Source organism: Bos indicus x Bos taurus, chromosome 3 (assembly GCF_003369695.1).
Source record: "Bos indicus x Bos taurus breed Angus x Brahman F1 hybrid chromosome 3, Bos_hybrid_MaternalHap_v2.0, whole genome shotgun sequence".
Classification (NCBI taxonomy): domain Eukaryota; kingdom Metazoa; phylum Chordata; class Mammalia; order Artiodactyla; family Bovidae; genus Bos; species Bos indicus x Bos taurus.
In genome coordinates, this window is record NC_040078.1 from 33,468,131 (window position 1) to 33,534,360 (window position 66,230).

The window sequence follows — 66,230 nt, forward strand, 5'->3', positions numbered from 1 at the left end:
CCTCACCATCACCCTCTGAGGTTGAGGCTGCTCGCATTTTACAGGTGCAAAACTGAGGCACACAGAACAGGCATGATTGCCTAGGACCACACAGCTATCAGATGATGGACCCAGGATTACCTCCAGCTGCCTTCGCAAACAACAGCAACCAAGATTTCTTATAGTAGTGGCATATAGTATGGCTCCAGAATATAGTACTGCTGCTGCTGTTGCTGCTAAGTCACTTCAGTCGTGTCCAACTCTGTGCGACCCCAGAGATAGAAGCCCACCAGGGGCCCCCATCCCTGGGATTCCAGTACATGCCAAATAGAGATCGTATATTTAGTGCAGTTTACAATACAGGGCCAGACACTGTTCTTAGTGTTTGTGTTCTCAGCTCACACTCCTATGAGGCGGGTACTGCTGCTTCTACCCTCATTTTACAGACGATGAAACTGAAGTGTAAGAGATGAAATAACTTGCCACACTATAACAGGTAGGTGGCAGGGGAAGGTTCAAGCCCAGGCCTCTGGACTGTATACAGCATCACTGGGCCCTCCCTTCTCTCCATGTTCTGCGGCAGGCAGTCCTTTCATTGGGAATTTCCGGGTGATGGAGGCATCACTTCTGGCTCAGACAGTAAGAGTCCTCGGGGGCCTATGGGCCAAACCTACCAAGGGAAGGTGTCCACAGCACATGTCTGGGGTTGTGTGTCCTAAGGAACGCCAAGGCCAAGTGCTAAGCACGGATGTCACCGGCAGGGCTTGGCTGAGACAAGAGGATCTTGTCTTATTTCCAGACTAGAGAGAATAAAGGCCTCTATTTGGAGCCCCTGCCCCCCAGCTGGCTCCTCTGCTCCCGGAAGGGCCTCTCATTCCCCTCCTGGGAGGGCCTGGAGAGCGTGCCCTTCCTCCTGACCTGCTCAGGGAGGGGCTCTGCTAAGGTCAGGCAGCACCCCACTTGGGCCCATGGCCGCCCCAGCCGCTGCAGAGTTCTTGGCGGGCACCTGGTCTGGTTCTCCTGGCACGGCGAGGAATGTGCTTCTGTCATCCTATCCTCCCTCCCCAACCCTAACCCAGCGCAGAATTGGATTAAGAACAAAAATATGAGCTGTGTTTGTTTTAATCAGCTTCAAGACATGGGGGCTTTTAAAGGGAAGGAGAGCAGGCCGGAGCTGGCCCCGGGGCAGGCAGGCTGGGCGGTGATGCCATCCCAGGGTCAGGAGCACGCCGAGCCATGAGTGCATCTGCAGGTCAGATCCTGGGGCAGATAAGGGCTGAGAGGGAAAGGACCTGGGGGGCCAGGGGGCTGGAGGAAGGATGAAAAGGATAGGAAGGAGGGAGGGAAAGACAGGGTTTTCCCTAAGCCTGCAGAGGGCCAGCAGCCAGCAGTCCCATCAAGTCCCTCTTGCTGGCATGACAAGAGGCAGGAGGGGAGGATGCTGTGAGGCTGGGGGAAGCCCCTGGAGCCCAGAAGAGCCAACAGAGAATCATTTTTTGGCTCCTCTTGGCCTTTGGAATGAGGGATAATGGAAAGGAGTCGAGGAAGAGTCAACTGCAGTCTCCACCACCCGATGGCAGGAAGAGCCCCTGCCTGGGGTCACCACAGAATCCAAGCAAGGGTATCTGGGCTGGAGCTGGCACCAGAGGGGACAGGTGCTGACAGTGAGTCAACCACACAGAACCCAGAGGCAATTGCGAGGTGTGAGGGTCATGTTGAGGGAATCAAGGCCTGAAGGAGCAAGAGGCTGGGAAAACAATGATCTCCCTGGGTAGATCTCAGGTTACATGAAGACCTGGGGGCCATGGGGTATGGGGAAGGGTTCTGAAGAGGGAGCCAGAGGGTGCTCTGGGATCTTGGAGCAACTGCTTTTTAAAAAGCCCCTGTGGCCATACGACTGTATACTTGCTATACGAGAGGTTATCTTTACATGTGCCCTGTGAGCCAAGGAAAGCTGCCCAGAGAGATTCAGGGACTAGTCCAAGGTCACACAGCCAAGAAGAGAAGTTGGTACAATGACCTCAGGCTCAGGTTTTCTGGCCAGTGCTCGAACCTCCATGGATGGGACAGCCTCGGCTAATTCTCAGATCAAAGCCTCCAGATGGAAACGATAACGTCAGACAGCTGAGGACAGAGCTCCCAGAGGCGTTCCCCAGAACTCTCCTATTCCCCAGCCTCTGGGCATCAGGAGAAAGGCCTGGACTGGCTCCGTCCATGTGCCAATCACACTCCAACACTGTGGGCCATCCTCGCCCAGAGGATGTCTGAGCTAATCCCCAGGTCCCCTTAGATCAAAACATGAGCTCCTCGGGACAGAACCAGGTCTTCTAATTCAGGTTCACAGATGGGTTTCGGTCCATGATGACACTTTTGCCAGTCAGAGGTGAAAGTGAAAAATCAATAATCCTTATATGGTAACATTTGAACTTCCCTGGTAGCTCAGTAGTAAAGAACCCACCTGCTAATATAGGAGACATGAGTTCAGTTCCTGGGTGGAGAAGATCCCCTGGAGAAGGAAATGGCAACCCACTCCAGTATTCTTGCCTGGGGAATCCCATGTTCAAAGGAAACCTGGTGGGCTCAGTCCATGCGGTCGCAAAAGATTTGGACACAACTTAGCAACTAAAAACAATAAAATATGGTAACATTTAGTCAGCTTTTAAATTTGAAATATCGTTCCTGTTCTGATTTTAAATGTTCTTTCTTTCTTGTTACAAAACATGATGAAAGTAGGACTTCTGGAAAACCTGTTCTTGGGAAAATTAGAATTGTCAAACCTATGTCCATCCCCTTAATTTTTAATTGGTCCATAAAATCCACAAGTTTGAGAACAACTGTAATATTTCATTTGGAGACATTCTTACCTAACCTGAGGCACAGGCTTCCCAGGTGGCACTAGTGGTAAAGAATGCACCCGCCAATGCAGGAGATGCAAGAGATGCGGGTTCAATCCCTGGGTTGGGGAGATCCCCTGGAGGAGGAAATGGCAACCCACTCCAATATTCTTGCCTGGAAAATTCCATGGACAGAAGACCCTGGTGGGCAACAGTCCATGGCTGCAAAGAGTCGGACATGACTGAGCATGTGCACACACACACACACTGAGGCGCAGTGCAGAGCTCTGCACACGACAAGCACTCGGTACATGTGGAACAGGGGACGTCTTACAGGCCAGGCCAGCAGGGACTTGGATGTGGAGACCTGGGCTGTAGAATCTCCAATGACTGGGCAGGCCTGAGCAAATTCCTGCCATTTTCAGCCTCAGTTTCCTCTTCTGGAGGAAGAGACAGGAGGAGACAGGACTTTCAGGCAAACTCTAAGATGAATCCCAGGGGCAACATTCCACGGCTCCCAGAAAAGAGACCCACCAGCCTCAAGCACTGAGTCTGCAGCTATGCCCCAGGCAGAAGACTGACAGGGGTGCAGGGGGCTCTTGAACAGATGGCCCATGTGAAAGAAGTTCTAGTAACAACAACAGAGATCTGATGGCCCTGAGAAAAGAGCTTAACTGGACAGTAGCCAAGACTTAGGCCCAAAGCAAATGAATGCCCATTGGCCCATTGGCCCAGGCCTCTGGATGCATCTCCCAGCCCTCCCAGGCTGGGATCAGGGTCAGAGCTGCCCTTTCATTGTGAGTCTCGCCACCCTTCTGTAGGTCGAGTGGATCCAGTCCAAAGCAGCCAAACTGGACTTTCCCCTGCTCTGTGCCAAAGGCAGGGGATGCACACATTATTCAGGAAAATGTGCATACACTAGGGCCACATTAGTCAAATTTCAAATAGAAGTATTCCTCTACTCATGAGGAGGGCATGGCAACCCACTCCAGTATTCTTGCCTGAAGAACCCCCATGGACAGAGGAGCCTGGCAGGCTACAGTCCATAGGGTTACCAAGAGTCAGACAGGAATGAAGCGACTTAGCATGCACACACGTGTAAGTACCCCAGTGTGTTAAGTGGCAATTGGACTAAACAAAATATGAGCAGCCTCCACTCTCAGGGACCAGTCCTTGGCAAATACCCTACTGACCCGAGGGGGATACAGATGGGAGGAGACCCAGTCTTCCCATAACGAGCATTCTGGACCACAGAAAAGGTGGGTGTCATGCACAGACCCAGCAGCAAAGTAAAAGCAGGGGCAGAAGGCATGAACTGTTGGCCGTCAATGGGATCTGGAATGAAGCCATCTCTCTGCATGCTGGAGCGAGATCAAAAAGAGCGTGCTCTGATTCAGAGCCGGGCACTGGTACCCCCAGGCACTGTCTTCAGTGTGTGGGTGACTTTTTAGCTTTGGTCCAGCTGTGAAGAGGAAAGAGGTATCTTTGCCCGGGTCCTCGGGTGCAGGCGGAATGGGCACAGCTGTCCGCACTAAGTATGGAAGGAACAGGGACCATGGGGGCAGGGTGATCACAACCCTTCCACCCCCTCGGGCAGCTTAGCTCTGCACAGTCTCAGCCCCATTCCCCAGACACCAAGGGACACCCGCTGCTGACACCATGGCATTGGGTTTCCCTTGGGCCGGCTCAGGCTACTGTCACCAGGTCTGCCAGGAAATTGCTGCTGACACTCAGGGAAGGGCCCGGGGAGTGGGGAGGCCAGGGATTGTGAAGTCGGTGAGTTCTGAGAAGGCACTAGAAGGGGCTGGAGCAGGGGAGACAGCTCTGGTTCTGAGTCTCCATCCCACTCCTGCCCCTTCTGGGCCGCTGCAGAAGGCCAGGGAACCTGGCAGCTTGTGGCTAGCCTGGCCACGTGGAGTGCCATGGAGGGGAAGAACAGGACTCCCCCCATACCCCCAAACCCGATGCTATACAACTCTGCCCCTTAGCATCCCTCCGGGAGGAATGCCACGCCTGCCCCATCCCCATCTGGCCATGTGCCCAGTACACTGAAGGGCCCACCACATGCTTTAATCTGGATAAAGATCATGTTCCTTCATTGTGAGTCCTACTAGGTCCCAGGCGGTTCTCCGTGCAGCCTCGCCTGTGCCTGTACACCATCTCTTTCTCACTCTCTCGCCTGGGCTTACTAAAATAAAAATATGCAGTGGCTCCCAGGTGCTCCTGAGTATTTCAAAAGTTTGGGAAGAAAATGGGAACAAGGCCAGGGGTAAACGGCAGAAGGCGAAGGGACCTTCAGACTGGGAACTGGGACCCTCCAACTGTCACTGCCCCTTCTGTTCTCTGACAGGATGTATGTGCACATGTGTGAGCATGTGCACGCGTGTGTGCACCTGTGTGTGTGCATGCATGTGTTGGGGATGTCGGGGATGGAATGACCATCAGGGCCACAGAGGGCCACAGGACACTCTGGGCTTCCAAGGGCAATAGTTGCAGGATTTTGGGCCCAAGCCACTTGCAGAGAAACATCTGAACAGCACCACTCCCCCCCCCCGCCCCCACCCCCCCCCCCCCCCCCCCCCCGCCTCCCCAGCCCCCCTCCCCACCCCACCCCCCGCCCGTCAGCCCTGGAATGCGCCATCCACCCTGGCTTTGATCCTGGATTGCCCCACCCTAGTCCCCGGCTAGGCAGGGGGAAGAAGAAGGCTAGAGGCAGAAGCAGACCCTATGGACGTTCTGCAAGGGGCTGGGCCTTCTGGGAGAGAACTGGAGAGTGCTGGCAAGGGTGGTGAGCATCCTGTGAGTATGGGGTGGGGGTGGGGGTGTCCAGCCAGGGGACTCCAGAAGGTGATGTTCAGTTCCTGGTACCAGGCTGGAAGCCACTGATCTCACCAGCCAGCAGCTTGGAGCCTTCAACCCAGACAAAGGCGGTCCTCTCCCTGGGAGCCCCTTAAGGGCAGGGATAGGGCATCTCAGAGGAGGACCAGTCAGTCTATCCATCCATCCACCAGCAGGTGTTTCAAATAGCTGCCAGAGGCCTGACGCTGTGACAAGCGTGCGGAATTTTCTCAAAAAGGCCCACCTCTCCCTCAATCTGGGAGACTCGGGAAGGCAGCTGACAGCGGGGCCAGGCAGGGGAGAGCAGCGCCCGATTTCCTTGAAATTATCACCTACTGTTCTTACTCTTCATTTAATCAAGTAAGGACATTAAAGACAGATAAAAGTATGCTAACACTTTTTAAAAAAAATAAAGAGGATAAAAGGCAGTTCTTCCCAAGATCAATTAGTGACAGAGGTTAGACCAGAGGTTACTTTGTGGGGAACTGACTCAAAGAGACACCAGGAGGCCTGGGGGACACTAGGCAAGCACTAGTTTCAGATTGGGAATACACGGACATTCGCTGGCCTGTACTCTCGGGTTAGTGCACTCTGTTCACGTAAGTTACACCTCAGGAAAAAAAAGCAGAGACAGACAGAAGTCAGATGTTAGCTCACGAAACCACATGGACTAGGGCAACGCTTCATGAATTCAAATTCCAGCTTCACCTCTCAGTATCTATGTGGCTTTGAACAAATTACTTAACCTCTCTGTGCTTCAGCCACCTCACCTCTAAAAGAGGATAATAATTATACTTACCTCAAAGAGTTCCTGTGAGGATTAAATGAGTGAAAACATGTGAAGTCCATCCAACCACGTTTGCCATATAGTAATCACTTGGTAAGTGCTAGGCACTGTTATTAATATTATTTCAAGAAAGTGCAGCTGCCAATTTCATACTGAAATGCAAGAATAAATTTAAAAATTTAAAATTAAGAAAACATAAAATGACACTTTATAATGTGAATTACATGCTGTGACATGGCTTTCTTGCACAAACATAATTAGAGACTCTATATGTGATTACTAATTAATTATTCAACAAATATGTATTGAATGCCAGTAGCTTCTAAAACTATTCCAAACAGTAAAATAAAGCAGTGAATCAGACAAAATCCCTGTCCTCATGAATTTACATGTGGGAGACAGTACAGAAATAAGCAAACAAATATGTAACTCAAGGCTTCCCCGGTGGTCCAGTGGTTAAGAATCTGCCTTGCAATGCGAGGGACATTGGTTCAAACCCTGATATGGGAAGATCCCACATGTCGCAGAGCAACTAAGCCCATGTGCCACAACTACTGAACCCACACGCCGCAACTACTGAGGCCCATGCTTCTAGAACCTATGTCCACAACAAGAGAAGCCTGCACACCACAACAAAGAGTAGCCCCCGCCAGCCACAACTGGAGAAAGCCTGCATGCAGCAACAAAGACCCACCACAGTCAAAACACAAAATAAAAATAAATAGATAAATCTTAAACAAATGTTACTGTATATATTAAGCATCAGCAGAGGACATCAAGCAGGATAAATACCAAAAGATCTACACAAAACCACACCACGCCGAAACGGCAGGAAATCAAGACAAAGAACAAATCCCAGAAGAAGTCAGAAGGGAAAAAATATGCAAATGCTTTACTCACAGAGGAACAAGGTAAGGATTATATCAGACTTTTCCTCAGACACCAAGCAAGCAAGATGAAAGGGAAGTGAAATATTCGAACTGTTGAAATAATTCTGTATCCAGTGAAATCATCCCTCAAAAGTGAAAGAAATGGACTTTCTCAGGCAAACAAGGTCAGTAGTGGTAAATGCTGTGAGAAAAAAGAAAGCAGGGTAAAGGGTTAGAGAACAATGAGGAAGGTGCCGTCTCAGGGAGGTGAGGACATCTCCCGAAGGAGGTCCATTTCCATGGGGACCCGAAGAAGGAGAAGGGGCAGAGCAGGAGCCAATGAGGACCACGGAGGGAGCACAGGCAGAGGGAACAGCAGGGACATAGGCCTTGAGGTGTGTGGTGTGCTGGAGGAGCAGAAAGATACCATCACAGCTGGAGTAGGATGAGCCCGGGGTGGAGGATATGAAGAAGGCAATGCCCGAGGCCTGGGTCACAGGAGGAGTCTGAGTTCAGTTCTGAGTGCCAGGAGAAGCCACAGGAAGAGTCTGAGCTGAGGAGTGATACAGTCAGGCCTCTCTCTTCCAAAGATCACTCTTGGCCTCGGAGTGTGAAGAATGGGGAGGAACAAGGAGAACAGGTCCAGGGCAGCGTCCAGGCAAGAGATGGTGGGGCCATGGACCAGGATGGAGGGCAGAAGGGGGTGAGTGATTCACTGGGTTCTGGATACTTTGGAAGGTGGAGCAATCGGATGAGGGGCAGAATGGATGTGGGGGGTGAGGAAAGGAAAGGGCCCATGTGGGTCTTTGGCCTGAGCAACTTAGAGAGGGGCAGCGCCTGTGGCTGAAATGGTGCCCCTGCAAGAGGAGCCGATTGGTGGCCCAGTCGAGGTTCTGCTTTGTTAGGTTGAGACGCCTTCTAAGCCCGCAATCGGAGAGGACACGCGGACAGCTGGACATACTAGTCTAGCACTCAGGGGAGCGGGCAGAGCGGAAAATACCACTGGGAGTCATCAGCAGCAGGAAGTCAAGCTCACATGCCCTGCCTGTTCTCACGCTTGGGGTTTTCTCATAATCATTATGGAAAATTCCCTGTAGCTCTGCTAAGAAAAGTGGAAACAGTCTTTCTAGGGTTGTCTCATTAAGGCTGGAATATTCTGGGCGACATCAGAGAAGGCGAGACCAGCACCCCTTGTCTCCAGTAACTCCATCGATCCTCTCCCTGTGGGTGGTGAGCAGGTGTCTGATGGCCGAAGATCCAGGGAAGGTGTGGTCGATGCTTTGTGCCAATGGCCAGAGAAAAATACCACCTGGGCAGGACCACTCAGTGCCCTGGGTAGAACTGGAAACAATGTTAGATGGTGCTCTCAAGAGAATGAAATAATCATGCCCACCCACTTCTCTCTCAGACCTGATCACAGTATGCCCTTTGGATAATAGCTGTGTCTGGTCACTAAAACTGTGGCTGATGGGACTTAAACAGCCTTTTACAGTGGCTGACATTCCTGTTTAACAAAAGAAAGCAAACTGTAGACTCAAGGCCTTCCAAAGGCAACTCGAGCTACAATGTAATCACATTCTATGCCTTAGTTTTATTTATTTTTCTGGCTACCCTCTGTTTAAGACAAGTGCTACTGGTGTTCCATTTATAGTAGGACTGTACAATGTCCTTTGAAAAGATATTCATGTGTATGTGGACATGTATGTGTGTGTGTGTGTGTGTGTGTGTGTGTGTGGTGAGTTAATTTAAAGAAAAATGTTAATAGTACAAGTGGCACTCAGATGTGGCCGAGATCATGAAGGTGCTACTCACATGACGAAAGCCTGAAAAAACACGACTATAAAACATGAAGAAATGGAAACAAGAGCCTTGAATCTTATATTCGTACACAAAGCCCATAACCACCCAAATCACCCAGGATCAAGGGCAGGAGCATTTTACTTTTCCTTTATAGCTCCAGCAGGCTGCAGGTAGATAAATTTTCCACTTCCACCAAGAATGTTGCTTTTGGTATTTGCTGTGGCTAGATTTCACCAAAGGGCTTCCCTGGTGGCACAGACTGTAAAGAATCTGCCTGCGATGCAAGAGACCCATGTTCAATCCCTGCATCGGGAACATCCCCTGGAGAAGGAAATGGCAACCCACTGTAGTATTCTTGCCTGGAGAATCCCATGGACAGAGGAGCCTGGTGGGTTACAGTCATGGGGTCACAAACAGTCAGAGACCACTAAGTGATTAACACTTTCACTTTCACAGGTTTCACCAAAGGCAAAAATTCTCTGAATATACAATTCTCACCATCTCAAGGCCACAAATTTGATGTTATTAACACAAATGGTATTTTCCCAAACACTGCAAACTTATGAAATGCTTCTGAATCAGCAAACACTACAATATGCCCTTTAAATAACAGCTGTATCCAATCATACTTCTAACTCATGGAGATAGAAGTTCTGGGTCAAAATGTCCCCAAATGGTACCCTTATCAAAAATAAGGAGTAGGTTTGGGCATGACTCAGATCTTTAAGCGGCATCTGGCCTAGGCCAGACCTCAGGTGTCTCTGTGTATCAGGTGCTCCCCACACAGGACTGCCTGCCCAAGTCAGGTGAGAGTGTCCATGTGGGGTTCCTAGATCCAGGCAGAGAACAGAGCTCCGGAAGAACAAGAACAGAGGATATTCAGATGTGAGTCTTGCTGTCCTCTTAGCACCCCAAAGAAGCCACCACACCCCTTCCCTGGAGACCTTTTGGCCTAGTGGTGTTATCCCCAAAGTAGGAATTATGGGTCCTGGGTTCTCAGCACCTCCAGCTGTGACCGGGCTGAAGGAGGCACAGCTGTCTTGCCAGAGGCTGTGTCTCTTGCGAAGGAGAAACATCCGGCCAATTCCACCAAGAATGTCAGTCAAAATGCAGGGCGGGACTCGGTCAGCTCAGCCATCCTGTCCAGCAGTTCTTGTGTCCTGGGAGCAGGCGCCTGGATAGGCCAGGATAGGACCTCATCTCCACAGTCCTCTCCCATCTAAAACCTGTAGCCTGGTGGGGGCGGGGGGGGGGCGCCGCAGGATGCGGAGGATGTGACCTAGGATGTGGGGACCCGCGGGCTCCGTGGAGAGATATGCAGAGGTGAAAGGGCAAACCTGCTTCTAGTCTCCTTATCAGGAATGGCCGAGGGAAAGGGAAGTGGGCAGCCCTAGAGGTCAGGCTGGGGGGTCATGGCTGGGGCAGAGCGAGACCCACGAGACCTAAGAGGAGAGCCTGCTGGGTGGGGGAGAAGGAGAAAGGGGTGGGGGTGTAGAGGGAGGGTCAAGGAGGAACCAGCTGCACGGCCATTTCCCAAGTGGTGGTTGGGGGGTGGGGGGAGGTTGGTGCAAAAGCTAGGGTGGCCAGCCCTCCAGGTTTGCCTGGGACTGTAGGGCTTCCTGAAAGACAAGACTCCCAGGCTTAAAATGAAGGTGTAGCTCTGGCTGGGGACTCACCACGCCACCGTGCTAGAATGCCTTCTCACTTCTCCCCTCCCGTTCTCCACACAACAAATAATGACACGTCCCTTCTGTGCTAGCCTGCTGCCAGACAGGGGGCTCAGCAGTGAAAGGACAAGCGTGGCCAGGGCCGTGCAGGCTGGGCACCCCTCCCAGCACACGCAGGTGGACTCCGCACAGCACACCCGCCCGGCCAGCCCACCGCAAGGTGCCTCTGGGGCACATTTCTGGGAAGCTTTTTGTCTACCCCACCAAACCCCAAAGGTGGGGACTGGGTCTAGTTCACAGCTCTACCTCCCAGTGAGCCGGCCTAGGGCCCTGAGCAGCATGGGTGCTTAATGCATGTCTTTGGCTTGAGGGGCTAAGGCACTCGGGGCAGGCTGGAAGTGAGGACACCTGTGAATGACCAGTCCCTCACCTGCACCAGTACACAAGCACAAACACACGCGTATGCACACAGGCACACCTAAACTTTGAGCAACATGCTTCCTGACTCAGCACAGAAGGGCGCCCAGCCCTCTCAGCTAGGAAGGGTGACGCCTGTAGGCAGACCCCAGCCTAGGTTAGGGGAAGGTGGTCCCCTAGATGAGGGCGGGCAGAGCTGGCTTGTTCTCTCCTAGCTGTGAGGTCTTAGCCTAGGGCTCCATCATCCTAGTCCCTCAGGGATCCCACCTGCAAGGAGCTCACAATAGTCAATGTACCCCCTGTATGTCTGGGGTCATCATGGGGAATCAGAGCCATGCTGAGGCTCCCCTGACCTTGGTCCTTGCAGCCGGAGAAACCAGTGGGGACCCTGAGGGGAGGCTAGGCCTCTTGGGGCACAAGGGACTGCAGGAATGGAGGCAGTGCTGGAAGAGGGTTGGGGTTCCAGCGACAACTCCAACCAACTCCTCTGCCTGTTTAAAGAGTAGGGGACTATATCACTGAAGTCACCACGGGACTGTAAGCTTCTTGCAGACACACAAGACTGTGTGCACTCATCTTAGTCTACCCAGAAGGGCAGTGCTTAGATGGGCTTTCCACACTTTCCATGGACGTTGCCCTTAGAGAGCAGCGCCCCACGTTTCTGTCCTGCCCCCTGCTGACGTTTTATCATATTGCAACTCATGAGATAAAACGAAAAGCAATGGGTGGGATTTCTGACTGGCTGTGTTCAGCCCGCATTTGGGAAGTCTGGCCTTGGGATATCATTAGGATAAGACCCCTGAGTGTTTCAGGAATAGCTGGAACCTAGCCACTCCCAACCAACTGAGGAGTGGGAGAAAAGAGCAGGATGTGGCAAGACAACTTTAGAGAAAACAACAGCACACTCTATCCACAGAACACAGACAGCAAAAGCACAAAAGGGACCTTGGGCCTTTTAAATCAAAACTTAGGTGTCCAGAGTTGGATTATCAGTCTTTGGCAAATGCACACTCATGCTTTCCTTCAGTTAGTTATTCACTAGCAGTTTTTCATAATTCATAAACACGTATGAACTAGGAATTTTCTTTCTTTTTAAACAGTAGAGCACCACCCCCCCACCTTTTCTTCTAAAGGAAATTTCACGAGAATGCTGGTAAATAAAAAGTGGAACCGCTCTGGCTGCAGTAGGGGTGGGGGCTGGGAGCTGCCTGCTTGGCCCCCCTTTCACTGCTCCAACTGCCCTGAGAAGCCCCTTAGAATGCTGTGGAACATGATCTAAAGCAACATGATCTATGCCCAGAATGGCAGGAACCTGTCTCTTTCATTCCTATGTCCCAGCACCCAGCACATGCCCAGTTCAGTGCCCGGTTTCAACAAATGTTGGGTGAAATGAATAAGTGAAGCTTGCTGCAGTGTCTACCCAGGTCTGATTTGGGGCGAGGGCAATGAGAACTGTCTCTGCCTCCAAATGTGTCCCCCATCAGCCTGCCACAGTGCCTACCATTCCCCACCCCCATGCAGTCTAACGCTGCCTGTTCCCCGGGATTCAGAGCAGATGCCACCTCCTCCATGAAGTTTTCCCAGATGTCCCCCGCCACAGTCATCTTGCTGCCTTTGAACGCTGTGGCCACTTTATAACACCTCTTTCCTGCATTCTTCACACTCACTCAGCCCTCAGCCCAAGTTATTTGCATACATCTTATTTCCCCAACTATGCAGATGCTGCCCTCCTTAAGGGTAGGACAGGTTTGACTGACTGTTTCCATCTCAGCCTTTCAAACAGTAAAAATCATATCAATGTATTTGAGGTAGAAGGAAAGTCTCCTGATTTAAAAGGACACTGTGTCTCCAGGAAGGCCCATTAAAGTTCTCAACAAGGGCACCTGGAATCAATCTGACTAAGACATGAGTGCGAAGTAACTTCTCCACTCCAGCAACCATCACCAAGGAGAGAGCATTCAAGGAGATCCAAAATAGGGAAGTCTGAGTGGAAAAGAGACACGTAGGGCTGCATTAGTCCCAAAACTGTGTGAAGAGGTTGGGTCCCTGGCTCTGAGAAGGATTTGGAAAATGTGGTCCACGAAGAGCTGGAGGAAGGGACAGTGAGAGTAGAGACTGGAGGAGGCTGGAAGAGGGTCCTGGGTCCTGGGGCACTTGAGTTCGCCTCCCCACTCCTGTCTCCAGTGCCTGGCAGGCTGGGACAGGGGGACTAGCTCCCTTTTCCTCCCCCAGAACATCTGGGGCCGCATCAGACTTAACGATCTGGTAAAGAAAATTGTTATGGAAATATGTAACCGTGAGACGTTATCAAAGGCGTCTTTAAAGTCCCTTTTCAACCCCCAGCCGGGTGGAGGGGATTGGAAATTGGAAAACTGGGAGACGATTACAGGACCATCAAAGTGGCCGAAATTCAATCCAACCTGAAGGTTTAAGGATGGCTAGCAGACCCCTGCCCCAGCCCAGAAGGCTGCAAACCCACTGTTTAAAAACCAAATCAACGGCATCATCAGATCCGGGTCTGGAGCAAACAAACGGCGCCCACAAAGGCTTCCCTGGATTTCCCTTGTGTTGAGGAAATCTGAGAAGTGAGGCCCTGGGAAGGCTCCCAGCTTCCAGGGCTTCTATCTTCTCCTCCCCACCCCACCCCACTCCACCTCACCCCACCCCACCCCCATTCTGGGCTCCGCTCTTTGTCTCTTCATCCTTCTCGATGCCTTTCTTCTACATCTCTTTCTGTTTACTCTTTCTCCTTCCATCTGTCTGTCTCTCTTCTCCTTCCATCTTTCTTTATATATTTCTTGTCCTAACAGTGTTCTTCCTCTCCTTTTCCTGTTTCTCTCTCATAGTCTGTCTTTTGTGACATTCCCATCCCTTTGTTGTGAATTTCCATCCATTTTGTCTTTTAGCACTGCATCTGTCTCTCTACATTTTGTCTTCTCTTTCTCTTTTTCTCCCTTTCGATCTTTCTCTTCCTTTTTCTTTCTTTCACAGCAGAAAAACCTTTTCTTCAGCCTCTATTGAATTTTTCTGCCTTTCTCTGCTTGAGGATTTCTTGTACTTTCAGGCTACGTATGAAAGGAAATCCTCTTTGGCCGGTATATTTACCCTTATGAATCCCAGGTATTTCTCCCAGGTGACTAAATATAAATAGCCCTCCATGCATGCCCATCGAAAGACATTAGTCTCAACCTCCATCACCGTGAACTGTCCATAGCGGCAAGATTACTGTGCCCTGTGCCAGCATACACAGGCACTCAAAATGGACATGTGGTTTTACCTATGACCAGGCTCTGCAGACATGGAAATTTATGTCCGGAGGGGTGGAATGCTACAGCACATAAAACTGATACAGACAGAGAACCTCGGTAATTTACAATTCTTTTTTATGTGGAGTGAGAGAAAGAGACTATAATTTTGCTACTAATAAAGTTATCCATATTTATTCTCAAGATTTGAGGGTTTATCTTCGTTCATATTTCTTGCGGTCGTAACCTTGAAGGCTCTGTGAGATCGCAGGTTTGTAATTAGAAAACAGCTCAATTCGCACGTCTCTTTGGAAACACCGAGAGTTTCATTCCGCCCTGCAAAATTTGTCGGTAACCAAGCACGAGAAGAAAGCTCCATATAGTCATTCACCTTCTAAGAATCGTTTCAGAGGCGCAAGGGAAACACATACGTGTTTATGAAAGAACGGAATAGAGAAAGGGCAGAAGAAAACGAAAGCAAGCGCACGGTCCGCGCCGCAGGAACCCCGGGAAGGCGCGGGAGCCGGCGAGGCTTGTTGCGCACAACAGACGGGAAGCCGCAATTCGCTGCTGGGCTGCTCACCACGGCCTGCGGCCCGGATGAGAGCAGGACGCGAGCCGTAGCGGCGGGTTAGGGGCAGGCAGCACCCAACCTCCGGTCCGCCACCCGCTCGTCGTGCCGTCTGTCCGTCACGGGCCCCAGTGCGCAGCGCTCCCGGCTCGCGCGTTTTCTCGGTCCGCCGCCTCCACCTCTGCTCCCGGAGAGCCTGGCCGCGCTGCGGACAAGCCGTTAGTTCACCAGGCCCCAAGTTCACGGGCGCCGCGCGGGTTCCGCTGGCGTGCGCACCAGCTGGGCTCAGGCCCCAGGCTGCGGCGGTGCTGGAATCCTCGGCCCCGGCTGGAGAGAACACGCCGGGCAACCGTAGGCTCGAGCCCCGGCGGGGGGGCCCCCCTGAGCCTCAAGGCCGCGGGTGATCCGGGAAGAAACCAAGCGCCCGTTCTCTTTGATCTGGTTTTATAGAGATTTGATGTTGACATTAAACTTTGAATGCTTTTATCTATTTCGATCTCTCTCTTATTCTTATTTTGGGCGGGGCCTCCTGTGCCAGAGCTAAGGGCTGGCGAGGGCACGCGGGCGGGACGGGCACCGGGGTCGACAGGGCGGGCACCGTGGTCGGCTGGACGAGCACAGAGGTCGGCGGGCCCAGAGGTGACATGGCGATGCGAGAGGAACGCTGGACGTATCCACCTACCCACATCCACATGCAATTCCCGATCGCCCCACGTATCCCTCCGTCCCCCACTCGCAGGCCAGACCGCTCTCTCCATCAGCAACGCCGGCGCGGAAGGCCGAGCAGAATTGAGACGCCGCGGAGAGACCAAGGCTCGGAGGGGCGCAGAGCGCGGAGACCGGGAGTAACTGGGAGCCGCCGCCGCAACTCCGGTCTCCCTCCGCAGCCTCTGTACCCATGCCGAGAGGCTCAATTACTTTCAGGTGTGGACCACTTAATAAAATAAATCTTCCGGGGGCAGGAGGCGAGTTTTCAGGAGCCTAATTCAAATCAGCAGACTTCGCATTTGTAAAGAGGGGCTTCCCTCAAATCCTTGTGGTTGGGGGCGTTGGAGGGATTGGGGGGGGGGGGCCAAGGAGTCAAGAATAGAGGTCTCTTTCTGGGATGATACTGTCAGCGGCTGGGCGGAGGACCCTGGGAGCCTCTCTGTCTCCGTCTCTCTTCGGCTGTGACTTTTTCTGGCTCTGTTCCGGTACATCAGAACGGAACCAACCATTTGGGGTCTGAATCACTCTGTTAAACCGACTAGAGTCCTCTAGCCCAGACAGGAGACCCAGTAGAAACAAAAGGTTCTGTCTCTCTCCATGCCTCCCCCCACCCCCACCTCTTTCTCTCTTTTCTCCTCCTTTGTCTCCATCATCCGTTACCCAATGTCCTCTCCATCTGAGATTTCCAAACCTGGTTTTGCAACACTGGAGGGAAACTCCAATTATCTCCAGGGCTTTGTGAAATGCTCAAAATGAAATAAACCTTTAATTAACTTTAATTATTTAACTGCAGGTTATGGACCCCCCAATTGGCAGGAAAAGCAGACGAGAAGGCTGATGGATTAAATAAAACATCCCAGGGTGTCACAGCTCCCTGAAGGTGAGAAACGCCAGCTTTAGAGATTTCAGGGCTCCGGAAAGAATCCCAGGCTCAGAAGAAGAAAGTTCCCAGGAGGACAGGGACTTAGATTATTAAGGTTTGGGGCCAGAGACTCTGCTCTGCCCTAGGCTTTCTCCCCTCACCCTCTTGCCAACTGTCACCATCTAGGCCTTTAGAGGAGGGAGTGGGCTACTCTCTTCCTATCCCACCCCACTCCCACTTAAGATCCTTCAGTAAGGTCCAGTTTACATCAGACAAAGCAAACTGTTTCCTTCCTCTTTTGCTAGGAAATTCAGACCACAACTGAATTCTTGTCTGAATTTCCCAGGTTCTGCTCTTTTAGAAGAGTTACTCACCCCAAAGTCCCGTCCTCATACCACCAGATCTAGGAAACTGCCCTTCTCAGGGCTCAGGGACGGGAGCCCCCGAGAGGTGACCTCAGATGGCTGAGGTGGAGGGCAACTCGCTCCACAGCATCTGACAAGGGCCCACATGTTTCCCGTACAGAGAACAAATCTGCCCCATTAAAGCGTTACTCCGTTGGGGAAAACACTGATGCAATATTGGAAACATGCTGGGCCCACAGTGAGCGCCGGAAGGAGAGGCAGGTCTTCTCAGGAAGGCAGAGGCGGCCAGTGGGTGAAACTAATCCCGCCACGTCCACCCTCGCTTGGCCCAGCAAATTGAGGGAGGGATTATGGACCAAAACATCCAGATGCAGAGGGAGGCTGTGGGGCTGGTGGTGCATTTACAGAGCGAGCAACTGGGGACAGACGGGGGGAAGAAGGTGCCGGTACCCTGAGGGCAGCAGCAGGAACAGGACTCGGCTGCCTGGACTTGGGGCCGAACTGGAAGGAGAGTCCACTTCCCGGAGCCCAAGCTTTACAACCAATAACTCCATGGTTTGGGCCCCAGCGACACTGCTGATCTAAATAGTTTATTAACAAATGGAAAATACATAAACACATAACAATTGCCTCTAAGAAAAAAACTTATTAAAATCCCCCTGTGTTGTATGTAAAATAAATAGCTGAGACCATATGGGTGAGGGGGAAAACGGTCGTGTCCTAATTGGCTCTCTGCTCCTGGCACAGGTTCCGTCTTTAGGCCTCAGTTCCCTCCTGTGTAAATGAAGGTGACAGCCTAGACGTACACTGGTGATTCTCAAGCTTTAGATGGCATCGATATCACCGGAAAAAAAAAAAAAAAATTAAAAACTGCTGGCCCTACCCCAAGAGTTTCTGACTTAGTAGGTCTCGGGGAGCACCAACAATCTGCCTGTTTCACAAGTTCCTAGATGTTACTGCTGTTAGCCTGAGATCCATACTTTGAGAACCTCTGGACTAGATGATATGTAAACTTCCATCTAGATCTAACACACTCTTCCATCTCCAGGCTCCTGTGTCTGCCCCATCAAGCCCTGAGGAGTCTGGAGCCACATATGAGAGGGGCTGATGTTTTTACCCTCGAGCTTGTACCCCCTGTCATCAGTGCAGAATAAATCTTTCACTGGCCAATAGGGACTGAGGCCCCTGCCCACTGAAGGATCCCAGTCCTCTCACTACACATATTCCAGTCTGAATTAACCCCAGCTGGCTGGCTGTAGGGCCTGAATCTCCAGCAGTGGCTAACACTGCTTTCCCTTTGTACCAAGCAGGGCTGGGCCTAATCCTACTTAAATGTCAAGCAGGCCTATTGTGTACAGGGCTGCCGTCAGAGGGGCTGGCAAGAGCCCAGGGTACATCTTCAGGCCCCTCGATGTAGCCTAGTGTCTGCCAAACACTTGGTCCGCCACACACCCGCGCACACGCACACGCTCCGTCACACGCAGAGCTGGGTCGTCAGGAGAGCTAGTTTTACTTTGATGTACCTCTCCGCTGCACATTTGTTTCAGCTCCCCTCCTGGAGCCACAGCCTTATTTATCTTCTTGGCATGGGTTCTTAGAATACTTCCATTCAGGCAGCAGCAAAATCACTCAGCTCCACTGTTTTACGAAGTTTATCAAACAGCAAAATATCCGGTCTCTTTGTCCAATGGATCTGGTGTGAATGTGCCTACAGAACTGCCTTTCCCAGACGCCCTGGGGTCTGTGTGTGGTTATATATATCCTCCCCTGAGAGGACCCCACAAAATTCAGGGCCTGCCTACTCATGCTGCAAGGGGCCCCCAAAGCAGCCGCAGGGCTCAGAGGCATCTTCCTGAATCAGGAGACCCAGCCACATATACTCCGCACATGCATGGGCTACACTCATACTCCACCAGCAGAGCCTCAGAAGCCCACAGCAGACTAACAGCCCTGCGCCCCACCCCAGTCGCCCCTTCCCCAGGCCTGCCATGGCACCCTCACCCCCAAAGGACAAAGCTTCTGCTAAAATCATTGCTGTCATCTCAATCCCAAAGTTTGGGAGCTCTGTGGAAGGACACACCTCCCCTGCAGCTGAGGACTCGGACCCTCTCCACCCACTTAAAGGGACAAAGGTATCATACCTCCCATAGGCTGACTCAGAATGAGGTCCTTGCTGCTCTTCCCCCTGTCCCTAGACTCCAAGCATCCTGCTGGCTTCCCAGAAATCACGCCTACTCCAGGGCTGGGCTCCCTACCTATAGCCCCCCACCTACCTGAGGCCTTCCAGCCAGGGCTATCTGAAGAGCAAGAGGGCCCACTCAGCACCTGGTATGCCCTGTGCTGTCACCAGGATGGCACTGATCATGCGCTTCCAGAGCCTGGAAGTTCACTTGGTGCCCTCCCTGCTCTGCCTCTTAAGGATCTCCCCAAATTCCAACAGGAACTTTGTAGATGCCCTGGCTTTACAGTTGACAATATATGCTAAGTGAAGAACCCCTTTCACAATGGAAATCTGGCTTAGGGTTCAAAATGTCCTCTGAAGCCATGCCTCTGTGCCTGGTCTCTGCAGCCCCTGTTTTCTGGGCTGCAGGTCATCATACACCCCACCCCCAATGTGGCAATAAGTCTGGTCATTCCTTCCCACTAAATATTAATACCTCTTCCCTTCAGTCATTCCTCCATGGTGGTTCAGATGGTAAAGAATCTGCCTGCATTGCAGGAGACCTGGGTTCAGTCCCTCGGTTAGGAAGATCCCCTGGAGAAAAGAATGGCTACCCACTCCAGTACTCTTGCCTGGAGAATCCCATGGACAGCGGAGCCAGGCGGGCTATACTCCCTGGGATCACACAAAGTCAAACACGACTGAGCGACTAACACTTTGGCTTTTCACTTTCAGCCGTCCCTCTTCATTTCCTCGGCCACATCCTGTCACATCTTTGATACCTCGTGCCTGGACTACTGTCCTATACACTGTCTTGTCCCCTTCTCCCATGTCCCTGGGGAAATAATGCTACCTCCCTCACAAAGAATTCGATAATGTACTTAAAATAACTGGCCCAGGGCTTCCCTGGTGGTCCAGTGGTTAAGAATCTGCCTTACAATACACGGGACACGGGTTCAATCCCTGGTCAGGGAACAAAGATCCCACATGCCACGGAGCAACTAAGCCCGTGTGCCACAACTATTGAGCCCATGCTCTGGAGCCTAAGTGCCACAACTAGAGAGTCTATGCACCTCAAAGAAAGAGCCTGCATGCCACAACTAAGACCCGATGCAGCCAAATAAATAAATATTTTTTTAAAAAAAGAAGTGGCCCATCGTAAGTGCTTAATAAACTTTAGGTACCATCATTGTGCATGCATGCTCAGTCGCTTCAATCCGACTCTTTGTGACCCTATGGACTGTAGACTACCGGGCTCCTCTGTCCGTGGGATTCTCCAGGCAAGAATACTGGAGTGGGTTTCCATTTCCTCCTCCAGGGGCTCTTCCCAACCCAGGGATCGAACCTGCATCTCTTACGTCTCCTGCATTGGCAAGTGGGTTCTTTACCACTAGAGCCACCTGGGGAGCCAGATACCACCATTACTATTTTTATTCTGCTCAAGCTACCAAAATTATATTCCTAAAGCACACCTCTCATTCTCCCACTAAATAACAACAATAATAATATTAACACACTGATCACTTACGATGGGTCAGGCCCTGCTCCAAGTGCCTCTCCATACTCTCCCTGCTGCCCAAAAGAAAGTAGGCTCTGTATTCCACATGTGCCACCTGGTCCCACCCAGCCTAGGTGTTGTCATGTCTATTACTCCTTCACAAAGCCCCTTCGGGGGGCAGCTGAGCTCCTTGTGCCTGGAAATGCCTACTCACTTGACCCAGACTCAGCAGCTATGTGCCCCCTTCTCCATCAGCCCACAGTTTCCCGGACCCTCCCATTTTCTCAGGCTGCTCAGAGATCTCCCAGGATTCCCTGCAAGGGGGGAATGGTCCTGTGTGCGGGTTCTCAAGGTGTGCGGTTGGGAGTCCAGGGCTCAGTGCTGATGTGCTCATGACTGCCCAGTGGCGTCCTTCTGCACCTGGAAGTGGCCTCAGAGGGCACCAGCCCCTCCCTGCTACATCTGTTCCTCAACCTGGCTCACCCTTAGTGGTCATCTTGGAGAACTGAATATTGTTCACGTGTCCAAATCTTGTCTCCCCAGGAGAAAAAATTCCATAAGAAGGATCTACCCAGGCTTGGAGTGCGGCTGCATCTGCCTCCCGCACTTGTGCCCAGCACAGTATCTGCCTCACTGAACACTCAGATTCAGAGTGGCTGGGGGCAGATGCAGCCCTGGCCTGTCTGCCAAGACTCAGGTAGCACACCTGTTGGAGATGGTACAGGCTGACCAGGCTACCTGCTTGGTTCTGTCATTTAGGAAGTATGTGACACCTTGGCCAACTTACTTCATTTCTGTGAGTTTTGTAGTCTCATCTGTGAAGTAGAAATAATAATAGCTACCTCTGGAGAAGATTATATGAAATTTTAAAATGTAGACCTCCCTGGTTCAGACCTACCTCACAATCGGCTCTCAACACCATCTTTCTCCCTGTCACTCAGCGCAAGGTATAAGACCAGAGTTCCTCTGCCCAACTGACAGCAAGGCAAACAGGGAAAGTGAATTCTCCTCTCACGTTAAAGGTGAGTCTGCTTCCTTCCTTCACCCATGTGAACAAAGAGCCCCCATGGAGCCTGAGATCAGCTCACTGTACTGAGTGAGCCCCCTAGGAGTTTGCCTCCTGTGACAGCTGAACACTTGGGGTACACAAAACATGTATTGTCCCATTTGGGGATCTCCCCTGTCTCCCTCAGGACAGGCAATGTGGCTCTCTCTGCCCAGTGGGCTTTGCCACTTGCTTTCCAGGCACCCTGTCATGCCCCTTCAGGTCCCCTTCTTTTTTTTAAATTGGAAGATAATTGCTTTAGAATGTTGTGTTGGTTTCTGCCATGAAAGTAAAAGTGAAGTCACTCAGTCATGTCCGACTCTTTGCGACCCCATGGACTGTAGCCTACCAGACTCCTCCATCCATGGGATTTTCCAGGCAAGAATACTGGAGTGGGTTGCCATTTCCTCTCCAGGGGATCTTCCCCACCCAGGGATTGAAACCGGGTCTCCCACATTGTAGGCAGAAGCTTTACTGTCTGAGCCACGAGGGAAGTCCGGTTTCTGCCATACAACAATGCTAATCAGCCATAAGTAATATAATACCCCCACCCCTCATCAGGTCCCCTTTTTAACCCATGGGTGCAGCCCCAACAGTGGCCAAGGAGCCACATGGTGGAATTCTCTCCTATACAAACTCAGGACTGACTTGTGTGCCCAGTAAAATATGGCAGCAGTAATGCTGTGTGAGTTCTGAGGCTGGGTCATAAATAGCACCTCAGTTTCCACCTTGGTCTTTTGGCTCATTCTCTGTGGGACAAGCCAGCTGCCAGGTTTTGAGGGCTGCTTGCAGCAGCTCCATGAAAAGGCCCACTTGGGGAAGAATTCAGGCCTTCATGAACAGTCAACACCAACCTGCCAGTGATGTGAGAGGGCCACCTTGGAAGCAAATCCTCCATAGAATGACCACTGTCTGATTTGGGGTCCTGAGGTACCCCTGAGACAGACCATTCAGCCAAGGTGCTCCTGAATCTCTGACCCACAATCACCGACCATTGCTATTTTAAGCCACTAAGTTTTGGGGTGATTTCTTATGCAGCCTTAGATAACTAATATACAAACCAATCTCAGCTTCTCCATTCTGTAAAATGGGAATATTAATATCCACCTTATAACATAATAAAGAAGATATGAGATGGTGTTTGACCAGAACATTGTAGGTGACCTATGAGTGGTGGATCCTACTATTACAATCCATCCCGCTCCCTCTGCTTCTCAAGAGACTTCAGAAGAGGCCGGTAGAGCCCTTCCACCCTCTTCACTTGCTTTTCTCCCAGTCTCTTATGAGGTTTAGGCCCTGTCTTCGTATTCTCTTCCACCAACAAAGGAGGAGACCCTGGGCTGGAGTGTACTTCTGTGCGACATGGTGGTGAGCTCCATCCAGAACTCTGGGGTGGGTCCCACGCACATTTCTAAGGGGGTTCAGTGGTGTGTGTTTGCATTTCCTTTGAAGGGCCCCAAATGTGATAATTACATACTTGTTAGCCCTGTAAAATAACAAATCTGGAATCTACACTCTGGAACCAATGGATTTCCTGCTGAAATGAGTTCAAGAGGTGCCCTGACCAGCATTCCCGGTAAGAGCCTGGCCCCGAGAGGCCCTGCAGACCACCCGCCCGCCCACATCCCACAGCTCCTGCGCGCAGCTCTCCACCTCATGGCTCGGGCGAGCAGATGTGCTTTTTGTTGCAGTTGTTTTCCTGTTTTCTTCATATCCGCCCTCTGGGTGTGGCTTCCCACTTAGCCTAGGGAGACTTCTCAGGCCTGAGGCTCCCCCCTCCATGGCTCCCACTAGCAAATCCAGTGCTTGGAGCTGGGCTTGGCAGATGCTGGGGGTGGACACCTGTGGAACCAGCCTGCCTTCCCCCTAGAGCTTCCCTTGACTCCTGTGGACTTCTCCACCTTTGTCTGTCTTCCTCCCACCCTTCCCCAAACTCTCTTCTTGCCTAGGCTCCAGCAATATTCAACAAATCTAAGTTCCCCAAACTTGGCTTCCTCTTTCTCACCTCTGGGCTGTCTTTCTGGAATGCCTTCCCTCCCTGCCACCTCCATACACCTTCCTCTGGCTGACCCTCATTCAACTTTCGAGATTCATCCTGGAAGTGTTCCATGGCAGCTGCCTCCAGCCCAAGGCGGTGCCCATCTCATGGCCCCTACAGCCCCCTGTGCTTTCTTGCCTCAGAACAACATGCCCTGCTGGATACCTGCCTGTTGCTCTGTGTCTCTCCTGCTAGAGTGGAAAAGCCCTGAGAATAAACAGTCTGCATCTCTGAGTCTATTCCCACTGCGTGCCCCCCCCCCTCTCTGGCACATGGCAGGCATTCAATAAATGCCTGATGAACAAACAAATGAATAAAATCAATTCATCAAAGTCTGCCAAGAGGTCTAAACCAGCCCCCTTCTGTTTCACACCAAGAAAGAGTTCATGAAAAACTCTCCCACAAAATGACTTCTCTTGGTCCAAGCCAGCACTTGCCACAGAACACATTTACTGTAACACCAAGGCAGATGTCAGGGCAAACCTGGCCTGCAGGGCACTGCCACATCCCAGATGAAGCTCTGCCTCTCTGGCCCCTGCCCCCATACTAGCCCGACCCGAGGAGGGTGGGTGGAGAAAATGAGCAGAGAAATACAAGTTTGGGGTGGGGGGGACTCAGGCTCAAGAAACATCTCTGTGAACTCATTCATTCCAGAAAAGCTGAACTATAGACTCACTCCCCTCCTTCTTCTGGGGATGAAACTTGAGTTCTCCCATTGAAAGAGATCAAATCAATAGAAGAGAAAAAAGTAGCTCCCTAACTTTCCAGAAATTTTATCCCAAAGCATAGACTTCAGCTTGGGTTGTCAGAATGACAGCCAAGGATCCTGGATATCTACAGCACAAAGCTGCTGCTTCCCCCACCCCACTTCTTTTCTTTTTTTAAAATATCATGGGTGAGGGGGAAGTACCGGATCTAAAGGTTTATTTACCATTCCTTAGTCTGACCTTCCAGGAAGAATGTCACTAATGAGAAACAATCTACGTGGGCTCCCCATCCCAGAATTTTCATAGGGATCAATTTAGGATTTCAAAGTCTAAACAGGACAAGAGTAATATTGACTGTCTTGCCTTCAAAGAAAAAAAAGAAAAAGCAACTGAGTTTTTCCTGTCTGGAAGGAAGTTTTATATGTCAAAGAAATGTCAGATCTGAGGTTCCATCTGTCCTGTTGTTCTGACTGCTCTTGGACATCCCCTGGGAGATAAAGGGGCGCATTCACCTTCGTGCGGCATAGGCGCAGGGCAGTCAAAAAGAGAAAGAAAGCTGAAGTTGGGACCAATGTTCAATTCAAGAACCAACCTTAAAGTTGAGGCTAGAGGCCAGGAGTTCTGCTCTGGAGACCAGATTCCATTTTGATTCACATCCAAATGATTTTTTTTTTTCCATTGTGGAGGAGACATTTCCATTCCAGCAAAGTTGACATGTGGCAGGGGTCACGTCTGTCTTGCTCTCTGCTGTATCCCACTGCCAGCAAATGCCTGTCACAAAGTAGGTCCTCCTATTAAATCAATGAATGAAACAATCAGCCAGTGTAAAACAGTTGCCTAGAAACAGCCACTAAGCATCATGTCCATTTTAAAAGTAGTTTTTCTCAGCAAGTGGAGTGATTTTTCTTTTCTTTCTTTTTTTAATGATAGGACCCAGAATTATCTGGATCATCCTTTCAGCTTATCTCACTGAGTCTCTGGACACTCTGTCAGTGACAAAATGCTATTGTAATTCAACTGGTTATTAAACAGCACGAATGATGAACTCACAAATTCTCTTAAAACTCTGCCCCACATCTGGCTGTGTTGGTGGGTCATAAAACCTCTCAGGTGTTAGACGCTGTTTCATTTGGTCTCAGCTTAGCAGAAACCCCCCTCCACCTAAACTGTCCCAACTGTCATTTGGTGATCAGAAAGGCAGCAGTATGGCTCCATCTTGGACCAACTCTGTTCCCATCCACTTTGGCCTCAAATTGCATCAGGAAGAAGTTCTGAGACCTCCCTGGTGGTCCAGTGGTTAAGAATCCACGTTCTAATGCAGGGGATGCAGGTCTGATCTCTGGTTGGGGGACTTAAGATCCCAAGTGCTGCAGGGCAACTAGCCCACATGTGACAACTACAGAGCCTGAGCACCACAACTAGAGAAGCCCACGTGCCACAAGAGAAGACTGTGCGCTGCAACTAGAGAAAGCCTGTGTGCCGTGAATAAGACCCAGCGCAGCCAAAAAAAAATCCATTAAAAAAAAAGAAGTCCTGACCTTCCCTTGGGAGAAGGAGATGTGCATCTAATGGTTCCAGTTTTGGTATGTTAGCTGAAGAACAACTATGAGATAGCTGGTGGGAACCATGGACCTGAGCATAAATTTTTGATCTGCCACTGATATCCACATTGGACAAATGGCAGCCTTCTGTGGCCTCAGTCTCTCTCTGATAATACGGATAATAATTGTCTCCTTCCTGGGGTTGTTGTGAGGGTCAAGTAAATCAATAGACAGAGAATACGTTAGACAGTGCCTGGCATGCTACATGACGCTACCTGTGTTAGCTATTGTTTTTATTTGTAAAATTAGGTCCCCTATGATACTTCATGATTTCTCAGCTCTCCTAAGAAAGAAAACCTTGAAACTCTGAGGTTGCATTTTTGTTTTTTCTCTGCTCCTGCCCCATCAAACTGGCCAGACCACATATGGATAAAGATGAGTGTGCACTAGTGGTGTCTAAGAGGGGGCAGGAAGGGGCCCTTTAAGAACTGTTTTGCATGGTCCTGGAAGAAAACCCTGCCAGAGGGGCAACCCTATCTACCTGACCCACCTTAAATGGAATCTGGGATTTCCTGCCACCTCGGTTCAATTGGGAACACCATCTCAGCATGGAAATTGGTTCTGTTCAAAGAGGGGGAGAAAGGCAGAAGGAATTTCTGGGTTTGGAAAACAGGGTGGGTCCCTAGGTCTCTCTGCTCAGCCCCCAATTATAGAACCTTCCATCTGAGGTCATGGAGCCTTCTACCAATTCAGTGATGTAGCCCAGAAATCTGGCAGCAGTTTCTGGATCTCTTAATGATAATAAAAATCTCTTAAATGAACACAGTTCATCACATCCATCAAATAAGTGTTCCTCAAATTTTCCTTGTTCATGGGTAGGGCCCACTTTCATGATGAGTAAACTGAGGTTCAGAAAGGTTATCATTGGAGGCAAAACACTTGGCACTTAAGTTTGGCTGCCCTGTTTAGACTGTTGATGATATTTTTCTGTCATACTTTCATCTTCCACAGTAAGCCACTTGACTACTTTGTTGAACAGAAAAGGTGTCCTGAATTGACATTAACATGCTCCTGAAAAAAGTCAACAATATCTACAGCTCTAACCCAATAACTATTATTTTCTAAATTGAGGTAAGTTGATTTACTAACTCAATATCTATTGAAAAACCCCTATGAATGGGCAAAAGTGATCAATACAAGTTGGCTGCCCAGAGCTGGGATCCACTGGATCCTAGAGAATGGATGCCCCTGGTAAGGCCAAAGAGGAAGCTTAATTCCAAGCTAAGCCTCCCTCTTGGCTGGAAATAGCAGCTCCAGGTGCTCCCATCTCACTATTCCAGTCTGCAGTCTGTGATTAGGGGCCCTAATGGCCATAATGCCTCCAATGTGGTGTTTAAACCAATAAGGCTTCAGAGAAGTTATGGTATGTTTAATAATGGCTTAATGACTACTTGTGAGATGCAAGGCTTCTGGTTCCTGTTTGCCCTTGATTTACAGCCCAACTCTGGCTGAGGACAGCCAAGAAACCCCCTCTAAGCCCCCAGCGGAAGAGGGAGGTGTTCACACCAGGCCCCTTGGATTCCTTTAAAAATTGAGAATTCAAATGAAATACAAATGATGTTCAACTCCCCATCCTTCTTGCTAATCTCTGGAGGCAGTGAAAATAAAAAACTGTGTGACCCAGAACTAGGGACTCCTCAATCTACAAAAGTGAGCAGGGGTCCTACGGCCCACAGGTATTTCTTCCCAGATCTTAGGTAAGGTGGAGGTTGTTTCACTTTTAAGAAATTCTAAGCTACTGCCCTAGTCCTGGGTTTCCTTTTGGCTAGGGAGACCCAGCTATTAGGTGACATGGTCCTACTTTGTCCTTCTAAAGTGGCAGGCCTGGGGCAACAGCACCCGAGGTCTGAGCTGCAGACAGCCCTTCTCCAGGCGGTCTCTAGGCACTTTCAGATTATTTGCCCATTAAAAGGCATTCACTCCATGCCTGTTGTTCAAACACAAAACCCTCTAGGAACTCCTCCACCTGCTCCCAAGGTAACCTCTGCTGGACTCTGTTCAGTCCTGAGATGCCTCTACAGCCCCGCTGTCTTCTCTGCCCCTGCCTCTGCTTCTGAAACTCACCAGGAATATATAGAGACTCAGAAGACTGACTGTCCAATGTCCACAGCCAGATGAGAACTGTAAGTGACTAGTTCAAGGCCTCACAGCTAATTATCATACCCAGCTCCCAGCCCCCAGCACCCATTACCAGATTAGAGTTGTTTCCACACAATAATGACTCCTCGACCGGAGGAAAACAAGAGATCTCTATAACGGAGGTGTTTTTGCTGAAGGCCAAGTTTTTCCAACTCCCAGTAAAAAGAGTAAACGTCCCAGCCCAGCCCCTACCTGTTCCTTGGCCATTATCCCAGGCTAAAAGTCAGGAGACCGGACCTAAAAGTATTTGTTGGGCCTGGAGGGGGTCTCTACCCTGAAGTGTCTCACCCTTTCAGAGTCAAGAGCCTCCGGGCCAGATATCAGGGCCAGTGCTGCTCTAAACAAGGGACTCGCCAAGATGCACAGACAAAAGGGACTCTACCCTCCAGAGAGGGGGTGGCTTCCTCCCCTTCTCCCACTGCTTCTGATACCAGGACTGGAGTGAATCAGGGGGCTACCGGGCTCCGAGGGGTTAACCCGCGCGGGGCTGCACGTGACGTGGATGGTTCCAGCATTAAGTCAGAGTGCGGCCCCCTCCCCTGTCCCACCCCCCGCGGCGCGCGCCGCTCCCGGGGGCTCCGCGCCCCCGCGTCCAGGTCCCTCCCCCTTGGCGGGCGCTCACAGGCCGCGCGGGCAGCGCGAGCCCCGGAGCCCCCGGCGGCCTGTGCGCCCCGAGCCGGCATGGACCCGGAGCGCTGCGCGCCTTTCGGCGTGGGGCCCGGGCCTGGCCCCTACGCGGCCGCCGGGGACGAGCCTCCGGGCCCCCAGGGAACCCCCGCCGCCGCGTCTCACCTGCACCCCGCGCCACCCCGCGGCCCGCGGCTGACCCGCTTTCCGGCCTGCGGGCCCCTGGAGCCCTACCTCCCGGAGCCGGCCAAGCCGCCCGCCAAGTACCTGCAGGACCTCGGGCCCGGCCCGGCGCTCAACGGCGGCCACTTCTACGAGAGCCCCGAGGAAGGTAACGCGCGGCGCGGGGCGCTCTCCCTCTTCACACCCCGGGCCCGCCGGGGCCTCCCCGCTTCCCTCTCCCGGTCGCTTATTTCAGAAATTTTCTACCTCTCTCGCCCCTCCGCACGGCTCTCTCTGAAGCCAGACCGGAGCTGGTCCTCACTGGGCGAAAGCTAGCGCCGTGCGGAGAGGCAGAGCCACGCGTGCCTCTGGCGGCGGGAAAGGGAGGCGGGAGGTCCAGGGAGACTGGAGTGGCGACGGCCCCGGGCCCCGTTGGGCCGGAAGACGGCCGGAACCGGGAAGCAGAGATCTTGCCTTGCCGGAGTTGGGCGGGAACTGACACCGAGGCCCAGGAGCCAGGCTTAACTCTTGGCCCCAGTGAGGGGAGAGAACCGCGGCTTTTGTGGTCGGCCCCGATCTACAGTGGCCAAGCCGGACTCAGCTGAGGGAGGTTGCGGCCTGGCCTCCCCCGGGAGAGGCGCTGCTGTCTGCGCCTTAAGGCGCTCGGTACAGTGGCCACGGTTGGTGAGGCAGTCCCGGGACATTCTCAGTGCAGAATAACTGTGTTCTTATTTCCCAGACTAACCTGGCCTCTCCGTCGTATGCACGGCGATGGCCGCCCTTCGAGCAGTCTTGGCTTCCTCGCGCTGGATGATCACCGCGGGGCCGTCGGGAGTGGGCCTAAGTCCTGGGCGCCTCCGGCTGCTCCTGGGCTGATACCCTGGGCGCTAACGCCAGTTGGACCGTGCGGTCTCCAAAGAGCCCGCCTGAGGGGGCCTGAACCCAACCCCGCGGCTGCCACTGCACCGGCTGACCTGTGGAAGTGTCGGTGCCCGCGCCCACCTCATCTTTGCTGCCACATCCCGAAGCTTAGGCCCGGAGCTGAATCCTTAGAGATCGCCTCCCAACTCTCCTCCGCCCCGCTGGCGCCTCGCGGGCCTCTGCGGAGTGGCCAGGCGGCTCCAGCCTTCGCCCAGTCGGGGCTGTGAGAACGTGTAAGGGAGGGCAGGGAGGTGTGTGGGGGTCAGTGGAGGAAATGAGCGAGTCCGCGGAGCTTCGTGTCTGTGCCCTTTGAAAGAGGCTCTCCTGATAAAAACCACAGTTGGGACTTAATGAGAAGCAGTTGGCCTGGCTCCTCTGATCCCAGCCAGACGGCGGCGGCCGCGCAGCGCCGTGAGCACCGCCCGGGACACAGGTACCTGGCCTGGCTCGACGCGCCGCGTTCGGATGACGCACCCTGCGGCTCAGCTTCCCTGCTGGGCACGATGGATCACGGACGGACAGCCGGGATTGCGACCGACCCTGGCGCCGAGCTAACTGCTGAGAGCGCTGGAGCAGAAAGAGCGGCGAGGAGGACTCTAGCGACCGCGACGGTGTCAACAACGAAATGCGTGGGGAAAAAAAAAAACAAAAGTGTAAACAACCAAAAAGAGGGAAGAGGAAATTCGACAAAACAATAGTGGAGAGAGGAAAGAAAGAAAGGTAAAAGGCGATCAGCGAACTGGGCAAAACGGAAAGAAATAAATGAAGAACGAACGAATAAAAAGCGGAGGAGGATCGAAGGAAGAGGGTAAATGGAGAAGAGGGGAACGGACGAAAAGAGAAGCAGCAGACAATATGAAGAAAAAGAAGCATCCTAAAAGTGCAGAAAATAGCAAAATGGGCACAAGTAGGAGAAGGAAACTAACCATGCGGGTTGAGCAGAGGACAGACCAAACGAAATGGAGGCGCGGCGGATGCGAGCCGAAACTGGGTAGAGCCCCGGGCCGCCAGTGGCCTCCCCAGTGCCCTAGCCTGAACTCGGCTGGTGGGCGGGTGGCTTGCGTCCCTGCTATAGAGACGGGCTGCTAGGGAGAGACGGCCCGGGGGACGCGGGCCGTGCAGTCTGCTTGGTGGGAAATGTTGGTCAAAAGGGGGAACCCGCCTAATTTCTCGGCTTTTAAAATAACAAGCTCAAAGCGTTTCCAGTTTAGACCATGAGCGCGCAGCTGTGCCCCCTCTTTTGCGCGATCCCGGCAAGGCCCTTAGTTGAGCGCTCTAAAGCCGGCGCACCGCGCTCCTCTCCAGCCCGTGGCCGCAGTTTGCGGAGAGCGCGCAGCTCCGGTCTGGACCGCGGTAGTGTCGGGGCAGTGCCAGCAGCCTTCGCGCCCTCAGCGCGTGGCTGCTCAGCGGGCCAGAGAAGTGCCTGGCCTTCCCCCCCCCCCGCCCCCCTCCACCACTCTGTTTTGCCGGGGGCCTTCCAGTCTGTCCTCTAGTTTGGCTTCTTGATCTCAAAATGCGCTCGCCGCCGCGGAGGCCCTGAGCCGGCTAACCCTGCTGGCCGCGCTTCCTGGGCCGGCCTCGGACTTACGAGTACCCAGTCGTCAGCCCCGCTGAGACTAGGGCAAGGTTGGAAACCTCTCAGGAGAGCCCCAAGGCCCCACTGGGTGTTTCCAAACGGCGTGTAGGTCTACACCGGCTTCGGATCTTCAGCCGAGCTGGGGAACCCCAGGCTTCAGAGACCTCTGCGGGTGTCTTGCGCAGGGGCACGCGGGGAATAAGCTTTCTGGCGAAAGCTGAAAGCCGGCTAGCTGGTCCTGCGGCATCGTGGACGCCATCCATGGGGGACAGGGCGGCTCCCTATAGGCAGCCCGAGTTGTGCGGCTTCCAAGCTGCCATGGCTTCCAGTCAGTCGCTAGTAGGACCCGGGATGGGGGAGTGCACTGGAGAGAAGGAAGTGAGGAACAGAGCTCTGCTGATGCTCTTCCTGACTCTTGTGGTTCAGGCCGACAGACTGGTTGTGCAGGCCACCTGGCACCTCAGTGCTGGGCTCCAGGCTCCAGTGCTCCAGGAGCACTACCCCCTTAATCTCCCAGTGGCCCCAATAGGTACAAGTGACTCCTGTACAGAGCCCGTGAACACTTTGAATGTACTCCGGGCTTACAGTGCATCGTTCCCATGACAAGCTCAGATTCAGACTACTGGCCTCTGTTCCCACTCTGCCTTTCCTTGACCATTGCCCTCCATTTAGCCCATCACCTCTTTTCTCTTCTGGGCCTTGCTTCTCAGGAGGCTGCTTGGTGTTCTGTGAGGCAAACCCCTGTCCACAGAGGGAATTCTCTGGCCTCACGCTGGAGTCCTCTGGGCAGATGGAGGTTTCAGGGCAATGGCACTGAGGAGGGGAGAAGTTCTGTGGTCCTCTGGGAGGGCTGCAGAACGGGCAGTCCCAGGAGGCCAGCAGAGGCCAGCCAGCTTGGCTCTTTTGGGGGGTAGCTATTCCAAGAAGGCTTGCTGCATTTTCATCCCTGGTAGGTGGGTGGCTTAAGGTCAAGAAGGCAAGTCCTGGAGCCCCAGGTCTGATCCCTTCCAATCTGGGCATATCCTGTCGAGACAGACACTGAGGGCCCGGTGAGAGCTGAGCAAGACCTGGAGCTTTGGGGAGCCCTCTGCAGGGACATCAGAGCTCCTCTGACCCCCATCCCTGAGCCACCCTCACCCTTTTCTGCCTGGAGTCCAGCCATCCCTCCCTCTGAATCTGAGATACCAAAACCCCTCCCTCTCCAGCCTGCAGTGTGTATGGTGCCCCTCCCAGTCTCCCTGGTCTTCCTGACCACTTAACATTATCTGGTTCAAACTACCATTGAGTCGTCCTTCTTTAGGTCCTACCTGGTGGAACTAGCACTATAAGCAAATGTATTGCCCAGGAATAGAAGTCAAGGACTGAAGCAATTTCCCCACCTGTGCTCCACCTGAAACATGAAAGAAGTGTCTGGGCTGTCACTATGGCCTAGCCCAAGGGCAGGCCCTACCTGACTCTCCCCAGCCTCCAGGACATTCATGAAGCATAGCTTTTTTCACAGCCTGGGGAGTCCTGGGAGGTCACTCACCACCTTCCAGCTATGGGGGGCAGGGGCAGGGGTGAACCTCACCCAACTTGTCCTCCACAAGGAGACAGGGACTCATCAGATCCAGAGCTCCAGAACCCATCTCTTTGATCCTATCTCTCAGTCTTTTCTCTCCTGCCCCTCCCCACTTTAGTGAGCCAACACCAAGTCCTAGGAAAGAAACCGCCTCTTGGTGCCAGCTTCCTAGGCTTCCTGGGGGCCAAGCCCCCACTGGAGATGGGCCTGGCGCCAGGGAAGGGGCTGTGTGAATCAGTTGGGCGTCTCTGTGGCGTCGCTGCTGATATCCCAGAGGACTGTTGAGAAGAGATTTCATGGCGACGCTGCTGGGGGTCCTTGCCAGAGGGAGAGGGCGGGGTGATCAGGGTGACCTATTTTTCACCATGCCCTGTCGTGGTGGAGCTCCACCAAGCTTTCCAAATGAGGATGAGCACGTCAGAGTGGGGCTGCTTGTTAATCATGGGCAATGGGGGAGTCAGAGACTCCCAGGGAGTGGGGATGGACGATGGCGAGAATGCTGGGCTCTGAGGCTGTGCTGTTCCCCGCTGTTCCCCACCTCTCCTTCTCCGAGTATAGCCTGTCACCTGTCTCTTGCTGTCTGATGCTGGGGCTTCAGTGCTTGCCCAAACATCAATGAAGAATCTGACAATCCCTCTGGAAGCTTCTTTGCCCTTTCTACACCAGGACATGAAGATTTGACATTGTCCTGAGACTGGGGTTTCAGAGAATAAGGCATCCTTGTCCTTGTCTGGTCCTGGAGCAGAGACCTGGGCATGAGGGTACAGGAGCCAAGGCCTGCAGTCAGGGCTAAGGAGGCAGGAGCAGGGGGCATCCCTACCCTCTCCTCCCACCCCTGGGCTTGGTCCTGCTGTGGCATCAATCCTGGCACCTCCACACTCTGTGGGATGCGCCACCACAGAGCACTTCCCCGAAATGAACCCTCCTCCGGCCCCAGCAGATCCGCCCAGACCACAGAGCACATGGTTCCCCAGGGCCCCCTCCCCAGCTGTAGGCTCAGCAGGCAGGCCTCCGAATGCCAGGCTCCCTTGAAGGGTGGCTGCTGGGAGGACGGAGGAAAAAGGAAGGGGGAGGCGGGGACTGAAGCGTCAACATTCTTCCCCCTCCCTCCATTCCACCCACAAAACCCCCTGGTTCGGTTTCCATCCTCCTTTTTGTGTTTTCCATTGCAGCTGAGGAGAAGGCCTCCAAAGCTGCCAGCTTCCCCCAGCTGCCCCTGGACTGCCGAGGGGGCCCCCGAGACAGGACCTCTAATTTGCCAGGCTCCCCAGGCCCCTGCCTGGCCAGCCTGCGTGTCCCTCTGTCCCCGGGACTCCCTGACTCCATGGAGCTGGCCAAGAATAAGAGCAAGAAGCGCCGGAACCGCACAACCTTCAGCACGTTCCAGCTGGAGGAACTGGAGAAAGTCTTCCAGAAAACCCACTACCCTGATGTATATGCCCGGGAACAGCTGGCTGTGCGCACGGACCTGACCGAGGCCCGAGTACAGGTGAGGGCACCTTGGCCACAGGGCTCCCTGGCTGCCTTGACCACCCAGACCGTGAGCCAGGCCATAGGGGGGCCAGGAGAGGTGGATGCTGGCACCACAGCGTTGCCCTTCCCTTGCCCTGTCAGCCCTCCCGGGCTCCCCTCCACGCCCAGCTCAGCTGCAGCCACAGGCTTGCAGTCCAAGTTGAGGCTCCTGTATGGGATGAGGGTGACAGCCTCCTGGAGTCAGAAGACCTGTGTGGGTGTCCTAACTTTGCCACTTACTAGCTGACCAGGTGACTTGGGGCATGTCACAGTCTTGGTTTCCCAATTTAGGAAAGGAGAATGATAGTACTACCACATGAGGAGTATCTTGGAGGATCACAGGTGTGACAGCATTTTAGATGTGAAATGCTAAACACGTCTCAGGGCCGCTCCCAGGGTAGCTGCCCAGAATGGGGAGGGTCCCTGCCAGGGGTCTCAGGATCATTGGTGCTTAAAGCCAGCCTGAGCCAGTGACCTCAGTGTTGCCAATTCCCAGACCGTGGCTGGGAGAGCCTGGCGGGAAGCCCCTGCCCACAACAACAAACTCTTCCCAACAGAAATCAGGCCCTGGGGCTGGATGGAGCTGTCGCCAGCTTCACTTGGGTGGGGAGCCCAGCCTGTGTGGATGGGGCGGGAGGACAGAGGGATGCTGGGAAAGAGAGAAAGGAAGAGAATCCATGTCCAAGGCTTGCTGGGAGTGAGAAAGAACACGAAGGTGGCGAGCAGGAGGTGGGGACAGAAAAGGGGGCTTCCATACGAGTCTGGCCCAAGAGGAAGATGGTCATTGCTGCCTTGCTCTGAACCTGCTTGAGACACAGCAGGCTCCCTGATGCCAAGCTGGAGGCCCTAGGAGAAGGGTTGGGTTTGGGCTTCTTGGGAAAGGTGAGGAGGTGACCTCTAAGCAAAGGAGAGTCCCTGTCCCAGTGGACCCAGGGCAGAGCTCATGCTTATCACAGCCTGGGTGGGGGCCCCTCCAGAGGCTCTAAGGGAATATGGGAACGAGCAGTCAGTCTATAAAGAGGCCAGCTGCAGCCTAGCAGAGAATGCCCTTCAGTTGAATTCAACATAGGACTCTACTCTGCTGGGTCTTCCTGCTTCCATGTTCCTACCAGGTAGCCCCCAAAGCAGACTGAGAACTGTTCCCAGGGCTCCTCAGGGCATGGGACCATCAGGGTAAGAGGCCCAGCTTTCAAGATAATTCCAGATCACATAAGCTGTGGAAGTCCAAATGTCACATTTCCAGACAGCCCAGCAAGCCTCAGTGGGGATTGTGGCGGGGGGATGCTCTGAATAGCTACCCCCATGGAACTGCTTTGGGGAGGCAGTACACACTTTCCTCACTGCCCTTCTAGGCCTTTTCAACCCTAAAGGGGTGGAGGGATGGCCCAGACCTAGTCCAGAAGCTTCCATGATGCCTGAGGCCCAAGACCAGGGATGCTTGACAGGAGCATTGACACCACCCATAGACCCCACCTCGGTGGGAGGAGTAAGGCGACCACCCATGGGACAGTGCAGGGGGCAGGTTCAGAGCTCAGGGGAGAGCGGGTGGTGACGGAAGAATTACAAGAAAAGTGATCAGCAAATCCAGGCTCCTCCATCTGTCTGCAGAGGTTGTTGTTGCTCAGTTGCTCAGTCGTGTCCAACTCTTTGCAACCCCATGGACTGCAGGGGAGGGAGAGCAAATTAAGGATCAAGGAGGAACCGGTAGTGGGCCCTCCCTAGCCTTGACCCAGGCCTGCTCTGGGATCTGCAACCCTGGGTTAAGGGCCAGGAGTACGCCCAACTTCTTAACTATCGGGCCTTCCCTTCTGTGTGAGAGGGGGTGGGCAGTGAGGGACTCAGATAGGGTTGCTTATACACACATGCAGCTCCTTTTGTTGTGGCTCCCAGCCGAATCCCTGGAAAGTAGGAGAATGTGTTTGGTTTGGTTTTGATAGTGCCGATATCTAGCCTAGAGCTTGACACGTGCACCGGCACACACAGGACATAACCAGGTGACAAATCCAGCCCAGCTACGTGGGCAGCACACAGATGTGCCCCCCTCACCTCCCAGCTCAGTAATGAGTGGGGAAGAGTTTCCAAGACCGATGGTGGCAGTAGGATGCGATGAGTATCGTGAGAGCTCTGCTGGGTTTTTCAGGAAGTCTAGTAGAGGGTGCCCAGCTCACATGTATGTGTGGGGGGACGGGTAGCGCAAGCTGGAAAAACCTAGGCAAAGGCAGGAGGAGCGAGACAGCAGTGTTTGAGACGGCAGCTGGGGTGAGAGGCTGCTAGGAAGAACTGAGTGTTGTTGCCCGACAGGAGATGAGGCTGTAGGGAGGGGCAGGGGTCAGTGCCAAGGGACCGTGTTAAGGAGCTGGGCTTTAGGCTGTGGCCTTCAGGTTACCTTACTGCATTTCTCAGGTGCGGACATTGGGGAAGAGATAAGACTAGAAGCCCAACACGCATACTCGCCCCGGGGCTCTGAGGCCACAGACCCCAACACTACCCTTACCAGACACAGCCAGACTGGAGAACCAGTATGACTCAGCCTGCGGGGTAGGGGAGGGCCCACAGGGCCAGTAAACCCTCTCTGGGCTTGGGCTTCTTTTAGGCCCCATCCCAGGCCCTGAGAATGACGTGAATTTATAAGTTCCTGCAATTCAGAGTCACCAGCCTGGAGCCAGCTCCCCACCACCCACAGGAGGATACAGCCATCAACTCTCTACCCAGTGGGCTCCATGCCTCGTGGCTGCTTTGTCACCTCGTCAACCTTCTCCCAACCTGTCCCCAGGTCTGGTTTCAGAACCGCAGAGCCAAGTGGCGGAAGCGTGAGCGTTATGGGAAGATCCAGGAGGGGCGGAACCCCTTCACATCTGCCTATGACATCTCCATGCTTCCCCGAACCGACAGCCATCCCCAGGTGAGACCCCTCCCCACCCAGACTCAGGGCCTGGCAGTTCTGTGGGAAAGCCAGCCAGAGTGTAAGCTGTGGCCCCAGGGAGAGCAGGAGCAGCCTTAGGGCTCCATGTGACTGTGGGTGAATCACTTCTTTCTCTGCAAGATGGGCTTTGACCAGCCTCACGGATGTATGTAGAGCAGTTGGAAAGCTCAGTTGAGAAGTAACGGCAGGGGCCTTCTGAGATGTCACTGTGAGAGTTGGGGGGTAGGTTCTAGACCTGGGCCAAGAGGAAGCTCTCTCCAAAGCTTCGGGAGCCCTAAGGCCAAGAGAAGAGTCTCTAGGTGAGGGAGGCCCCTGGGCCTTCTGATTCATGGGCTTGCTTCTTCTCTCTTTTCAGCTACAGAACTCCCTGTGGCCCAGTTCAGGGTCTGGGAGCCCCGGGGGTCCTTGCCTTGTGAGTCCAGAGGGCGTCCCCTCCCCATGCATGTCTCCATACTCCCACCCTCATGGGAATGTGGCTGGCTTCATGGGGGTGCCAACCTCTCCTGGAGCCCACCCTGGCATCTACTCCATCCATGGCTTCTCCCCCGCCCTAGGGGGCCACAGCTTTGAGCCTTCTCCGGATGGCGACTATAAGTCTCCAAGCCTCATCTCACTCAGGGTGAAGCCCAAGGAGCCGCCCAGCCTGCTGAACTGGACCACATGATCTGTCTCGTGGACACGCAGACTTGAGCTGCCCAACCCTGTTTCTGCTCCCAGCTGCTCCTACCCCACCGCGGCCTGGATGCCAGAGGGGGCGCACCTCTGCCTCCAAGCCCATTAGTTTCCTGGAGGCCCCGGCAGAGCAGCTGGGACCCTCAGGCTTCCGCAGGGAACGAGCTACAGAATCTTTCCAGTTAGAATAAGGCAAGGCTGCCCAGGAGAAAGGGGGCTTCAAAGCAGGTAGGACTCTTCCTACCACACACTGGGTCCCCTCCCCCAAACTCTGGGCAGGAGGGAAAAAGATACTGCCCTGCTTCCTTCAGACTTCCTTCAAACTGTCAATCCTCCAGCTGAAACAACTGGCGCCTCATTCAGGGAATGCAGGAAAATGGGAGGATGAAACAGGCTGAACTAGGCGTTCCTGCCACTTAGAGGAAACCAGAGTCTTGTACAACCGCGCAGATGGCCTGCCACCACAGGGGGTGTGCACCCAGTGTCTGGTGCTGACAAAGGCCTGGAAACTGGAGGTCAGCGTAGAAGGCGCCCCTTCTCTCCTGTTCCTCTCCTCGTGGCCTATGCCCCCTCCTGCAACATGCTGTGGAGTCCTCTTCCCCTTCCAAGGGGCAGAAGTTCTACCAAAAGTTCTACCAGTATTTGAATTCTCTTCCATGAGATCAGGCCAGAGAAATGCTGTGGAGATCATAGGTTCCCTTGGTTTACTCATTGGATGTTGGTAAGAATAAAACAGATTTCCCCAGACTCAGCCCTTGAGATTCCAAACCCCACTTTTGTAAAGATACTTTTGTAAAAAAAAAAAAAAATGTGCTGCCCAGCATAATAATAAAGGTGGCAGTATTTTTTATACCAGGTGATTGTGTATGCCCAGGGTTCGGCACTTGGTTGCTCTAGGGCTGGTCTGTGCCTGGGGTCCAGGCAGGGATCCTAGAGGATAGGGGAAGATGAACCTGCAGCCAGCCCTCAAGGCCCATGCATGTCATGTCACCTGCCCAGGGTCCCTGTGGCTTTAGCTGGTACAGGAAAGCAAGGGGAAAAGCCTGGCTCTAGGGTTGCTGGGCTCACCTGGAAGGGAAAACTAGGGCTCCGAAGGGGAGTGAGAGAGCTGAAACAGCTTGTGGGTGAACTGACACTGGAGGGGAGATGGAAGTCTGGGGAGCCCACTGAGGGTTCTGAGCTTCCCTGAGCAGGGACCCCAGAGTAGTGGGGGTGGGGCCATTCCCTGCTCCCAGATGCCCCAGGAGCATGTCTGAGCTGTAGGGCAGAGACGAAAGCCAGGACCCTTTCTTGTGGTTTCAGAGTATTACCCATTCTATCCTTCATCCCCGCTTTCTGCCTTATCTTCCTGGAAGGCAGGAAAAAAGCAGGCCCGGCCCTCCCACCCTCCCAGTAAACACAACCACATTGCTCAGAGCAGCTTGGCCTCAGCTAGCAGCCCAGCTACCCCCATCCTGGGCCTCCTCCAGGCGCAGAGAAACCCAAGCACACAAAGACTCCAGTGGCCAGCACTGTGCTTCTTCCCGAGGAGGGCGCAGATCCATCGGATGGATGGATCTGCCTAGTCAGTGACAAGGCTCCACCACCCCCCGCCCCTGAGGACCCCAGTGTCTTCCTTCTCTTCCCTGAGGGCCTGGCTTCTGAGGTCCAGGTGTCCTGAGCCCATGTCCATCAGGAAGGGAAGAGCCTGGGCAGTAGGGAGAAGCAGTCCCAGCCACCACTGATGAGCAGCACCACCTTCCCCCAGCTGGTCAAAGATGAACTGGGAAGCAAACCCACCCTTCTACTTCCAGGGTTAAGAGCACTGCACTATACGCTTCTTCATCTAAGGAGTAGCCAGCAAGATTTTGGACTGTCTCACAGAAGATGATGCAAAGAGAAAGATTAGTTCTCCAGAGACTGAGTGCCCACTTGAGCCACGTCTTATGCTGGCTGCCAGACATAGAGCGGTGGTCAAGAAAAACCACAACCCCCTCTCTCTCACAGCTCAGAAAGAGGGAAGAGGAAGGAATCTGTGAGAGCAAAGGAAACAGAAGTGGGAAAGAGAAAGTGAAGAACACAAAGTCGAGTCGGAGATCAACGCAGCAAGGGCGGGAGAGGCGGGCAGGGCTGCAGCGGGCCCTGTGCGGGAGGGAGGCCCTGGTGGGGGAGGGCACAGGGAGGCCGGAGACCAGCTGCTGGCCCCCATCCAGGGGCATCTGCCCACAGCTCATATTTTTCTGTCTAGTGACAGCCAAATGAAGAGAAAGCTAACTTTACAACCGCCCACTTCACACATAATGAATATGAATGGGCATCCCAGAGCCTGTTCCCTGGGATTATCTGTGAGTTGACGGGTTCTCCCACTGACTGGGCCATCCCAGCCGGCCTGTCCCCTGGCTGGGACTCGGGCAGCCCTTCCACCTGCTTCCCATTAGCCGTCCTCCCATCCTCCCCTCCTCCTCCTCCACACCCTAGGCGTCTCACCCCAAGACACAGCCCCCAGGTCTCTAGACGCCCCTGCCCCCAGTCTCACTCCAGAGGCAGCCTTACTCCTCAGCCTAGTCAAGGCCAGGTTGGGGGCTCTAATTCACCCTTTTAGAAAAGGAAAAGGGAAGTGGACCCACTTGGAATCTTGAGAGGAGCTAGGCTTGGTCTCCCTTTGCTAAGGCTCCTCTCCGCTCCTGTGGGTCCCACCTAGAGAAGCCCTAAATCTTGATCCTGCCAGGGGCTCAGACACCAGACCCAGAGAGGAGAGCCCTATCTAGCATGCCCTTCAGTCTCAGCTTCCAGTCTCAATCCAGCATCAGGAAATGCTTCTTATTACAGCCATTCAATCTTTAGCCCCAGGCACTCCCAATCCTTTACACATCAGCCTGAATTATAACCCCAATGCACAGACCCTCTGCAGCCCCAGACAGGAATGGAGCCCAGCATCCTCAGGAACTGGGCATTTCCTGTATCCAGCAGGGGGAGAACAGCCTTGGCACTGGCTCATCCCTGCTGTGAGCACAAAGCATGCGCTCCAGGAGCCCTTATTCCTGATGCTGGAGCCCCCTGCCTTCCCCTCAACAACTGAAGGCTCCCCTCGCCTTGCCCCTTCCCCAGTAGGAGGGCACTGGCTGGGAGGAATGGGCCCTGTGAGGCCCTCCAGATGTCTGTCTCTACCACATTGCTGCTTCCACTTGCTTTTTTGGCCAGCTCTCCATCGACTGTGAGCTTCTCAAGGAAAGTAACAGTGTGGTGTCTTGTTCACCTGGACACCCAGGACACCCAGAATGGGCTCAGCCCACACCTGGCTTCAAATGGCCAATCTGTCCAGAGCACTGTCTGTGGCCATGGTTAAGGCCCTTCCCCTCCCGGACCAGCAGATGTAGGATTCACCTGCCCAAGCTTTACTGGCCCATGCAGCTTTGATAGTCTTTGTTCATTCTGCATAGATATAAACATATTTACAGACCTTTGCAAACCGAGAGAGAAAATGGCATCTTTGTTAAGGTGAAGCTTCAGAGGAGACATTGGGGAAATAAAAAACCAGGAAGGAGGTAAAAGCCTCTGCTAGGTGGGTTCAGGGAGCCAGGCTGCATGGTGAAATAAGAATGTGAAAATTTATCTTACTCAAACTACAGTCTCAAAATACACACTTGCTATTGATCCTAGTACAAAACAGCAGAGAATCCATCATGTACACATAAATTGTGTTGAATCTCCTTGTCCTGTGCGAGTTACTTTGTGGTAAAGGATAATTGCAGGGACCTTCCATCTCCTAGGCCATGTGACTTACACATGGAGCACACTGCTGGCTCCACCAGGCTGCTCATAATCACACTGGTATGTCAATGCCTGTCCTGGAAGCCCAGCTCTGGGCCTGGACTGAGGCTCAATGGGCAGGTACTGAACGGAAGAGCCAACAAAGGCGAGAATTCCCCCAGAATACATTTCCTTTATAAGTCAAGACCCCTTGGAGACTTAGAAAAACCCCATACGTGGCCTACAAGTAAGATAAGGAAACTTGAAGCAGTTCTGAAAAGGGGACACCCTTTCTCAGCATCAGAACGTAAGATCCTCAGAAGCAGAGCCTCAAGATCCAGCAAGGTGGAGGCAGACATATCCGGGAATCTGAAGGCTGGAGGCAGGCTCCAGGAGGCCTCACTGATGCTGAGCACAAAGGTGCGCCCTTCTTCAGCCACACGGGCCTGCCGACCCTCTCTTTCCCAGGACTCCTGATGGTCTGCTTCCCCAAGCTTTGGGCACTTAAGTCTCCTCTCAGTCCCAAGCACCTGCCCAGTGAGGGCCCAGGACAGACCCCTTCTCTGATCTGGCCCCTCCCCTCCTAGTACTGGAATTGGTTTGGCTGAGGCCAGCTCAAGGGTGTGAGCCAGAAAAACCTGGGGCTCCTAGTGCAATTATCTCTAACCCAGAGGGGTGCAAACAACTTATCACTTCAGCAACCCTGAGCCCTGGGGCTGGAAGCCCTGGAGCAAAACCAGACTAACTGGGGCAAGAACACTTGGGCTAAGTACCAACTCCCCCTCTGCTTCTCCTTCAGATGGGAAAAGTGGGCAGTTTGGCAGGGACAAGGGGGTGATCTATCAATGCTGGCAAGAAAATCCACTTTCTAGACCTGGAGGAGATGTTCAGGGGCCATGTTTCCTGCAGACAAGGCAATGGGCATTGGTTTTGCTTCCTTTTAATGTAAACAGAATACACAAACACATTAAAAACCTCAACATGACACGAGAATACACAGAGATTTATATATAGATATTTACAGACCTTGCACACCAAGAAAAAAAAAACAGCCCCTCCGATTCATGGAAGCTGCCTCTCCCCTAACCCTATCCAAAACCAAAGTGCTGGGGCAGCGGCAAGAGCCTCTGCAATTGCTTCTGGATGAAACCTAGCAAGAGGCTGGAATGACATCAGAAACCCCCAGAGCAAGGCCAAGATTCCGCTCTAATCCCAAGCCCTCCTTCTTTGGCAAGCTGACATGCCAAGGATTTGTGTCTCAGAAGAGTGAGCATGACCCCTGAACTTCAGACATGGTGCATTCCCAGCCCATTCCAGCCTTCAGTGGAATGACAAAGGAGCTGCAACCAACTGTGTCCAAGAGAGGAGGGCAAGGAAGAGTGAAAGAAGAGAGGATCTCAAGCAGAGAGATGACCACTCCCGAGCAGGACCCTGGGAATCAAAGAGAAGCCAGATCCAGACTTGCCCACCAGCCCAGCACTGGCTTGGAAGGGCACAGTAGGGATGTGCTGCCACCTGGAGGAGGAAGGGAGCACTGCAGCAAGGAACCAGGACAGCCCCTGGAGTACCTGGAGATCACCCCTTCTTTCATTTTCAGCCTCCCACCCAGGAGCCTCACTGAAGCAGCTCTTCCCAGGAAATGGGCTTGGAGAAGACCTCCCTTTCTAACCAGAGGTCATAGTTCATCTGGAAGTCCTCAGGGAGATCCACCCGCTGGCCCAGGACACTTTGCAGGCAGTTATCCACAGGCAGAAAGTCGGGGTTGCTGTGGGCCCGGTCATAGCGCCGGGCGTTGAAGCGCTCGATGTTGGCACGGAGGGCACACTCCTCTGCCTGGAAGTCCCAAGGCCGGGCATCGAGATCTACGATGAAGCAGGAGGACATTTTATGTTGAGAGCCAAAGCCTTGTGGCAGCTCCCCTTGGGGTCACTGCAGCTCAGGGCCATACAGGCTTGGGCTTGGACTGTTCAATGTCAACCAATAGCAGGAAACCTCCAAGCCCAACCCTCGGGAGGACTTACAGAACTTCTTTCCTAGGTACACAGGAAAGTCAGGTCAAAGGGGAAACACCAGAGCTACGGAGAAAGAGGCTATACAGCAGTTTATGTGGATCTGCTGAAGGAAAGCCAGGAGTACAACACACTTCTCTGAAAGTCACATTCCCCCTGGCTCTCCCAGATTAGAGGCAGGAACCTGCAGACATGCCCCCTTTGCTTATTCTCTCAAATCCCCGACCAGGTGCTGCGGGCCACCTTGGCTCTGTACAAATTCGGGGCGTTGGGAGTGCAGATGCAGTCACGTGGCCCTGGGGCCGTGGTCAGGAATTCGAAGGGTGCGGCAGCATGCTTGGGGGTACCAGGAAGACCTACTCTGCCAGGGAGGCCAAGGTGGGAGGGGAGGAACACGTGCAGATACAGAGGGGTACAGGGAGGCACCCTGCCAGGAGAGGGAACAAAAGTCCGGGACAGGATGGCCAAGGTGCTCAGAGCCCTCGGTGTGATGGAAGCTGGGCTGAGAAAGTGGGACAGATTACAGAGGACAGGGAGGAACCATGTGTGGGCCTGATGCGTTAAGAGTTTGGCTCTAATTCTTCAGGAAATCAGAAGTCAAAGAAGGATTTTACTCAGAGAGATACCACCACCGGATCTGGGTTTTATAAATATCAGTAGGGCAAAGTCTGAGGCACTGATGAAGGGAAAGGAACTAGAGGCAGGGAAGCCATCAGGAGCTGTGAGAATTTCGGTGACCAGAACCAAGGCAGCTGCAGGGGTGAGAGAAAGGACGAGAGGTCGGAGAAAGTCTTGTGACAATTTCTGGTAAAGGAAAGAGGAGGCACAGAGAGGAGCAGGGATGACCACAGACAGAAGCCTGGCAGTTTCTCCAAGTCCTTCCTGGGCTTCCCTCTCTGATGCTACAGAAGCAGGAGCTGGGCACTGCCAGGTTGGTTGCTCGGAGGGAAACTTAAGAGCAAAGGGAGAGCTGTCGCCTGCCCCCACCCCCCTCCCTCGCCTCACACGGAGCCTCACCGTTGCCGTAGGCCCAGTCGTCGTTCAGCCGATGCCGCACCTTCTGGTAGATGGCAGACATGGTCTTCATGTTGCTCTTTCGCCACTGCCGTCCCAGATACTTGGTCTGCACCTTGAGCAGCTTCAGCACATACAGCTGCATCATGGCCTGTTTCACTTTCAGGGCCCGCTTCAGGATGGGGGCTGACTTGAACACCACCAGCATCTGGAAATGGGCACGAGGGAGGCTGTGTTGAGGGCAGAAATGAACCCTGCTCTATCATCTGGGTAGGGTGACCAAGTGTCGCAGTCTTCCTCAGACTGAAGAGTTTCTTGGGACATATGACTTAGACTAAAGTCTCCTGGCTAAAACTAGGCAAGTCCCAGGCAAACCTGGACGGTTGGTCGCCCAAGTATGGGTCATTCTGGAATTTGAAGAAAGCTACGGATTCCACCACCCGAAGTATCCTTATGTGCAGGTACATACGATTTCAGGGGGTTAGTGGGCCTCCCCACCCGAGGCATCCACAGAGTTAAGACAATTCTCAGAACCCTGGTTATGTTACCGGTGGAGATTAGGAGGCTATACAAAATTCCTTCTGTATTACACGTGAATTTGTCTCAGTGCATGACTGTGCTGCTTCCAGTTCAACTCATCAAGGAACCAGGGATCCGCCCTCAACATGTAAGGATGTGGCTACAGGAGAGTTAGGTGAGGAAGATGTGGCTGCTCCAGCAACCCTGGGGACTCTCTGCCCCCATGTGAAGGGGACAGGATGGTGTGTGGCACTCTGGTTTAAGCTCTGGGACTCATGCCTGCTGGCTGTGCTGACTCACCATCGTCCTTGAATGCTTCCATTTTGTCAGCTTGTTCAAGATCCGAAGCAGATTAATACAAGAAAAGAGGTTTCTCCAGCAAAACTGGTTATTGTCACCTGCTTCCTGCAGGGAAAACCCAGGAACCATTGTCCCCTGCACAGCGGCAGGCGCCCCACAGTTTCCCAGGCCCTCCCATATATGACCTCAGCACTGCTGGGTCACTCCACGTGGGCACCAGGAACCCTCTCCTCTCCTCAGCCTGGGGGAATGCCATCCCAGAAGCTGGCAAAGGGTAGGGGGTGATCCCGAGAATCTTCCTGCAGGCAATGTGGAGCATGACATTGGGGGCTCTGGCCTCAGCCCCCACTACCTGGGGCACCCAGGCTCCCTCAGAGCTGTGGCCCCAGAGTTCCAGCGAGGGGAGAAGGAAACAACTCGACCAGGTGAGCTCTGGGTCAGCAGCCCCTGAAGACCACAGTCCTGACAAAATAATTTCTAAATCCAAATGTTCCTACAAGGTCCCCTCCCTGGTCCTCCTATGCGATGTCAGTGCTTCAAAAGCCAGGCACTCAACAGTGAGCTGACCTGTGAAGACGCCTTTCCCCCAGGTGAGGGGGCAGGTTCTCCGGTCCAGCCCTTACTCAGAGGGAGCGCTGGGGCAGAGGTCAGCTACTCACCAGACTCTCGGCAGTCAGCTCTGGCAGCTCGTGCACCACGCAGTGAGGGTAGTCCAGGACAGAGATGCTGCAGGGGGCAAGAGAGCAAGGCACCCACCATGAGCAAGGGCTGGGGCCTGGGGAACGGCCGCTGGCTTCTGGCTTTCCTCTCTGGCTTGCCGGAGCAGAAACAGCAATCTACCTTGTCTGCACTACCCTGATAGGGAAACACCGCCTACAAGAGCACTCATAAGACCCCTTTGTAGCCAGAGACAAGCTTGTAATCTTGTGAGGGGTGGAGAGAGCACGCTATCCCTCACAGCAACAAACCTGGGGCTGGGGGTAGATTTCTCAAGGCAATTAATTTACACCAAACCCCTGCTGGAGACTGTGTCTGGCTAACAGCTCAGCTTGTGGCGTATCACAGTGACAAACAGTCAGTGTCAAGTACAGCTGGCACCAGGTGATGGGGCGGGATAAGAGCAGACAAGGCATCGCAGTGCACATGGCCGAGCTCCTGGAGCACGCAGGCAGCCCCGCCAGGCTCCTCAAAAGAATGGGGGACACAGAAGGACTGAGGGCAGTACTGGAGCCCAGGATGAGAACCTCCCACCCAGGCATAGACAGACTGAGTCACCTGTCACCAGACTAGCCAGACTCAGGTTTGACAAACTGGCGTTTTCTACAGACTACATCTCTTTCATCTTTGGGTCCTGACATCTGGCAGAGCACCAGCTTGTGGATGCTGACTGGGCTCAGTGGAAGAGGCCAGCTAGGAGCCCTGCCATCTGGCCATACCCACCCCTTCCTGATCCCTGGTCCTTATCACCTGTTCTTGGCAGTGATGTAGGACATAATGTTTTGATTGAAGAACTTTAGGATCAAAGGGATGCAGTTGGCAAACACCAGGTGCTGGGCCATGTACTCAAACTGAAAGCAACAGGAGAAAAAATAAGCATGCCCCTTGGGATCTCACCCTTTCTCTAGTGATAAAAGGCCTCGCGTGGAGGACTGTTTATCTGCACATTTGTGCAGAGCTCAGGGAGGTTTGAAGGCCAAGCCTCCGTTCTTTGGGGCCAGAGGAGCGGCACTGCCCAAGGCCCTGGCCCCGTGGACAGAAGGAAGGGGCTATAGATACCTGATAGACGTGGTTCAGCTTGAAGTGCTTCAGCAACAGCAGCAGGACGGCAGAAATGGCCTTAACGATGACCTCTTTGTGGCGGTTCACATCCACTCCCAGCTTCATGCTCTGCAGCACTGTGGTGCTGGAAGCACAACCCCCGGTGAGCCCCCAGCACGTGCAGCACCTCCTGCCTGGCGCTCCCAGGACACAGGACTCCTGAGCCTTCTCGGGGCAGAGCTCCCACCTAACCCTCCACCCTATGGACATCTCAGAGGTTAGGCCCGGCTCCTCCCACCCACCTCCCAAGCAATCTAGCTCAGTACAACTGACTTCTTCCTTCTGATGCCCCAAACATATTCTTAGCCTATTTCCCTGCTTTTCCTCCAAAAATGAACTTCTCATCTCAAGATCTTCCTTAGGCTTCTGCCACCATACGCACTTGTGTTTCTCAGAGCATGTTCTGCTGGAATACCAGTATATTGAGATGGCTCTTGTTATGGGGAAAAGGGATTCTGAGTCAGATAAATTTAGGAAGTATTTACTTAAATCAGTTTCTTAATTTAGGAGTTAAGTTCTTAATTAAGGAGTTAACTATAACTCTTTATAAGAGAAGATTTAATACTTGAGTCTGGAACCCTTTTTCTGTCAGGTGGCCTGGCGTTCTCTGACATCCCCTTTGGTGTCAGCCAACCCTCCTACTCCCTCGCTGGCTGTCACCACTGGACCCAAGTGGCCAGCCCACCAGGGAGTTAGGCTCAGAGCTGGGCAGTCCTGGCAGGCAGGCAGGAGATCAGGTGCCCAGGTCCTTCTCAAAGTAGAACGTGATCTGAGTTTGTACTCTCACATCAAAAAGATGAGGTCAGGGCCCCAGGGAGGAAGAACCCCTAAAGATTTCACTATCACCCTGAGACATTCAAAAATATTTTTCATGCCAGTTCACTGGTGAATAGTAAGGAATATACACCCAGCTCCAATGGCTGATTTTTGTGCAGAAGCTAAAACTGTATATCCTGAATGTCCTAATCATTTAACAGAGGAGGAAGAGGAAGTGACTTCTCCAATTCACTCAGTCGCAGAGTCTACACTAGAATCCAGGCCAACTAGATGAAAGTGTCCTCACAAGCAATAAAACTAAATATTTTACCCAGTACATTTTCTTTCTTCTAAACCAGGAATACCCTGAAGTTAATCTGCAGAGAAGCTGAGCCAACATAGCAGCAGCAACAACAAAACCAAGAACCACCAGCACCCAGCAACAGTGGACTGAAAGGCAAACACGTCCCCTTTCTGTACATCCTCAACACTCAAGACTTGACACTCACGGCATCTCCTCAGGCAGGACGTCAGCTAGGATGTTGATTGAGTCTGTTTTGGCCTTCGAGGTGGGAGCTGCGGCCAGCAGGATCTTCAGTAGCGCTATCTGGCAAGGAGCAGACATTCACACAGCGTGGCTGAGAGGGCCCCAGGCAGCACAGACTCCTGAGAGGCAGTGCTTTTAGAGGTGCTTACGGGGCAAAAGGAGGCACTCAAGGACACCGGTGGGCATGCTCTCAAGGCCTATGTTGTGGGGCGGTGACCCCATGGCAGGCAGAGCTCTCAGGAGGCGCGCACTCACCATGTACTGTGGCAGGCTGGGGAGCAAGCCTTGGTACAGAGTTTCTGCAGGCACCTGTTCAACTTCCTCTTCTCCCTTTCAATACAATGGGTACAAGGGGCACTGATACAAAGCCTGGTCCCAACAATGCTCTCCCGAGCCAGCCTGCTAGCTGGCTGGAGGAGAATCTCTAAGTATGGACGTAAACGACAATGCTGATGATGATCACAAACTTTCAATAACAAAATGTGCCAGGTACTTCACTTGTAAAGACACAATGAATCCTTCCTACAACTCTATGAAGAAAGTACTATTGTTATTTCCATTTAACAGGCGAGGAAGGGAAAGCAGAAGGAGATCGAGTACCTTGCCTAAGTCCCCATCCACCAAGGGTGGAGCTGGGACTCCGAGGCAGGTGGCGGGCCCAGGTCTGTGCTCTTACCCCTGCACCCGACACGCAGCAGCCCTGCAGCAGGAGCTAGACTGGGAGCTGTGGGAGGGCAGGCCAGGGTACTCTGCAGCCTAGGCCCATACAGTGCTGCGAACGGCTGGGATCCTGTGAGCTGAGGAAGGCTCCCAACTCACCCCTGAGAGAGGAGAGCGAAGGTACTCCTCCTCCATCTGTGCCTGGACCTCTGCAATCGACGTGTACTTGTGCTGCAAAGAGAGGGAAAGAGGCATTAGGGCAAACAGCCTGCACTCTGGCCAAACGCCCACACCTGGGAAAGGCCCCATGCAATTTTCTTCAAACGTCATCTTCTCAAAGAGGGCTAAGTCGCCACAGAGATCCTGAACTAAAACCCAAACCCAAAATATTTTTCTAAGTGGGCACCTATCTCTTAAAACCAGAATAAAAAAAGCACAGAACAGGTTAGGGGGAAAAAAGGAAAATTAAAGGAGAGAAGGGGACTTTCAGATAGCTACAGCTATAGGAGGAAACTTAAAAGCAGAATCAAGGACTCAAGTACTCAGAATCAAGTACTCAAATACTCAAAAAGCCTAGCTGCATGAGGCCCACCTAGTACTACAAATTTCAAAAATATTTTTCAAAAATATATGAACATTTATATTCCAGATACGCTCTTAGGAGATACACCTCTTCCTCATTGTGCTGTTTCCTCCCATTGGAGGGACACGTGTGTACCAAACACCCTGGTCTCTCCCCGCCGCCCCCCAACTCACTCCTCCCCTTCCTGACTGGCCAGTATGGGAGGAGGAACAGGACAGTCTCAGCTCCACCTCTTTCTCTTCTCTCTTAAGGAAAAAGAAAGCCTGTACACTCTTCTGATCCTTGCTGGGCTGAGCAGGGCTCCAGCCCACTCTGGTCTGGGTGGGCGAGTCTGCCCAACTCTGGAAGGGAGGTGTCAGGACACCTCCCGCAGCTGTGCTCTCACAGCACTCCATCGGCAATGAAGCTGGCATCTGAATCTCCATCTGCCTACTCCTCTAACTCAACTCCCTGAACTTGGGCAAGGAAAACGGAGGCTATTTCCTAAGCCCCTTAAAACGCCAACTGTCAGTTAATATAATCTTTAATGGGTACCCCAGTAAGTATCCAATAAAAAAAGCTCAGTTAAAATAAATAAAATGTATGAAAAAGTGTTTTCAAGGATACTGCCACTGTCCACCTATTCCTCCACCCCTGGTTCCTTCAGGCAGACAGAAGTCTAAAACAGCTTCTGCCAACAGGCTGGTCTCACTTTACTCACTTGGGACCAAACTAGGCCAAAAGCTTACCTGAAGCCACCTACCTGTTTCAGAGTCTTGATGCTTTCGTGGATTGGCCTGGGCAGCCCCACCACTGTGTTCGTGTCACTGGAGAACAAAGGCCCTGTGTTAGGTCTGGGTCCTCAAACACCTGAGGCCGGGAGGGTGACCTTCCCACTACCTTTCTTTAAAAGGCACTCAGATCATACTCACCTGCCCAGAGTATAACCTATGAACTTGCTGCGGCTGGACTCGAGGAACATCTCAATGTCTTTCTCTCTGCCAAAGGAAAAGACTGCGGCTTTCTTACAAGTTACCTCAAGGCATCATGGTTAATAAAACACGAAACGTCCAGAAATTGTGAAGCTAAAAGAAAAAGTCTCCCACAATTGTTTTTCTTTTTGAAAAAAGAAAATAAAAAAAAGAAAGAACTGAAACCTTCAAACTATTTTAAAGTCCTTCACAATGCTGTTGGATCAATACTCTGAAAACATATTAAGTGTAACTAATTCATAAAATTAAGGTGCTACATCAAACTTAAAAGCGTACTTTATTCAAGTGTACTTGATGTTAATAACAAGTCTGTCAACAGAATTTCTCAGATATTTTTGAAATTTCCAATTACAGCTGTAAACTACTCATTTTTTCATATGAGTCATATTGTCCTGTCTCAGACCATTAGGCTAGCTTGCATTTTCTGATGACTTGTTCTGTATTCCCATCACAGATCACTGAAAACTGGGGCTTTACTTAGATCAAGAAAATGACTTCTATACCCTTTCCCATGTTCATCTATTTCTTAAGTTGATGCCCTTTTAAACAGATTACATTTATATGCATACAGGAACCTTCAAATCCATAGATTCACACACATGTATCTCAAGCATCTTAATTATGGTTCTAAAGAAGTTCTTCCTTAATCTATAATTTTCTGTCAAATATCATACACAACCCCTGGGAGAGTGGAGATGGGTTTACTTAAATGTCCTTGTTTTAATCTTTTTCGTAATTCCTTTCACTAGTATCGCATCTAACCAAGAGCTAATACACATTACTGACTTGAGAGCCATGTAAGGGCCTCTTTGTGCCAGGCCAGCACCCTGACCCCCCAGGGCCAGCACTGGGTACTTCAAAAGAGGCTCATCCCAAGGCCAAGGACATCCTGGCCTTGCACAGGACCTCATGTGACAACTCAGGCCAGATGCCAGGCCTGCGGGAATGATGACTCTGGTTTCAGGAGTGAAGAGCGTTCGGGAGGTCTGAGACTCACCTGACCTTGGGAGCCCACGGGAGCCCCTTTGGGCAGGTCAGCCTGTCGGTCTGGGGGTGCTGCAGTGGGGGAGGCATGACCTCATCCCGCTCAAGGGGGAACGTCTCCCCCTCCAGACTGTTGTCGTCATCATTCTCCTCCTCCTCCTCTCGAGAGTCATCAGCCTTGTAGGGATCCCGCTCGTTGAAGGCATCCAAGTTGTCCTGCTTTATGAGTGCCTGAAAGCAGAGGAAGGGAGGTCAGACAAGAGCCAACCAACGAACAAGAAAGGGGCATGGAGGCTGGAGAGGCAATTACGTAGAAAGGTGGTAGGAAGAGAGCCAGGAGCAGTGGAAAAACCTGAGAGCAAGTCATGGTCTCGGGCCCAAGTGACCAATCAGTTCTTGCCCCAGAGTCCCTCAGAAGTGCCACGTCCTAAGTGCCCACTAGATCCTGGCCCCTGGGCTGGGGACAGTGTCCCTGCTCTAAAGGCATGCACACTGACGCTGATCAGAGGGGACCTGCAATAACCTGGGGCTCATCCAGAGACCATGCCACTGCACCTGTGCACCCTGAGAACCCTCAGGAGTCATGGGGACCTTGTCGCCCTCACCTTGTGCTCCCGACGGCCCCGTTTCTGCTGCTGCTCAATCAGGTCAGAGGCAGAGGCCGGGGGTGAGGCAGCCCTCATGTTGCGGATGACCTTGATGCTGTCCTCAGGCAGCGGGGGGAGCCCCAGGATGGCGCGCTTCTCGGCCTTCATGCTCTGCAGCTCCTCAAAGCCGCCCAGAGTGCACTGCATCAGACAGGTGTGGAGCCAGGTCAACATGTCCATAAGCCAGTCCCTGTCTGTGTCAGGCTCGAAAGTATCTGTGACACCACGTCTTTACAGAGACGACACAGCCTCTGAACAAGGGACTTAGCCCACCTCCAAGAGAAGCAAGTGACATCATCATGGGAGAGGAGAAAGGGGGGTCAAGGAGGAGAGACACATAGGCTGACAAAGCCTGGCGCAGAAGCACACGTGGCTCTGTGCGGCCCACAGACTCATCAAGTAACAACAAAGCTGCCTGAAGAGCTTAACCCTTTAAGTTCCTAGAAAAGTAGGTGACACTCAAATGCTTCAAATGCTGTACATGCTAGTCTTTCAAACTTAAATTGGGAATATATTGCTGGATGCTCATTAAGAAAACAAAAAACAAAAAAAAAACTTCATCTAAACAGCCCTCTAGAAGTAAAACCCCAGTAGAGCTCAATGATTTTAAGCTGCTTCATTTCACTGTTTCTGAGCAATTCAATTGCTTTCCACTCTGGCTTCAATGAGGCTTCACAGGCAACCAACAGGCTTCTGGCCAAGATGCAATGTGTAGACCACTCTGAAGGGGCCTAAACTCACTGAGCTCGCTCTGCAGAGTTGGCCTATTATGGAAGATGGGAAGGTGAGGCCCAGGGAGAGCAAGAGTACAGACTCCAGCTCCTCTGTCCTCCCAGAAAAAAGGGCTCCTGGTCTGGTATGGGTCTGGCTACTGAGCATGGCCCCCAAGCTAAGGGTGATGGCCAGCCTACTCTCCTGGACCCAATCCTTCCCTACCTAGAAAGTAAGCCACCATACCCTGAGGATAATGCAGGCTCAGGGCTCACCCTTTCTTCTTTCCAGTGACATCTGACTGAGGGGCCCTTTACACCAGCTTTAATCTTGCCTCGAATCATTTTACAAGCTCCAGGTTCAAGAGCAGCCTGTCTGGGGAGAAGGTGTTCCATGATTGCAGAAAACAGTTTCCAGGAACCAGGGAACCAACCACCTATTCTGATTCAAACACAAGTCCTCTTAGGCTGCTGTGAGCCCAAAGTGACACTTTTTTTGTCATTTCCTTTCAGGACCCTTCTTTCAGAGTTTTTTTTTTTTTCAACTAAAGCAGTTATGTATTCATACAATTCAATATCCAAAAGGATACACAGTGAAAGTCTCCCTCCTCCCCTGTCCCCTAGCACCTGAGTTCCCCTTCAAGGAAGTGCTCACCAACACTGTCTTCCAGAGCAGCAAAAGAACCTTTTTCATGGGGAAGTGAGGCGCATGGCCACTGCAAAATTTGGTCACCATCCCAAACAGCATGATGGCAAATGGCTCATTGTTGTACAGCGGGGAACCTGGGGGACACCAAGGTATCAGGACCACCGGCAGCAACAGGACCCTCCCAAAGCCCTCCAGCCTCTGTTCCCAGGAGGGCCTCCAGCCAGGGCCCCCAGAGTCCTACCCAGCTCAGCCCTGAAGGTCTGTCGCATCGTCCTCCACTCAGCCTTATCACCCTCACACTCCTGGTGAACGGTCTCCACAATCAGGTACATGATGTTGAGCAAGACCCTGGGAGTAAGAGGCAGCTCATAAGGGGGCAAGATGGGGGATCAAGGGAGCACCCTGGTTTCCTCACATCCCACCTGACATGAGAAAAGCCTGCACACAAAGGCTGGCTGGGGCGGGGGTAGACGTAGGGCTGTGGGGACTGTAAGGTAGAAAAACTGAAAACTCAGTCCCACAAAACACCTGTGATGTTTCCTTCTTTGTCCTTGGTGCTAAGGTTGGGACCAGACCTTCTATTCTGTGTTTCTAGGGTATGAGTGCTTACTCAAAGCAGATGCTTAATAAATGGCTACTGAATGGATATCCAGACATGAGCAAGAATGGCCCAAAGCATTTACTACCCTAAGCTTCCTGGAATGAGAAAAACACAGAGGCAGGAGTGAGCTGCGGAAGTGGGTGTTGGATCAGACAAAGCAGAGGATGGTCAAGGTGAGAACAAGCAAATGTTTACCCTGTGATGGAGTAGAAACAGGAGCGAGCAGGATGATGGCCAGGGACCCTAACTACGGTAGGGAACGTCACCAGCATCTAATCTGAAAACTTCCAAATTCACAAAAAGAGGTGGATTCTAATCCTCACAAAAATGGAAAGGTAATCTTTCTGTTTAGCAGCTGCTAATCACAATGGTGTAATCACTCATCTAGAGCTAGACATCCTGAATGTGAAGTCAAGTGGGCCTTAGAAAGCATCACTACCAACAAAGCTAGTGGAGGTGATGGAATTCCAGTTGAGCTATTTCAAATCCTGAAAGATGATGCTGTCAAAGTGCTGCACTCAATATGCCAGCAAATTTGGAAAACTCAGCAGTGGCCACAGGACTGGAGAAGGTCAGTTTTCATTCCAATCCCAAGGAAAGGCAATGCCAAAGAATGCTCAAACTACCGCACAATTGCACTCATCTCACACGCTAGTAAAGTAATGTTCAAAATTCTCCAAGCCAGGACTCAGCAATACGTGAACCGTGAACTTCCTGATGTTCAAGCTGGTTTTAGAAAAGGCAGAGGAACCAGAGATCAAATTGTTAACATCTGCTGGATCATGGAAAAAGCAAGAGAGTTCCAGAAAAACATCTATTTCTGCTTTACTGACTATGCCAAATCCTTTGACTGTGTGGATCACAATAAACTGTGGAAAATTCAGAAAGAGATGGGAATACCAGACCACCTGATCTGCCTCTTGAGAAATCTGTATGCAGGTCAGGAAGCAACAGTTAGAACTGGACATGGAACAACAGACTGGTTCCAAATAGGAAAAGGAGTCCGTCAAGACTGTATATTATCACCCTGCTTATTTAACTTATATGCAGAGTACATCATGAGAAACACTGGGCTGGAAGAAGCACAGCTGGAATCAAGATTGCCGGGAGAAATATCAATAACCTCAGATATGCAGATGACACCACCCTTATGGCAGAAATCGAAGAGGAACTAAAAGCCTCTTGATGAAAGTGAAAGTGGAGAGTGAAAAAGTTGGCTTAAAGTTCAACATTCAGAAAACGAAGATCATGGCATCCAGTCCCATCACTTCATGGGAAATAGATGGCGAAGTGGAAACAGTGTCAGACTTTATTTTTTGGGGCTTCAAAATCACTGCAGATGGTGACTGCAGCCATGAAATTAAAAGACGCTTACTCCTTGGAAGGAAAGTTATGTCCAACTTAGATAGCATATTGAAAAGCAGAGACATTACTTTGCCAACGAAGGTCCGTCTAGTCAAGGCTATGGTTTTTCCTGTGGTCATGTATGGGTGTGAGAGTTGGACTGTGAAGAAGGCTGAGCGCCGAAGAATTGATGCTTTTGAACTGTGGTGTTGGAGAAGACTCTTGAGAGTCCCTTGGACTGCAAGGAGATCCAACCAGTCCATTCTGAAGGAGATCAGCCCTGGGATTTCTTTGGAGGGAATGATGCTGAAGCTGAAACTCCAGCACTTTGGCCACCTCATGCAAAGAGTTGACTCATTGGAAAAGACTCTGATGCTGGGAGGGAATTGGGGGCAGGAGGAGAAGGGGACGACAGAGGATGAGATGGCTGGATGGCATCACTGACTCGATGGACATGAGTCTAAGTGAACTCCAGGTGTTGATGATGGACAGGGAGGCCTGGCGTGCTGTGATTCATGGGGTTGCAGAGTCGGACACGACTGGGCGACTGAACTGAACTGAACTGAAACTTGGGACACAGCCAGGAAACATCCTGACGTCGTCAGGACTAACCCCATGCAGATGGGCAAGCTGTGCTTGAAAAGCACAGGTTGTACATGGCTGACACAAGGAGCCACTTCGCATGCTTCATCCCAATACAAAAAGCTACTCCACCAAGCTTCTGGGCAGCAGCATGGGCAGGAGGCCACACTTATACTAAGTGGCTCCACCCTGATTTCCTCTGGGGGTCTCATCCCAGGGCCCACTCAGGGAGCCCTCAGTAGGGCCTGCTCATCATACACCAAGCCCATCACATCCGCAGATTAGCACGTGCAGAAGAACAGCACACACAGCGAGGAAACCCGGAGCCCCTGCCTGCCCCGCCCTCCTTCTCCGGCTATCGCTCAGGGAGCCCAGGGGTGCTGCTCGCCTCACCTCAGGTCTGTGCTGTCCGCCAGAGAGATGGCTGGCTTCCTCACCGCACTGCTGCAGGCAGCACTGTTGCTGTGGGAGAGATGTGAGAGTCAGTGCCTTCCCCCAGGAGGAAGAGAAGTGGTTCCCCCAACAAGTGCTGCCCAACAAGGTGATAAAACCCTATGCGATGCACTTAGACTCACAAGAGCCCACAGGACCCAGCGGGCAAAAACTCAGGCCCTGAACCAGACTGCCAAGGTTGGAATCGTGGCTCTAACACTGCCTAGCCATGTGCCCTTGGACACTCAATTTCTCCATGCCATAGATTCCCCATCTGCAAGATGGGGACGGTAACAGCAGCTATGTTATTAATGAATTAGTACGTATAGTGTCCTTAGAACAATGCCTGGGACATGCAAGCACCCAAGGAGTGCTTTTACTACTGATGGTGTTTTCCTTAGATGAGCAGCAGCTGGCGTGTCCACCAGACAAAGGACTAGTGGAGACGAAGGCCAGAGCAGGTGCTGTTTGAGCCCATGTGCCAGCCTTGTGCCCGGTCTCCTGCTCAGGGGAAACTCAAGGCAGTACGCAGGTTCACAGTGAGAGACCTTTATCTTTTTCTGGAGGAGCACTGTAGGTCGGCAGGAGCTGCACTGTCTAATGAGCTCTTTGGTGTTAGCGAGCTGTGGGCCCCTCATTGGTCTTCGAGGTTTGGGTCAGCATCTCGCCTATTATTCAAGCTGGCTGGTCAGAACAGAGCCCCACGTGGCCCATTTAACCCACTCAAAACTGCTTAGTTCTGCAAGCTCTGCCCCTCTGCCCCCCTTCCCCCACTTGAGCCCCTAAGAAGAACTCACTCTATTTCCATGTTCAGAAGCTCCACCAGAGCGTTGAAGGTGCCCACCTCCAAGAGCAGAAAGGTGTTGTAGCGCATCCAGGACTGAACCTCAGCCTCTGAGCTGCACTCCCCAAAGGTGCCTGCAGACACAGGGCACGGCTCACTGCATCCCTGCCCGCATCTGACCGGGCAGCAGACACAGGGCACGGCTCGCTGCGTCCCTGCCCGCATCTGACCGGGCAGCAGACACAGGGCACGGCTCGTCGCGTCCCTGCCCGCATCTGACCGGGCAGCAGACACAGGGCACGGCTCGCTGTGCCCCTGCCCGCATCTGACCGGGCAGCAGACACAGGGCACGGCTCGCTGCGCCCCTGCCCGCATCTGACTGGGCAGCATCACTGAAGCTGGTGTCGGGGGTCTCTGGGTGTCCACTCAGTACCTTGGGCAACATAGAGAATCGCCCGAGCCACCTTGAGCCTCTTCTCCCTGGCAGTGACCTCCAAGCCATCCAGGAGCCTCATGGCGTGGGTGCGGTGCTGGTTGGTGTCCAGCTCGGTCCACTTTTTATCTGTCACTGCCAAGAGAGAGACTGCTTAGACTGGAGCCCAGAAAAATCCTCCCAATGGAACAGATACCATATTAACCCATCAAATTCAGGACTGCCACAGGACCAGAAGCTCAGAAAGATAAATTACTCCTTACATAAGGGAGGAGGTCACACCACTGCCCCATGAATTTGAAGTGTGGTTGAAATACTGCTATTTTGGGTGCAATTTTAATTACATAAAGCTTCCCCCATGATACACACTTCTGAAAAGCCCCCACCAGAGTACCTGCAAGCCCACCCTACATGTCACATCCAGCCTTGAATAACCATGGTTCAGCAGGCTTTTTAGGCCACTCCAGGATGACTGAGGTCATTCAGATGACTAAGAGAAACCTGTAGCTCTCAGGATGCAGGGTGAAAGGAGCCAAGAAGGAGGGGAATCGTCTCACCATGCATCCGAAAGTCCTCCTCAAAGCATTTTCGATTCATCAGGAATTCTGGTCCTTCCGTGTAGCTATAGAGCTCTGTCAAGAAAAAAGGTCATCATCTCCATGTCGATGTCCCATAGCAGGGCCACAAGTAGCAGAGAAGGTGAGGTGTTTGCCTCCAGGCCCAACTCTGTCCCTGAGTCATAGTGACTCCTGGATGATGCTATCTAATTACTAAGGGGGTCTCAGTGCTCTAATGTGCACAATGGAATGCTGACTACCCTTGCGGCCAGTAACCAGATGCCAGCTAGGCATAAAGCCTGGCATTTCCAGTCCAATGAGCATTGATCCCACCATGCTATGCCAAAGGCTAACTGCCACCATGAACATGTCTCTCTCAAGTGGCATGAGAACAGGGCCTGTACTATGGAGGCTTGAGAAGCAGCTCAGGCTGACTGCATACTATACATGAGCAGCAGTGGCAACAACAGATGGACACAGAGATAGACCCACTCACTGGCATTCCTCAGGACTCCTTGTTCGAGGAGAGACCACTGTCAGGGGGATTGTGTATGGCCAAAGAACATCAATGTCCACAGTGGGACTGGGCCACAGCCAATTGAGCTGACCATGCGGAGATGTTTCATAAAAGTAAAGGACAAGTCAAAGTTATGAGATATGAAGGGCTTGAATCTAATAATAAGTTTCATATATACATATCATTACTAGTACTAACTAGGAGATAAAATGAACTCCAAAATGACACTCACTCTCAATTTTATTAAAGACCAAGTAATAGAAGGCCTCTGCCTTACCTGAGAGTTCTGCAGCCCACTTGTCTGTGTCAGCATACTCAAACTCCAGGTCAGGAGACTCAGAATAGCCCTGTTGAGAAAAAAAGGGTTATATAAAAGATCACCGTGAGTGTTTTCCAAAGGAACAAACACACATGCTTCCAGAGACACCACTGTGTTATAGGACATCACTGCCTTCACTTTTCTGACGTTTTATCTCAACGTTTTTGTCTTCTGGGTTAGTTTGGCTCTCCCTACCAAGCCTTCTCAGAGTACCTTGCACTACTCCTTCATGTCACTTACCATAACTAGTAATTATACGTGCACCTGTGCATCTGTTTCGTGTCCATTCTCACCAATGATTTCACAATGCTCAGCACAGTACTTGGCATGAATGACCGAATGAACAGCGTATACTCAAATAAGTACTTGTTGGATAAATGAACACTAAAGCTTCCATGTGTTCCATGCAGTAAAATGATCATTCCACATGGTACGAAGATTTTAGAAGCCTTGTTTCTTTCTGGCTAGTGGGCTATCAACAGCTCAGTACAAAATAAGTATTGACACCCTCAGTCTTCCTGCCTTTCTCTCAAATTTCAGCAAGAACTGACACAGAAGGCAGCAGCTGAACAGAAATGGCTTCCCTCCCACACATAGGAGAGATTATGGCAAAGAATCTTTTGACTGCTGGAAATATGTGAGTACTGAGAACACACCATCTGGGAAGCCCTGTTCTGGGAAAAGAGAAGAGGTGAAGAAAAAGGCAGTCCTCAGCTTAATTACAATCTACTTGGGAAGACAATGACCACCCACAAAATGACATAACATACCCTCAAACATGAATAACATAAATAACTCTACTTCTTATTCAGAGGCAACAGACTGCACAGTTTCATAAGTTCCTGAGCTTCAGTTTCTTCATTTATGCAATGAGCATGACAAAAATCTATCTTGAAGGTTTTTTAAGGACTAATCAAAATGATGTGGCACACAGTGGGCTCTCATCAAACACCTGCCTCCCTGTTCTGCAGGCATGCCTCAGGCTCCCAGCCGACTGATTTCAGCTTTGACTCAAAAGAGAGCTGTTATCAGTATTTCTAAGAAAATAGATTTTGACAGGTCTCTCAGCTTAAATGTGTTCACTGAATGACCTTCCATGTGTTCAATCTATATAGAAATTAAAGGGTAGAAAGCACATTTAATGGAAACACTTAGGAAAATTGTTAACTATTTAACAACTATGATGCTTCTGATGATGAAACTGGATTCACCCCTACCACTTTAAAAATCCTCCATACTTGAAAAATTATTAAGAAGTCACCACTGATGTGCAATCAGCCCATCATGCAAGGGCTCCTAAAAGGTCGGTTTCATTGCTTTTTCAAATAATTCACTTCAAGCTCAAAGTGTATCTGACTGGAACTTGTCAAATTTTGATGTCTGACCAGATGTTTGTTCTTGCCAACAAAAACCAAGAGCTTGAGAGGTACTGATTTCAGGTGTCTAAAGACAGCATCATCACTCTGGTATGACCTGATACATTATATCTGGACAAGAAAAAATGCCTTCTCATTAATAAGCACCTGACTGCTAATCAGCCTCAGGTGAAAGAAATTTCCTAGTAAGTGCTCTGGGAACATGCTGATTAAGAAGCCCTAAAACGCTGCTACCGTGTGTGTCTTCATTCATGAATTCTACAATGGAATGCAGTGGGAGTAATGCTTTAACTCGGGGTGAGGTGACTAGTCAGCTCCAGACTACGGTGTCTCCGGAATGGGAGGAACAGCCCACTAACGAAAGAAGAGAGATGTTGAGCCCCAACGCCTGTTTAAGTTATTTCTGATCTTTAACAGTTCAGCATCGGGCGGACTGGGCACACCAACCACCGGGCACTGTCTAACCGTGGCCTGAATCTGCAGTGGCTAAGCTCAGAGCAGAATAAGACTGTTCCCCTTTCCAACCATCGCGACCTACAGGCGCGTAGTATTGATACTATTAGTGCTAATTAATTAGCTCAGTCCTTCTCTGAGGTGCCTTCCCAACCCTCGCCAGTCCCTTCCCAGCCCACACACGCCCTCCACCGTGCGCCGCGGAACCTACAGGACCAGAAACTGGAGATGATTAGGGGGTCTGGGGTGTAGCCGCCCCGCCCTCTAGAGCGCACGCAGATCACTGACTCTTCACCCGAGAAATGGGGCAGGGGGCGGACTTCCGAGGGGCTGGGGCCCAGAGGCCGCGCCCACAGCCCGGGCCTCAGAAAAGGCGACACGGGCTCCGGGAGGTTCTCCCGGTCGGCAGAGCTCGGGGCGGGGACCCCAGCTTCACGCCTCCGACCCCCGGGAATGCCTGCCTTGCTTCCAGCTCCTTTCGCTGTAAATGACAACTCCCCTGCCGAACCCTCCAGGAAACCCAGCCTGGACCCGAAAGCGGCCCCGAAGTGGGGTCGGGGTCCACCGCCGCCGCCCGCCTGGTGCTAGCCTCGCCCCCCGAAGCTCCTGACCTCCGAGTCTTTTCGCTGGTTGCGGTTGAACTCTCGGGCTTTGCCACCAGGCAGGAGGCCTCCGGCGGTCCGCGGTGCCCCAGGTGGAGGCTGCGCGGTTGCAGGCGGCGGAGGCGGCGGCGGCTGAGGCTGCTTGTTGTTCATGATCAGCGGGCCGGGAGTGCCGGCTGCCGGCTCCATCTTGGCGGCTCCACACCCCCGGCTCGATTCACTGACCATGGCTGTGATGCAACTCTCGCGTGAATTCCTCCCGGAACGCGCCCTGGTCGCCATATTAAGTGTGGCGGCCAATGCCAGAGCCATCTTGACTGCCCAACACCTCGCGAGATTTTCTCTGTGAAATCTTATCCTTCTTATAGTTTCTGTTTCGTTTCCAGTTTAGAGATCGTTTTATCTGCAAAGCCTCGCTTAGCCCCTCAGCCAGTTTAGTGGAACCCCTCTCTTTCCTTTAACATCGCTTTGCACTTGTTACTTTCACAGCTCTGTCCAAAGCTTGCGGGATATTGTAGAGAACAAAATGGACACGATCCCAGTCTTCATGGAGATTACCTTCACGTGGGGGAGATGTGGGAAACGAATGAGCAAATCAATGAAACAATTACAGTTATGACATTCTTTTAATCATTCATTCAACAAACATTTAATGAATGTCTCCTAGACTTCAGGCAGTGCGAGAGAGTGGGGAACAAAATCAAGTTACTACACTAATGAAAAAAATGAAATGATCTATAACATAGAGCCTGTGAGTGAGCCAGACAATGCGCTCACAAACAAGTGCTAAGAAGAAACGAAAACAAGTGTAAGGCATTGGAAGGTGACAGTGATCGAGGTACAGCTGGGCTATGTTAGGTAGGCTGCTTAGGAAAGGAGGGGCTGAGAGTGATTTTCAATGAGTTCTAAAAGAAGTGAGGGAGAGCCATACCAATATCCATGGAGGTAACATAGACAGAGGGACCAGCTAACTCCAGAGCCTCCTAGGTGGCTTGGCAGGAACTGAGTGAGCCAGGAGAAGAACAGTAGGAGATGAGGGCCATGTAAATGCAGGGGCCAGATAAATATAGGGCCTAGAAAAGCATAGAAAGTAGTCTGGATTTTATTTTAAGTAAAATGGAAAGCCATCAGAAAGTGTTGACCTGCTGCTGCTTTTGGAGAAAGGATTGGGGTGTTGCAAGAGTAGGTGAGGGTGGACAGGTTCAGAGACTATATAGATGGAAATGATGGTGTCTTACGCCAGGTTGGAACATTGGGTTGATATAGTATTTCTGTATTGTGTAGGTAGATTTGCTGAAAGACTGGAATCCTATCAGCAGGATAGGAAGGAATAAAGGATGAGTCCTAAATTTTTGGCTTGAGCAACTGGGTGGGTGGTTGTATTGTTTATTAAAATAGACATGTCAGAGGAAAATAGGTTTGGAGGAAGATCAGGATGTCTGTTTTGGACATGTCATGTTTGAGATGCCCATTTGACATCTTAGAGGTGATATGTAGTAATTACCTGATACTGTGCTGTGAAATCCTTAAAAGCGTTTTATTTATCCTTGTTTCTCCAGAAGTACATTTTGGCTGCTGAGTTCTTGGAAAGTCATTGTGATGCAACTCTTATATGATTTCTGCCAAGGTTCTACCTGGTAGTTGCTTTAAAAGTCTTTGTTGCAAAATAATAAATCCCAAGCTGCTATGTTGGTACTTCCTCCTACCTATGTTCCTGTCCTTTGGTCCCGTTCCTTCTCAAATCCAGTAATATATTTTATAAATTAGCATTTCATCCAAGCTGAGCTGGTTCAAGCTGATAGGAAAAACTAAGGAATTTGCAGGAAAAGGACCAAAGCTGAGAGAATTCTTAGGTAATACCAACAAACTCCGCACAACCGAACACCTGACATCTAGTTTCAGTGACCACAGTTTGGTCACGTTCTAAGACTGACCAAAAGCTTAGAAGCTTTGATCAAGTTCCAAGACTTAATTACCACAAGTTGTATCACCTGGGGAAAAATTTAGACCTTTAAACAGTACACTATTTCAGCTACATTCAGAATAAAGGATATTTTGATTTAGTAATTCCACTTCTAAAAAATTGTTTTATTGTTTTTGGCTGCACTGGGTCCTTGTAGCACAGGGGCTTCTCTAGTTTTGGTGCAAGGGTTCAGCAGTTGTGGCACGCTGGCTTAGTTACACCCCAACGTATGGCGTCTTAGTTTCCCAACCAGGGATTGAACCTGCGTCTCCTGCATTGGAAGGCGGATTCTTAAGCATTGGACCACCAGGAAAGTCCCAGTAATTCCACATTTAGTGATAAGTTCTAAGGAGATAAAACTTTAGGCAAAGATATTGTCTGATGATTTTCCGGGCAGTGATATTTTCAACAGTGTAAAGTTGGTACAACCTAATTTGAAAAATAGTCAATAAGAAAACAGCTAAGTTAAAAAAAAAAAGAAAGAAAGAAAACAGCCAAGTAAGTAATGGGGCAAGCAAAAGATTGACTAAGGAGAAGTCATTATTTATGTTTAATAGTAAGAATTTTTAGGGGCATAGGAAAATACTTATGATATAATTGAATGTACAGTTGGTTCTCATTGTGCTTGTGTTTGTATGTGTGTATAGAAAAAAAGACTGGAAGGAAATACACAAAATTGTAGTAGGTTTAATTTCTAGATGGTAGAAACTTACATTATTTTCATTTCCTTCTTTATACTTTTCTGTGTTTTTGAAAATTTTATTATTAAGGTGCTATTTTTTGAGGTATAATTTATGTACAATAAACCACATATGTTTGAAGTATACAATTTGATATGTTTTGACATATGCATAAACACATAAAATCATGACCATATTCAAGACAAGAACTTCCCTGGTGGTCCAGTGGTTAAGAATCTGGGGGAGATGGGTTCAGATCCCTGGTCTGGGAAGATCCCATATGCTGCGGGGGGATTAAGCCTGTGCACCAAAACTACTGAATCCCACATGCCCTAGAGCCATGCTCCACAGCAAAGAGAAGCCACCACAAAGAGAACTCTGCACACCAAAACTAGAAACAGCCCCTGGTCACCACAGTGAAAGACAGCACAGCAACAAAGACCCAGTGCAGCCAAAGTGTAAAAAAAGTTTCCATCACCCCCAGAAATTTTCTTGGTAATCCTCTCCTATTCATTCCTGTGTCCCTCTCCCATTCCCAGTTAACCACTGTTAAGTTTTCTGATGCTACCGATTAGTTTGCATTTTCTACAGTTTTACAATAACAGAATCATACCATATGCATTCTTTTTTGTCTGGATTCTTTCACTCAACATAATTATTTTGAAATTCATTCATCTTGTTGCCTGATATCAATAGTACATAAATAGAATTCCATTGTTTATCCAATCACCTGTTGATAAATATATGGGTTGTTTCAGTTTTTCTTGCTTGCTTAAACTCAATACTGAGAAGTAACATGCCTTTTTTTAAAAAAAATAAGAATTGTCCCAGGTTGTGTGGAAACATTTCCTGAATGAAAGCAGGATCTCCAAGCTGTGACTAACACAAGAATTCTAAATTGGAGAGCTACTTAAATTAGTACCACTTTTGAGTTCCAGAGAGTACTCACTCCACCCTGGGAAAAACTCCTTGAACTGTAGCATTTGGTAGGAAAAGGAATCGCCAGTGTGAAGAAGCTGAAGCAGAGCTGATAAACTCCCCCTCCCTCACTGGCTAAGACACTTTCAGAGAAGGACAATTCAGTCAGTAGAGGGTAGAAGTTGCAGAAGTGCCTTGATGAATTTCCAATCTTCTTTCCGCACCTACAAAATGAGGATAATACCACCTCTCTCTGAGGCTATGGATCAAATGAGCTAATTTATGGGAAACCTTTTTTAAAAATAATAAATCATTGTTTTCAAAAGAGAATTATTTTTATTACCAAGAGGTGATGCCTATGATGAGAAGGCCCTTCCTTTACCAGAAGCGGTCATGGTTCAAGAAACCAGAGGAAATGAAATTTCAAGTGTGAGCTATTATAGCATTGTAGGTACTGTAAAAACAGTAGTTGTTCCAGCTGGGCTCTGTAGAAGGAAACTGGCACATACTGTGTGTCTATAGAGGAGAAGGAAACGGCACCCCACTCTAGTACTCTTGCCTGGGAAATCCCATAGACAGAGGGGCCTGGTGGGCTATGGTCCATGGGGTTCCAAAGAGTTAGACATGACTTAATGATTAAATTGGAGAAGTAAATGGCAACCCACTCCAGTATTCTTGCCTGGGAAAT

General features: G+C 51.5%; 2 protein-coding genes and 1 long non-coding RNA gene across 5 annotated transcripts; 1 reads left to right on the forward strand and 2 right to left on the reverse strand.

The window, feature by feature from the left end:
* Positions 1-2,562: 2,562 nt before the first annotated feature.
* LOC113889497 lies at positions 2,563-31,209 on the reverse strand. Its single transcript, XR_003510274.1, has 4 exons — positions 29,026-31,209; positions 24,984-25,182; positions 6,451-6,590; positions 2,563-2,601 (listed from the first exon to the last, which is right to left on the reverse strand). It is a non-coding gene; the product is annotated as an uncharacterized LOC113889497 (long non-coding RNA).
* ALX3 (ALX homeobox 3) lies at positions 28,784-38,832 on the forward strand. Its single transcript, XM_027536243.1, has 4 exons — positions 28,784-29,089; positions 34,151-34,467; positions 37,264-37,392; positions 37,769-38,832. Exons 1-4 carry the CDS (start codon positions 28,813-28,815, stop codon positions 38,075-38,077), a joined length of 1,032 nt encoding a protein of 343 aa, XP_027392044.1. The 5' UTR covers positions 28,784-28,812; the 3' UTR covers positions 38,078-38,832.
* Positions 38,833-42,737: 3,905 nt separating this feature from the next.
* Positions 42,738-62,207, reverse strand: STRIP1 (striatin interacting protein 1). 3 transcript variants are annotated; one of them, XM_027536244.1, is made up of 21 exons: positions 61,991-62,206; positions 59,509-59,578; positions 58,715-58,789; positions 58,158-58,292; positions 57,738-57,858; positions 56,902-56,970; positions 54,223-54,329; positions 53,988-54,115; positions 52,581-52,763; positions 51,989-52,206; positions 50,932-50,997; positions 50,763-50,826; positions 49,597-49,668; positions 49,033-49,107; positions 48,740-48,837; positions 47,433-47,559; positions 47,124-47,224; positions 46,316-46,382; positions 45,657-45,761; positions 44,841-45,045; positions 42,738-43,676 (listed from the first exon to the last, which is right to left on the reverse strand). In XM_027536244.1, exons 1-21 carry the CDS (start codon positions 62,168-62,170, stop codon positions 43,429-43,431), a joined length of 2,514 nt encoding a protein of 837 aa, XP_027392045.1. In that variant the 5' UTR covers positions 62,171-62,206; the 3' UTR covers positions 42,738-43,428. The 3 variants fall into 3 exon arrangements, with proteins under 3 accessions (XP_027392045.1, XP_027392046.1, XP_027392047.1); XM_027536245.1 differs by lacking the exon at positions 45,657-45,761; XM_027536246.1 differs by lacking the exons at positions 45,657-45,761; positions 47,124-47,224 and having other exon boundaries at positions 61,991-62,207.
* Positions 62,208-66,230: the final 4,023 nt, after the last annotated feature.

Coding starts and splice junctions, on each gene's coding strand:
- ALX3 (XM_027536243.1), top strand. CDS start 28,813: ATGGACCCGGAGCGCTGCGCGCCTTTCGGCGTGGGGCCCGGGCCTGGC. Junction 29,090..34,150: donor CTACGAGAGCCCCGAGGAAG/GTAACGCGCGGC, acceptor TTTCCATTGCAG/CTGAGGAGAAGGCCTCCAAA. Junction 34,468..37,263: donor TGACCGAGGCCCGAGTACAG/GTGAGGGCACCT, acceptor ACCTGTCCCCAG/GTCTGGTTTCAGAACCGCAG.
- STRIP1 (XM_027536244.1), bottom strand. CDS start 62,170: ATGGAGCCGGCAGCCGGCACTCCCGGCCCGCTGATCATGAACAACAAG. Junction 56,971..57,737: donor CTTCTGAACATGGAAATAGA/GTGAGTTCTTCT, acceptor TCTCTCCCACAG/CAACAGTGCTGCCTGCAGCA. Junction 45,762..46,315: donor AGCTGACTGCCGAGAGTCTG/GTGAGTAGCTGA, acceptor TTTTCCCTGCAG/GAAGCAGGTGACAATAACCA.